At 37.7% G+C, this 72,089-nt stretch overlaps 1 long non-coding RNA gene across 1 annotated transcript; it reads left to right on the top strand.

Annotated features, from left to right (window-relative positions):
* Positions 1 to 21,070: 21,070 nt before the first annotated feature.
* On the top strand, positions 21,071 to 63,039 carry LOC148132220 (uncharacterized). Its single transcript, XR_015747732.1, has 3 exons — positions 21,071 to 21,132; positions 59,529 to 59,594; positions 61,369 to 63,039. It is a non-coding gene; the product is annotated as an uncharacterized LOC148132220 (long non-coding RNA).
* Positions 63,040 to 72,089: the final 9,050 nt, after the last annotated feature.

Genomic DNA, 72,089 nt, shown 5'->3' with positions numbered 1-72,089 from the left:
ATGTTTTAAAGTTTTGCAAACCCCTAGAATTAGAGAGAAACTGAAAGACCAAGAGAGATATTTTATTTATTCATTGTATTAATTGGATGTTGACTCCAGGAAAGAACTCTGGGAGTTCACAATGGTTTTTTTTTTAAATACATAGTTTAAAAAAACACAAGTGCTTGTACAAAAGCACAGAAATAATACGCAAGCAAAATTCAACAGATGCTTCAACACCTTAATCCCTAGACCTGGAAACAGAAAGCAGGTCTTAAAGTTATTTTTGGAGCACTGCAGAAATGTACAATAGTTCCAGAATATATACCTACCTACATAGCCACATTCATACATATATCAGTCAGAACCCTTGCTCTCTTTTTTAATATGACACAAAGTGTTACTTAAAGCCACTTGGGAAGCTGATTCCAGGCTGTGAAGCTTGAATAGATGGACTTTTCTTTTTTTCAGCAAATTGTGAGCATGTGCTGAAGTCAAAGATCTTATTAAAAGAAATAAGAGTCTAATTTAGTTGATTTTTAATTGATATTATTTGGAATTCTGTTGGAGTAATTGTGGCCTTTCCTTGTATTGTTTTATATTTCCCCTTTCCAAAGAAATTCTTTAAAAATAATTTAACGTAATTTGGTTTTAAAAGGGAATGTTCATTAAACCTCTCCCTACTTGCAACATATTGTGACTATAGAATCCCCTTCTATTTCAGGATTGGCATAGTTTTTGTTAAGTTCCTTCTTTGAGTCAGAAGATCCAAAACACCTTTCTTTCCATTTACTTCTGCAGCAGAGCAGAGTGAGGTTGGCTCCCACCCTCCTGATCTTGTACAAGAGTTTGAAAACCTGGCTCTGCCAGTTGGTCTGGGGTTCCAATGGGAAATGGTTGATAGATTAATAACACATCCCACCTTCTCCCCTCATCTTACTCCTTCTCCATCTTTTAGTTATAGTTGGTAATTTGTATTTTTATGGTATTTTATTCTTATGATATATGTTTTTCTATTCTTTTATTCTTTTTATTGTTGTAAGTTTCCCAGAGTCATCTCGTGGTGAGAGGGTGTCTAAATAAATAGATAAATAGATAAATTAGATAAATAAGGAACACCTCAGACGGTCTATAGCAGGAGTGTCAAACTGGATTTCTTTGCGGGCCAGATCAGCAATATAGTTCTCTCTGCAGGAATGGGAGGAAAGGATGGATGCCTCCTACAGCACTCTGCCAGCCAAAAATGGGCCACGTGGCCCATTTCTGGTCCGTTTTCTGGGCCGGTTTTGGCTGTTTTTTTGCCATTTTTGGCCTGTTTTGGGCCATTTATGGGGCCATTTTGGGGGGCATTTTTGGCCTGTTCTTGGCTAGCAGAGGTTTCAGGAGGCCATGGAGGGTAAAAATGAGGCATGGGGGGTGCACATGGCCCGTTTTAGCCACCAGAGGCACCGCGGGCTACTCCTTTGATATTTCCAGGCGGGCCTCACAGGCCGGATTTAAGCACCCTGCAGGCCGGATCTGGCCTGCAGGCCTTGAGTTTGACATCCCTGGTCTACAGTATACCAAGTGGTTTACCCATACTGGAAGCAGCTTGTAATAACAATATGTTTATTTATTTCATTTATTTGTCAAAAGCTTACAATACAACAGAAACAAGAATAAACATAAGTTTAAATACAAGAAATAGGAACTAATAATTGGGGACAATAGGACAGGGAAGGTAGGCATGATTGTGCGCTTATGCACACCCCTTATAGACCTCTTAGAAATGGGGTGAGGTCAATTCATACTTCCTGCAATCAAGTTTGGAGTGGTTTACATTTAGTTTATATCTATTACTGGATAATTTTGGGAAGGAGGTACTTGCCAGTTTTAAATCACCAAATCATATCACCACTGAATTGCTGAATCTCAATGGAGGCATCAAATTCAATTTGATCCTCTGAATCAATTCAGTAAATCGATATAGAAAGCTAATTCAAGTTGAAACTTTGATAGAACTGCCTTCTAACCGAATAGGACATGCCATTTTCTAAATAGCTGCAAAACAAAATTCTATTTAGTCATTGAGCAAAAATGACTTCTATTGTACCCTTTAGAGAGATGAAATGAACAAAACTAGAACCTACAAGCTACTGATAGCAACTGTCTAGAATCCCAGGACATCAATTCGTATCCTCCTGTGACTTCTAGTTCGCTAAGAAATCCTGGGAATTGAAGTCCACAGATCTTAAAAGTTGCTAAGGTTGAGAAACCCTATCCAAGAAAGTTGGGAGGCTGCATTATGTCTACCCACTTCTAAAGGCTGCCCAACCCTGCTTTCCAATTTCTAAAATTTTGACAAATTAACATTTTATTCAAGGTCCTATGGAATGAAATCTTTGCTACCTTCAAAATTCAAGGTCTTTCGCACAGAGTAATGTCTTTGCACCTTTCTTTGCCTTATAGAACTGAAACATGTGCATTGGAACTCACACATATAAAACAGTTGTACATTATTACACATATGTTGCAGATGGCCTTTTTTATAGTCAGCAGTGAGGAATGTTTTATTTTTAGTCAGACATAATGACACTAATTTGTAGCAGAGTGTGGGGAAAAAAACCTCCAAAACTAAAAATAGCTTTCAATAAAGTTCGAGAATAGTTGTTCAACTAATGAATTACAAAATGCAGGCACATATTTTCCTAACAAGGTAACAGAAAATGAATATAAAAAAAATTAAAAATGCTTACAGCTGAAATGCTTATACTTTTCACCTGTGTTCCAATTCTAAGTCCAGTGCATTCTCCTTTAAACGGAGTTATTTATATTATTACATAATTATATAACAATATAATTGGGGCAGATTCTGAACAGTCTTTCATGAATGATCAGCAATCACAGAGTGTTGGTAAACTTTTAATACAGAATAACAGAGTTGGAAGGGACTTTGGAAATCTTCTAGTTTAACCCTAGAGACCCTATACCATTTCAGACAAATAGCTGTCCAATCTTTTCTCTTCCTCCGGTGATAGAGCACTCATAACCTTTGAAGGCAATCCTTCCACTGATTAATTGTTCTTACTGACAGAAATTTTCTCCTAAGTTCTTGTTCTTGTTTTTTTGCCTTGCATCAAGGTCTAGAGTATGTCAGTCTTGAGAAAACAGATTGAAAATTCTAACAATAAAAATCAGTGCCAAATGTTAATATCCCTCTAGTCTGTTCCAGCAGACAATCCATAAAGAGTGATAAAGGATAAAGTGATAAATCAAAGGTAAGGATCACTTTGGGAATGGAAATTGTCTGGAGAAATATTGGAGAATCTTCCTTCCTCCCTTCCCATAGGAAAAAGCCACAGGCAGTGATACAATGAATGGCTGAACATTGTTTTTTGCTGCTCCTTTTCTCTCCAATTCATGGGAAAGGGTTGCAACATAGAAGCATATTCTCAGGATTTGATGATAGGAGAATGGCAGAGGTTTGCTCTGGGCAGTTTTGTATTTTCCATTGCTATAGATAGGGCAACACCAACTGATTTAGAAAATGTTTTCAGAAGGACAAGGATGACTTTGATAGGTTAATTCTTTGTCATGCACAGAGAATAAGTTGTCTTTTATCTAACTCTGCTTCCAAGATGTCTGTCTAGGTTTAATTTTTCTGAGCAAGAAAGTTTTTTTTTTCTGCAGGGAAAACTTCACTTTCCTTTGGTGGAGGCACTTCTCCAGATTGTGAAGGCCTGCTCTTGCTCAGAGAAAATGTTTCCAGGTTGCAACCCTCTCCTTGCAACCTATGGGTCATACGTGATCTATAAGGAAAATTCAGATACCATTGAGGCAGCATAGAGATGGTTACCAATTGGTCAGAATGGTGGTGGAATGTGCCTGGATTCCTGGAAGGGAGAAGCTATTTTTCAGAGGGCAAGGAGGCAGTGGAGCTTGGAAAGTGTGGTAGGCAGAAAGAGGGTTAAATGCTTTCTCCCCAGCTATAGAGTATATCTGTAGTTATACAAGCAATTGCTTTAGTCTGGTAATATTTTGTGTATAGTAAGGAACAAGAAAAGAAAGTATTGTAACTCTACATATAATTCAAGATTATTTGGGCCTGACAACAACTGATGTAAAAGAGTAATTCCACTGCCTTATGTAGGTAAATTATGTTGTGGGGGGCAAAGAGGTGGGCAGGTGTCTCAACAGTAAACCAGGGGTGTCAAACTCGCATCATCACGTCGATGTCACGTGATGTATCATGACTTTTCCCCTTCGCTAAACCGGGGATGGGCGTGGCCGATGCATGATACATCCAGGTCACGGGCCACGAGTTTGACACCCCTGCAGTAAACCAACACTGGACTCCAACAATGGAGAAAAACCTGGAGCAGTTTATTCTTTCCAAACCTTTGAGCATTTAGGATCAGGGGTTGAAAACAAAACAGTCTCTTTGGAGGGTCAGTAAAGCAAGCATACAAAAAACAAACCTCAAACATAAAATATTCCAAGCAAGAGAGAAAAATGGGACCAGTAGCATTAGCTGGAGGTGGGTTATCCTCCTTGTACCAACAGACTCAATGGGCAACCCAGTCTCAACAAAGAAGCATCAGGCTAATTGGTAATTCCCCACTTGTGTAGATTCTGGTCCCTTCATTTCGTCTCATAAGAAACTGCAATAGAGTAACTAGCTCAATTTAGTGCCTCACAAAGGTTCCAACCAGGCAGCATAAACAGGTGGAAGAATCTGTTTTTACAGGCGTTGATAAGAGAATTTCCAGCACTTCCTCTGCAGGCTTCTGGTTGTTGTGGTGGTGTTCTGGTGACTATTATCTCCCTCCAACTCACATACTTGCCCTTTTGGTAGCACAATCAGGTGTTGTGGCTTATTTACAAGGAGGCTGGTGTTTTCCCTTCATTACCAGTGTGAGCAATCCAATCTTTCCATTCTCATTCAGATAATAGGCAATTTCTTTCTGCCAACCGTGCCAATCAATTATAGTTTAATTATCTCTGTGACTTCTGACTTTTCCCATTTGGAAACTTTCCTATTTCAAACCATACTTAATTTACCAGGTGTTAATAAAATGAACTTTGCACTGTTTGTGTTTCATATGAGGCTGACCATTCTGTGCATGCACTTGTTTTGAATTTAATACGTTTTGTATCAATTGTGCTTACTTGGCACAGTATCATAGGAACTGAAAGTTACATCAAACCACCTTAACTGTCTGCAGAAATGCAGATGACCAATAAATGCTGGCAGAGGGATAGAGATGCCAGATGTCAGCCTTGTGGAGTAGTCCAGATAAGAAGCACAGCGTAACTATCTTTATTGTAAAGTTACATTAACAGAATACTGCAAATCAAAAAGTACCTCTCCTGTCCTTCACTTTTACTCTCCTTGGGAGGATTTTTACCATCCCCTTCTCCTTCAGACTCAAATTTTGTTTATCACATCTTGTCTAAGCTTCAGGTCTTCTTCCTATCTCTCAAGGCTATTCCCACATATCATTACACCAGCTAACTGTTTTCCAGATTTTTGCAATGCTTATATGGTAGCCCAAAGGTTGCACTTTGGGAATGGTACTAGATTTTTATTAATGTTTTTAAAAAGGAAAATAAAAAACTGATACAAAGTAAGAAAAAGAAATAGACCAGAAAGCTAAAAGTGCAAGGAAATTTAAAAGTAAAAGAAGTATAGAAAAGGACGAAAAAGATGGGTTTTTGATTTTCATTTACAAAGGGAAAATCTGGAACTTTTAGATTCGGGTTTTCCCAGATGTGCCAATATGATAACTCTAATAAAAATGTGACTTTGAGAAAATGCTTGTCTCGGAGTTTGTTGTGTTGGAATTTGTTACTTGGAACGCTGACACCCTGGCCCTCCAAGGTCAAACACAGCCCTCAATGAAATCAAGCTTGACACCCCTAGTGGTTTAATTCTTTGACATATATTTCTTCCTGTATTTTTTTTAAAAAAATGTTTGGCTAATAAACTCCATATATCACAGTTTCAGTTTTTCTTAAAATGTAAGAGAAAAAATGTGGAGAAAAAATGTAAAGACTTTTCCCCCCCTTTATTTCTCGTACAAAAATAGAACTCGGAATCATTCAACAAAATTGGCTGTAGGAAATTCACAGAAGCTGTCCAACAGGGCCTGCTAGATCTTGTGATTAGGGCTAATTTTCAAGTTCAAAACAAATAGTTTAGTTGCTGAAGGATAAAAGTGGGGGAAAAGCTACAGCCACGTCTACACTTCGTTACAAAAACTTGCTGATCCTTACAGGAAACAAAATTTGTTCCTGATCCAGGGGGTTATAATTTGTCAATCTGGCAGTGGAAACTAAAAATGATTGTTCAAACGTTCTGATATACTCTTGCCTTTCTTCTGTCATTTTCACAGTAGTCCTGACATTAATTTAAAAAGAGATGAAGATGCTGTTGAAGACATGCAGGCCAGCTGTGCTCCCTCTGTTCTTCATTTGATGATGATAAAAAGTTTAATGTGTTGGTTTTCAATCAGTCCAAAAGTGGATCAGTTTAGACACATTGACCTCATATGAAACTTCATGAAGAGATCAGAATTAGTTCTACAAGATCTTGCCACCTCTTTGTGCCTTCATCAATTAACATTTGAGCATGACTTTGATGGGTAGATTAATTAGGCTGGAAGTAAAACTGAAACATGCCTCCACAGAATATTTTTCAGAGTTTTATTTGAAACATGTCAGTTTTACATAGTGAGTCCAAACAAGTTTATAATGAAATATATTTCTCACACAGTGAAATACAAATATTAAATGATATTTTAATACAATTTTATTTTCATAAAAATCACTTCACAACCTAATATTACATATTCTTGTACTTCTAGATGGGTAAGGCCTCGATCATATCACGTAACGTATCGCAACATATTGCGATGTTTTTTGCCTTTGTGGAGCCAGGGTGGGCATGGCTTGCATGTGATGCATCTGGCCTGTGGGCCACCAATTTGACATCCCAATGAATGATAGGCCCAGTGTCAGGGTTCCAGCAAACATGCCCAATGGAATCAAAACTCCAAGGCAGGCTTATTCCTCAAAACATAGATTTATTAGGTATATCATATTGGCACATTTGGAGAAAACCCAACTCTGAAGGACCCAAGGTTTTCCCCACCCAAATCAAAGACCCCAAAGTTCTTTTCCCCAGGTCACATGGTCCAACAAGGTCACAGCCACCATCCGGGCTGGCTTGGGTCCATGCCTCTCCAATACCTGGTAGAATGTCCTTGGCTTGCACAGGAAAGAATGTTGTTCTGGCTACACATCCCAGCTATCTCTATTTTCCCCCTCACATTCTGACAGCTCCAACCAGCCTTGCTGTGGCAGCCCTGAAGATGCTCCCAAAATGGCTTCAAGGCTGACACCCAGTACAGGAAGCAGAAATAATGTTATGACCCTTTTAATCCTCAAAATAAATGTAAACTGAGATTAGTTCATAGACATGGAAGGTATTATCCCAAAGTGCAAAATAATCATTCACTTGCTTTAAGAATTGAAAAGTGATTTGTAAAGGAGTATCTGCTTTCATTTCACTGTCCATTGTTTAATTTCTTTGACAATGCTATTGTGGGATTCCCTGTCAGAAGGAGCAACCAACTTTCACTTAATGTAATGTTTCCCTTCTCATATGACTGCACATGTTCACTTGAAGCTCTTTCCAACTTGGAGCACAGGGCTATTTTAAGAGTTTCCTCTTTTCATATATAGATAGTTGCCATGGTTGCAAAACTAATGCACATGGAAAGAAGGTTCTTCACTATTGACTCAGCACTAAGGCACGTTGTTGCATCTCTTGATTTCTCAACTAATTAAAGGGATATTAAGCTAACTTCTCCTCTGATACAGTTCTGTTGACTTTAATGGATAAACGGTGCTGATCTATGCCACCTAAGAAGCTAGCTCACTGTTTACCCATTACCATGCCACCTGAAATAAATCCTGTTTTAGCTTGGTTTATTTTGCCAATTAGATTTGTGCCTTTCATATATATGACTGGTCTGGAACTAGAAAATATGTAAAAAATATGGGTGCCTTGATCTTGATCATAATGCAAGAAGTTTGACTCAATACAAAATATTTTACTAGAATTAAACTGGTAAACTACTCTACTATGGCATTCCTGGTGTTTTTTTTCTTTGTAAATTAAAAAAAAAACACTGTGTTTGTAGTGGGTTATTGTAGAGAGGGTGAAGAAAAGGAAACAAGACAAATTAAGATGCATGGCAAATTTTAATCAATATACATAAATAACAGTATTCTGAGTGCACATATATATTGTAAATATACATGTCAAGTAAGGTAATTGATACAAAGAGAATCAAGAGACCAAAAGAAATTCAGGATATTAACTGTTATGCTGGTTGGAATCACATCCATTCATTCACCCATCCCACTCAAGAGATAAATGCTTATAGAGAAATATCTTCAGAAACAATGCGGGGTAGAGTAATCAAACATTTTTTTTTCAGGCAACAGCCACAGTCTTCTAGCTTCTTCAGTCTTTTTTAACTAGTTACATAGACATGCATTTAATGCAGAAATGGGCCTTGCCTCTTCTTGTGCCCCTTTTCAATCATTGTATATTTCTGTTGTGTTGCAGGGCTAAATAACGGGATAGGTAAAGGGGAAAGATGAATGTTTAATGAAATCCTGGCCTTAATGACATTTTATTCCATTAGAACCCATGGCGATCTTCCATATGCTTCTAAGAGCCAAAATGTCATAGTCAGAAAGTTGGAACTGAAAGACAATCTGCCTCCTGAAGTTCACAGTCAACTCTACATTAACTGTAGTAACTGATTTCATAGTGATCTTATTTCAGCAAATCAGATCTTTTAAATGTAGTCTTATACACATACATGATTCCTCCTGGCCTAAGTGTTACTTATTTCCCCCTGTACCTGTATAGGGTTGTAGCCAAGAAAAGGCAATCTTGTATTTTCTTTCAGAAGAGGCACCAACAAAACAATTTTCTAGACTGTCGTAGGGGTTAGCATTGCAGCTTTACTGTATTTAAGACATTTTTATTCTATTTGGCCCTCAAAAAAGAAAAAAAAATGCTCAAAGCAGTATAAACTACACATACCCACAAATACCTACAAAGGCAACAGCTTTGATACTGAAGGAGGTTCCTTGACTTAGGTCTTTGTTAATAGGCAACCAAAATCTGAATGCATCAGCATTTCTAAGAGATGTAAATAGAATTCTAACAGTCAGTTCTTATGGGAAAGCAAATATCGATATATAACATATCCAAATAACTGGCCTCTGGAGTTGAGCAAGCTACATTAGTCACCACATGTCCCTTCACTCTTTATTTTAAATTTAGACAGGGCTGTAGCTTAATTTGCTTTTCATCACCCAAATAGCCTGTCTGTAATCCAAGCCAGCATGCTGAAGTGTTTGAATAAGGACTGTAAGCACAATATGGGAGTTATTTAAAAACAAACAAACTGAACTGATTACTTTTGAAGTTGAATTCTTTTTGTTCATCCAAAGTATATTCACCAGAAGTTGGAAAATAACTGTAACAATATGTGGGGGAAAAAACTTGAGAGATAGAGCAAAGAGAGGCCGCTCAGGGAATGGTCAGACAAGAGAGAGCAGAGTGCTCAACTGCATAATGGACAGAGAAAGAGTCTGTGAAGGACCCTCCTAGCTTTTCAGGCTGTAGTGGAGGTAGTGGGAGAACTGTACTTTCAGGTTTGTAAGATTCTGTTAAGGTAGTTGTACGATTAAGAATTAGCTTATTTGGTTGTGTTTCCTGTTTGGTCTAGTTAGTAAGGCAATCAGCTAAAAAAATATCTCTCTAACAGCAGTGACAGATATGGATGGGATTGAATGGGGTGCTTGTAGTAGAGCATTTTTTAAATATCCCCCTTCATGCCTCATAGCAGCTCTGAGTGTGTGATCAGCAGAAACAGAAAGAAAACATGTAATCCTTCCAGCCCCACTTGTTAGGAACAGTTTTTAGGTTGTTTTGATGCAAAGCACATCTTTGTACAGGTCATCTACCAAGACTTCACATCTCTGAGCTCTCCAAGAATTGCTGCTTAGAAGCCATTTGATCTGAAGGTAAGAGCTCTGGTTCACATGGAAAACCTCTTCCACGCTACTCTTCTAATCTGTTCTTCAGTATGCAACTTGTGTTGTTTGGTATTTACTGGCATGTACAGTAATTGTTGAAAATGTCAGTGAATTGGCAAATGGTAAATATCATTGACATACAGGATGGAGAATAAATGTTTCCATGGTCTCAAATTTTCCATTAATATGCACCACCCAAATGAAAGGCTTTTGTGATTCCCTAACTAAGTCTGAGTAGGATTACAACAAAGTCAATGGAAGAAACAAAACATTTTGCTAAATTACACTGTGGTATGTGCACAACATAAACTAATTGGAAGCATATTATGGGAATTCTGGTTTGGAGCTTCTTTTCATGGCCTTCTGAATATCACTGAATGGTGGGTTTAGGGATTTCTTTACCATCATACTGTGTAGGAGCAAAGAGAAAAAAAAAATCTTCTTCCACCTTGTAAGACTTCGTGGGAAGTAATAGCTCTCCAACTGGAGGCACAGTTCTATAAATCTTCAAGCAAATGTGACTAGGTCCTCTTCATTAGTGTAGATAAGACAAGGATGATGTGACACCTGTATTATAGTTTGAACTATATCATAGGTACATTCTTTCTCGTCTCACTTTTTCTGTTTATTTTGGAAAGAAAGCTGTTCCTTTCTCTTTCTTTCTTTCTTTCTTTCTTTCTTTCTTTCTTTCTTTCTTTCTCCTCCCTTTCTTTCTTTCTTTCTTTCTTTCCTTCCTCCCTCCCTCCCTCCCTCCAGGCTGGCTTGCTGCAAAACAACTCACCGCAAGCAATTCCCTCCAGGACAATGCACTATGGGAGAATACTGGAGGTGAGGGGAACCTTCTCCTCCCCTCTCTCCCTTTCTGTCCCTCCAGCCCTCCTTGATCCAGCTTGCCAACAGCAATAGCATTTAGACTTATATACCACTTCACAGTGCTTTACAGCCCTCTCTAAACAGTTTACAGAGTCAGCCTATTGCCCCCAACAATCTGGGTCCTCATTTTACCCACCTCGGAAGGATGGAAGGTTGAGTCAACCTGGAGCTTGGTGAGATTTGAACTGCCAAATTGCAGGCAGCTGACAGTCAGCAGAAGTAGCCCTGCAGTACTGCACCCTAAACACTGCACTACCATGGCTCAATACCCCTTGAACTATGTGGCAGAAACTCATTTGCACTGAAAAGTATTTGACTCTCTCCCTTCCTGCTTGGTCCTCCCCCATTTTTTTCCGAGGAGGAGGAGCTTTTCTTTGAGCCTATTCCTCCTGAAAATGAAATTGTGGTGCCCAGAACTTGATACAGAATGGAAGGAGCTATCTGATCATTTTGGAATATAGTCGAAGGATTACATTTTATGATTGATTGATTGATTTGCATCCTGCCATTATTATTTTTATAATAACTCAAGGCAGTGAATATACCTAATAGTCCTTTCTCCTACTTTTCCACAACAGCAACAACCCTTAGAGGTGAATTGGATCGAGAGAGAGTACCTGGCCCAAAGTCAGCCGGCTGGCTTTCATGCGTAAAGAAGGACTCGAACTCACACTCTCCCACTTTCTAGCCTGGTGTCTTAACCACTAGATCAAAATTGGCTCTCTGAATTTGAACACTCTGCTTCTGTTGAAGCACCTTGAAATGGCATAATATGTAGTCACCTGCTTCTATTCTAAGATCTAAATATCAGGCCATATCTTTCCCATTCTATACCAAGACATTTTAATTTTGTTTTCTAAATAAAGAATGTTACATTTCTCTGTTGAACTTCATACTGGTACTTTTAGCCCATTTCATTAATCCATCAAAGTAATTTTGAATTTCATGTTGGTGTTAGCTATCTCTCCTGAGTTTTGGTCACTAAATCGGATAAGCATTCCCTCCATCTCTTCATCCAGGTCATTAAGCCTTAGAGGGCCCAGGACCAAATTGTTTGGCCTCCATCCTGAGATCTCACTCCAATTTGATAAGGAACAAATAATGAGCATGGTTTTAATTTAATTTTCATGCCATCAAGCTCCAATTAATCAGCTTGCTAATCTGAATGTTGGTGGTACTATGTCAGATGCTTGCTGGAATCAGGATATATTGTGATCAGCATTCTCATAATGTTTAAAAAATTACCCAATCAAAAATAAAATAAATTATTCTGGAAAGAGTTGGTATTGGTAAAACATGCAGAGCTGTGGAAATTAGAGGATATATTGCAAAAAGCTAATTAATCAATCTCTTTATGTTTTGCTCAGACATATCAGTGTCTGACTGATCTATAGTTCCCTAGCTTCATGTGTTTTCCTCTTCTTAACAGTGAGGACATCTGCTGTCCTTCGGTCATCTGGCACTTCCCTAGTACTCCAGATTTCTACAAAGATAATACAGGTAGTCCTTGACTTATAACTTTTCATTTAGTGACCACTTGAAGCAGTGGTGTATTAACCATTAAGCAGATTAAGCATGTGCTTAGGGCACCAGCCAGGCCCAAAGGGGGCACCACAAAGTTGAGAATATGGCTTCGTTTGTACATATGTACAAAGGAGGGGGGTGCCAAGATTTGTCAGTGCTTAGTCTTAATCCGTCACTGACTTGAAGTTACAATAGTATTGAAAAAAGTTACAATGAATCTACAATGGCTTATGGTCATTTTTCACCCTTACATCCGTTGCAGAGTCCCTGTGGTCACATGATCAAAATTTGGATGTTTGGCAACTTGCTCTTATTTATGGCAATTACAATGTCCCAGGGTCATATGGTCACCTTTTGTGACCTTCTGACAAGCAGACTCAATGGGGAAGCTAGATTCATTAACAAGCGTATTACTAATTTAACCATTTCAGTGTTTCACTTAACAACTGTGGCAAGAAAGGTTGTAAAATGTGACAAAACTCACTTAACAATTGGAAATTTTGGGCTCCATTGTGGTTGTAAAGCAAGGACTATCTGTAGATAGCATTTCAGCCTAGTTACCAACTAGTGCTATTATAACAAGAGTCTGGTATTATAGATCTGTTCATTTCTCAACAGAACCATGCCTTTGATCCTTCTAAATTATTGTCCAGAAAAACCTCCTCAACTGAAGACCACACTATTTTGGAAAGGATTCTTTTTAGCTTATGTGTGACACCATCTTTTCCTCCCTCTACCTTATTTTCATTTTTGATCCTTATTTTTCTTGTTATTTCTTGGTTGGTTATTTAATCATTGCTATGGATAACTTAACTTTTTATATTCTAGGTAGGCTGCTGAGAGTTGTGTGATTGTCACAGATAGAAAGATAGAGATAGCTTTGCCTCCCTGCAACAGACAATGAAACCATACAATAAAAGGTCTCTCCAATTTCTCTGTGTTGCTGTTCTTGGTGAAACATACTGAATGAATTGGTGCTAGCAGTTATAAGAATCAGCTGCTTGCATAGCAATGAAGCATAGCATGCACTAAACCAACAGCTGCACCATTTAGCAATTCCTTGGTCTGTGTTAATATAGAGGCAGCATCCATACCACTTCAATGCTAACCTCACTCCCACAGCAATATCTGCAATTGTACCCTAGAAAAAAGGTCAATGAGTCATTGACTCATTGTTGATGAGTTATAGCCAATGAGACCAAATTCAAAACCTTTGGGAAGGTAAAAGGAGCTCATAAAATGGTTGAAAATGTTAGCATGCCATAAAAACATTATTTAGTCTAGTATGTGATAAATTGCTCCCATCTTTAGAAAACAGGCCAGTTTTATAAACAAAAATGTTAACAACTAAATTGGAATAGATTATGATTTCTCTTCCTGTATACATCAAGGGAAGTTTGACTTTTGATGCCTTCAAACACATCCATATCATGTTCTTGGCAAGAACATAATATGGATGTTCTTGGAAGTGATTTGCTCCTGCTTTCTTTCCAGATAGTTTTTGATCTTCCAACCAGCCTACTGCCCTGGCATTTCTGTGGCCTTCCACTAAATATTAACAAAATCTAACTGTCAGGTGCAAAGGATCAGGATCATAAATTAATTTGCAACACAGAAGATTTATTTAAGGCTACACACACAAATCTAGTCAACTACAGTTCAGCACTAAATTGGCACAAGATGTAGGTCAACAGAATTCAAGAAGGGTTGGACTTGGACCATTTGTGGCAATATAAGCACTCTAAGCTGATGTCACATTTAACTCCGCCTCCCCACCCCCAAACTCTGCCTGCTCTTCTCCTACAGTGACTCAGCTTAGCTTTTTAAGATTAACCAGGGTCTAGCTAATAGCCTAAACTAAAGCCAGAAAACATGTGGGATTAGCTGAACTGATATTAAAATAATCTTTATACGTGCTACTGATATTATGTCTGCTTTTATCTTCCCTAATTTTTACTGTGATTTTTCTCTGAATGAAGAAAGTTGCCTATGATCTGAAGGGAAAGCAGGATATTTAGAACATTTGGCAGGCGTTGATATTCCACCCTCCATTATGCTATTTGGCAGATTTTCACATCCTACCTGTTCTGCAGTGCCTTCATGGCTGGCATTCTGGAAATTCTGAGTCATACAATGTTCCTTTTTATAGGGTTTGGAGGGCTCTGCTGAGTCATCCTATTCTTCAGATAATTCTAGTCAGGGAGCCTGGTTCCTATCTATATTATCTATTAGCTGATTGGTCTCTTGATCTCACCCGCAGAGTTGCTAAATTTTGTCCCACCATATGTACCATCTGCTGCTCACTGAGCAGCAAAATACTGTGGTAGTTTTCTATCAGATATTTTTGCACTATAGTTATGTCTTATTCTAATTATAAGATATCACTATTATTGGTTGCACAGTCAGCCAGACATTTAGACTGAGTTTGGCATTTTTGTCCATTATCATTGCTTAATATACACAACAATGTGAAATCACAGTTGCTGCTTCTTTAGCTGGTGTTGGCCTTCATGGGCATTGAGTTCTTCCTAAGAATCTAAGATATTGTAATGTATTGACATTGTATATTTGCAGATCCAAGCATTGCAGTATTATGTAACTGGCAGATGTAAATATTACATAATGTGTAGATTTTCTAAATGACATCCAAGATTTTTTTACCTGGTACCCAGTGTGCCAATAACCACTGGGACCATCAGAATCAGTTTATACTACAATCTTTCAATATTGATTTCTTGATCTTGAGCTTTCTTGAGATCTTGATATTTCTAGAACGTTGTGATCTTCTCCAGTTCTTTGTTTTCTATTCTATTATCCCCTCCCTGTACTGCCACACCAATCCCAAAAGCAATATTTAGGCAAGTAAAAATATCTTCTTAATTATATAACTTTAAAAAACAACAACCCTGCAGATGGAAGAGAAAAACCTAACAGACATTTCAGTATTACAAGGTTAGGAATAATGAGATCTAATAGCAGCAGTTTGGAGACACACATATGTATAGCTCTAAAATAAGAGAAAGTTTCTCAATAAAGAGAGCAACCAAAACCTGGAGCAGGGTAAGTAGTCCATCTTGCAAGACTTAGTTCATTTTGCATGTCTGATTGTACTATCTTTCCTCCTCCCCCTCCTTATACTTCAGGGAGGCATCTGCCTGAGCCATTTCTGAATATTGTCTCACTATTCTGGACTTAAAAAAAGAATTTCTGTCCCTTTTTCTTAGATAAAAATGATGGAGAGGTATATCTCCATCAAGGTCACCTTTATTTCTACACATTGAGAGACACTTTACTATAATTAAATACACAAATCCCATACATACACACCAAAAGTTTATGGAAACATGGAAACATGAAGACATCATATTCCTGTACTATTGTTGTTCTTTTTCTTTTTAAACATGTTATTTATTAATTTCAATGCCTAAGATGGCCTTCTTTTAAAGGAGATGTATAAATACAAACAAAAGCATTACGTAGTAACTTGATGCTGATATATATTGCTTAACAACTATTCTGCTAGTGTACAGTAGGAATAGTTACATGGAATAGAAAGAAAACATCAGCCTTCAAAGCAGGGGCATTTAAAGTTCCCAGTGGATTGTTATCTAAAATTTATGGAAGTTTTTTTGATCCAGCAGCTTTTCAGATTCTTGGAAGGGAAATCTTTTCCATCTTTCTTCCACATGTGCAATTTTTGTTTAAAAAAAAATGTTACTTGGGAACTGTACTATTGGACAGGAGAAGGAAGGGCACATGCTTCTCACTCAACAAAATCCCCAGCTGAATTCCTGGTTTGTCAAGTAGGGCTGGAAAACCTCTTGCTTGAAATTCTGGTGAGCTGTTATTTGTCACTGGTGGTGATACCGAGATAGACTAACAATGGTTTGACTCAGGATCTGGCAGCTTCCACCGTTCCTAAAAAAAGCATGGCCTTTCATCTGTCACTCATTGCTCATGGCCTTTGCAAAAATCTACACATCTGCCATCCAGGCAGTCTGCTTAGCAAAGGCAGCATGATAAATTTAGTAGAAATCATCCCATTTTCTGATCTGTTAAGCCAATAGGATCTACTTACCAAATAAGAGCATGCATGACTGTGTACAATACTACAGTGCAATATCTTTATTTTAGTCTTTGATCACTGAGAAACAAAAACATAACTATGGAATTAAAAAACACAACATAAAAATAATGTCTGCCTAAACACTGTAAGTATTGCAATGGCATTCTTTTGGCTGGGATCCATGTGTCGCACTATGAATCTTACTATAAAAATAATCTAGAGGAAAATATCTGAAAGATGGGTAACACTTGACTGGAGTGTTATGAATTTTTGGGGGGGCCTGGGAGTAGGGAGATGGTCTGGAAATAATTTGGAACTAACACATTTCTCATCCACCTCCATTGGCTAATGGTAGGTAGGTAGATAGGTAGATAGATAGATAGGCAGGCAGGCAAGAAGGTAGGCAGGCAGATATAGATATAGATGATAGATGATAGATGATAGACAGACAGACAGACAGACAGACAGACAGACAGACAGATAGACAGACATGATAGACAGACAAACAGATATAGTTAGGTAGGTCAGTAGGTAGCTAGATGATAGAGATAGATGATGATAGATAGACAGACAGACATATAGATAATAGATAGTCAGACAGATAAAGATGGAAAGAGATAATAGAGATAGAGATATACAGTTTGTATAGACTGTGTACCTTCCCAGGTTTTAAGGCAAAAGGAAGAACCACTCATCCTGCTATTAACTGGATAAAAATTGCCATCTTGGAAAATATCTCAGAAGACTTGTAATGAATTGTAAGTGGGTCATCAATATTCAGAGAAGGAAAAACTTGACCTGCAACACAATCAGTTCTGCAAATGGATAAAGCATGTTCCACAAGCAGATCATTTGCAAGCTTGTTTAAAAACAACAGTGCCTTATGCAATAGTGATAATGAAAACTTATTGTAGAAGGATAATGTTTCTGCATACCATTTTCCATTAAGGCTGGTCACAACACTGTTATAATTGCCTTCAAGATGTGAATATGACTCTAGTTTGCAATCTGTGCATATTAGTGTTATTTTTAAATGCATAGCTATATTTTGCCCATGCAATTATGGAATCTTTATTTTTTTCCAACACCTGGCTTGCCTGATTCTGTTTCTCTTGGCTGCTTAGTTTACTCTGGCACAATTGTTTTGAAAAAAAAACAACCTTACCTGATAATAAAATAGAATGGGGTTAATAAAGTGCTTCTTTCAATTGCTGAAAGATGCATTCTTGCAAAGTCATATATCATCCTGGGACTTAAAAGTTTTGGAAATAAAACCCATACATAACGTTTCATGTGCCCACTAACTGTCAGAGGAAAGCTTTTTGCTAGCACTGGAACTGCAAAAAGTTTCAAGAGGCTGCTGCCGGGTTTTATTTTATGAACAGTTAGTTTTGCATAATAGCTGTCTGAGCCTTTCAAAGTACTGTAGCAACTATCACCATGCCAAGTTCTAAAATAGTGGCGCTTTTCTTTTTTTTTTTATGGTGTGGAGTAACATTAGCATGTGGTAGACCAGGGAGGAAAAAAAGAAAGAGTTCCAATCTCAGTACAGCTGACTTTTTCCAAGAGAATGGAATAATTATGCCAAAGTTGATGGTTAGGAAAGATGGCCCTCTGTCAGAGAGAAGACTGAACAGTGTAATATTACATTTTCTGAGAAACACAGGGATGGCTACAGGCCTTGGCCACTAGAAAATAATGCTGTAATTTTTAAATAGATAATTGGAAGTAGAATATAATATAGGTAGTCCTTGACTTACAATAGTTCATTTAGTGACTGTTTGAAGTTACAACGGCACTGGAAAAAAAAGTGACTTACAACTATTTTTCACATTGTTGCAGCATCCCCCATGGTCATCAGATCAAAATTCAGATGCTGGACAGGTGACTCATATTTATGATCATTGCAGAGTCCCAGGGTCATGTGATTTACCTTTTGAGATCTTCTGACAAGCAAAATCAATGGGGAAGCCAGATTCACTTAACAGCCATATTGCTAATTCGACAACTGCGGTGGTTCACTGAACAACTGTGCAAGAAAGTTCGTAAAGTGAGGTGAGATTCATGCAACAAACATCTCACTTAGCAAAAAAAATTTTAAGCTCATTTGTAGTCGTAAGTTGAGGGCTACCTGTAGAACACTTTGGTTTCCCTTTTCAGTTTTTCCAGGGTGTCTCTATAATGAAAGGGTAGTGATTTGCCCTTGTTAAGTACATGGCAGATATATAAGCATCTCTGAAAGTATATTATCTGGTCAAACATATGTTAGAAAAAATTATCAGTTCATATAGATTTAAAGTAGAAACTTCCAAATGTTTTTTTTTTTTTTTTTTTGTGACCAGCATTTTCATGAATTCAGAAAATGATTCAGAACAATGAGAAGGAAAGGCTTGACTGAATATGTTCAGGAAGGATGGAAAAAGGGAAGAGGAATGTTGCTATATATTTCCAAGAACACCATGCTTTCACAGGACTAATCCACATTGGTCCACCAGAATGGGCTAATAACTATTTTTGGAGGGTACCCCTTGTCAACCCCCACCTCGATCCAAGCCACCCCAGGGTTGTGTTTCTCTACTCAACTTCTCTACTCAACTGACAAAGTACAATTTAAAAAAAAATTATTATATTGCCTTAAAGGATCTTATCTGTATCAACACATTTCACTTTCTTGCAGGCTAACTATATCAACCCTCTGGCTATTTTACAGAGGAAGAAATGACCTTCAACTGAGTCACTGCTTATTTGTGGTCTATTTAGGAGCTAGAGATACAACTGTTATGATTGAGATGTCTGAAAATGGTGTTCCACTGGATTAAAACAACACAGTGAAAATAGGAATCCCAAAGAATGATATGTTCTGAATAAGCAACCTTTTGTTTACAAGGAAAGAATTATGGTCATTTTGCTCTCATATAGAATTCTTAGTAACTATGAGAGGCATTGGAAAGCAATAGGCAGTAAAAATAGGATTTGTTAAAAAAGCTAATTAAGTTTGGGTGTGTATCCATTTTATTCTATCTATCTATCATCTATCTATCTATCTATCTATCTATCTATCTATCTATCTATCTATCTATCTATCTATCTTCAACTCTTGGGATTTGTATGTGTATATGTGTTACAATCAAAGTGTGAAATTAGGCATATCATAGAATGGCCAGAAAATCTATAGAATGGTAAAAATGGGATGTCAAAGTATGAAACACTTTATATTTTACACATTTCCTAGACATTCTATGCAATGCCAAAAGGTGACAACAAAGTATAAAATACTTCCTCTAAAATGCCGTTCTAGCTTTCCTTACTGCAACAAATGGGTCAATGGGGTCTTATTTTGCATTTCTTCTTTCATTTTCATATCCATCTTTTCAAGAAAGAGTTAGGGTTAGGGTAACCCCAACCCTTTTCATGACTCTGTTTTCATACTTTGCTTAAATAGTTCTTGTCATTCTACATAATGCCAAGGTATTATATCCAATGGCCTGAGAATGTATATATCAAAATAACACAGACATTTCATACTTTGCCTAAAAAATGTTACGTATTCTATAGATTTCCTAGGCATTCCACACAATGCCAGTTTTTTACTCATTGCCAGTAACACATATACCTCATACATATACCCAGGAAGGTCCATCCATAGGAAGGTCAATGAGAGGCCATTGCTTTCCTGGAAGAGAAAGGTAGGAAAGTAGAGCAGCAGGTCAATTGCCCAATGGAAGAATAAGGTGGAGTGGCTGTGAGACCGAAGACTTTCTAAGCTCATTCCAAAGAGTCTCAGTCTATACAGCATTTATTAATGTTAGCCTAGGGACAATCTGGCATGGACACCAGACTGAAACAACTTGCACTGTAAGTGTAGATGTGTCTTAGAAGGAATGGGAGGAAATGCTAGATCCCAATATGTTACAAAGGGTAGATAGTTAAAAAGGGGTTAAGAGAAATAGGAGAATCATACATATGTTGACTTCACTTTGGTAGTAAATGATTCAATTTCTAATGGAGTGGTACCTAAGTACTCATGGTTAATTGGTTCTGGGAGATGCAATGAATACCAAAAACAATGAGTACCAAACATTTTTTTCCATAAGAAATAATGTAGTGAGTCACAAGGCAGCTGACACCAACAAGTTCTAGCTTGTGTGTTAAATAGCAAACAAACAATGAATACCGGGACAAAATTTTCATGTCAAAATGCATTCAGTACCGAATTCAATGAGTTTCAAAGCAGCTGAGTACCAAGGTACCACTGTATTCTTCAAAAAGCAGACATGTAACAATCATTTTTATTATTTAAAACTTAACCTTTCCACCACATCATCTTTCTGAAAACCATTGTCCTATCTCTTCCCGGCATTTGCTTTCTTTCACTTTCAGTATTTCCTCTGTCTTCAACGTATTCTGCTGATTGGCCTGTTGTAGTTTACTAATTCTCTCACCATTTACTTGCTTTTATTCATGTTTTCTTCCAAATCAGTTTAGATTGGCTGTCTAATTGCTCCTTACTTTCTCAATTTCCACAGTTTTCTGGGACACTTTCCTGCTAGCTGAAAATGACAGGTTTTTGAAACCTCAGAATCTACGTAAGTACAACTGCAACTGAATGACTGTGTTATACAGGATTAAATAAACCAAGTACAAAGAGCAAAGTCACTCATCAGATGTTTAAAATTCAGGCAAGACAAAATGGCTTTGGAAAGGGTTGTTCTCTGTATGTTCCTTAAAAATGGCTGGATTATATACAGGCAGCACATGGTAGCAGAATTCATCAAGAAACAAGACAGCAGGAAGATCTATCCCCCAATATATGTTGGGTACAAGGAGCCCAAGTTAGTTTATATCCCCAATTTGAAACAACACCTCTCCCATGCTATTTCTACAGAGTTGTAGCATTTTAATTTGGGGATTTCTCCACATAATTGTCTATGGATATTCTCAGTCACCCAGGTCATGGTTGTCACAAAGGTGCTTTTTCAAAAGGTCTCTCTTTTTCCAAAAATAAAATCTAGTTGCCTTTTGGGTTCTCCACATAAAAGTAAGGAGGTCTTCTAATTGATGGCCTATTTAACAAAAGAAACTTTCCTTCCACTCAACTGTCTTTCTTGCACTAAGCAAAGTTTATTTCTCATTCTTTACATCATCATTTTGTTTCTTTGCATATTTGTGGGGATGCTGATCCCTAATTTTCACTTTTTGTCCCTGTCATATGACAGTTGTTGTAACTGACAGCAGTGTTTTAACTGATTTTTGAAGACTTATTTTTATGCTTTTTTAGATGTTCTTTTCTAACAGGTTCTTTTTTTAGTATTCTATGTTATTGATTGCAAGCTGAATTGGGCAAATGCTTCTATTAAAAGATGGCTAATCCATGCAGAGACAAAATGTCAGAAGGATACTAGCAAGGGGTCAGAAACAAGGAAAGCTGTCTGGGAAACTGAGAATTAGAGTTTGGAGGACAGAGAATAGACTTACTGAACACAAGCACTGCCTTTGTCTTCTCTAATAGTACAGTGATTGAAGGAAGAGGTAAGATTCTGTCGTCATACACAGAAAAAATGAATGCCTTGCTTTGTCAGTAAATCTCACACCCCCTTGTGGAAAAGGAGTTTTGCACCCTCTAGAGCAGGAATGTCCAACCTTGGCAACTTTAAGACCTGTGGACTTCGACTCCCAGAATTCCCCAGTCAGCATGCTGGGGATTTCTGGGATTCGAAGTCCCCCAGTGTTAATGTTGCCACGGTTGGACATCCCTGTTGTAGAAGCTTCTAAAGTGCCTATCCTGAGGCCACAAAAGTACAGCCTCCCATATATCCTTGCCATCATAGTCTTCCCTGTACAAATTCCCATCTGACGACCCACTTCCTGTTGAGTATTGACTCAACGCCTTATTTACCTTTCAAAAGCATAACAAGATTCAACAGGCTGCATATCAAGTTGGTCACAGCAACCAGCTATATAGTGCGCACAACCTCTGTTCAACAATCAATAGATTTCTGCTTAGCTACGGTGTGCCATCCTTTATGGACTATTTAAAAAATACAATTCTTTCCTACCAATTAAGAGCAGAAGGAAAAAGTTTGTTCTTTCTTCTTGCGCCGGTAGTAAGAGTGGGAAAAAAGCCCGAACTTTTCCCTGTGCTTTAGCAGGGAACTGTTCCAACACTTACATAAAGAGACACGCTGAAAACATCAGATATTATATAGAGTTCACTCCTTTCTCCCACCTAATTAAATGAGTGGGCAAATCTATGAGCTTTCCAGAAATGAGCATGGAACTAAGAGTAACACAATTAAAATGATTCAGTTCAGTTAAGGCTAAATTGCAGGTTACTCTTTCAGGGTTTTATTATTATTATTATTCTCGCTTGAAAAGTGCAATAGATTCAGGAATGACTTTTAAAGTAATCAATCATTTCCCCCGCCTTCCCAATGAGAACAGATTTCATCACCCATTGATAATGAAAGTAAATTGAGAAAAACCTTATTCTGTTTAATAATACTTCAACCAGGAGGCTAGTGGTCTCTCAAGGTTATGTCTCTATTTGATAAGATTTGTAAACTACAGGTAGTCCTCAACTCACGATCACAATTGAGCCCAAAGTTTATATTGTTAAGTGAGAAAATTGTTAAGTGAGTTTTGCCCCATTTTACAACTTTTCTTGCCACACTTGTTAAGTGAACCACTGCAGATATATAGTTAGTAACATGGTTGTTAAGTGAATCTGGCTTCCTCATTGACTTCGCTTGTCAGAAGGTCTCAAAAGGGGATCACATGACCCCTGGGACACTGCAACCGTCATAAATGCGAGTCAGTTGTCAAGGATCTGAATATAAATCACGTGACCATGGGGATTCTACAGTGGTCATTAGTATGAAAATGGTCATAAGCCACTTTTTTCGGTGCCGTTGTAACATGGAGCGGTCACTAAACAAGCTGTTTTAAGTTGAGGACTACCTGTGTTCCATAAGGAATTGAGTTTTTTCTCCAATTGGGTGCCAGTTTAATTTTTACAAAATATTAGAAAAACAAGGTACACTTTATTTTGGGGGTATCAATGATATTTAAACGTAAGCTGAAAAATTAAGAAAACATCAAGTGGCTTTTTGTCAAAGATTGTTTTACCATCATCTATGCAAATGGCTTTTGCAGTAAAAATATTTAAATATAACATATATTAATATAAAATATTTCATAGGCCTATTTAAAAATTTGCTGTTTAGAGGGGCCAGGGTGGTATAATAACTGAAGGCACTGGGCACCATAAACTGTGTTAGTCCTGCTCTAGGTACAAAGCCGGCCGGTGACTTTGGACTAGTCATTCCCTCTCAACCACATTGAGGTTCGATCATTTTGAAATAGAATTTACCCCCCAAAGCTAATTCACAGATAACTGTAAACAGGATTTATTTATTTATTTGTATCCTACCTTCATTATTTTTACAAATAACCCAAGGCAGCGAACATATCCAACACACCCTCCTTTTATTTTGCCCACAACAACCACCCTGTAAGGTGGATTGGACTGAGAGAGAGAGTGACAGGCCAAGGTCACCAGCTGGCTTGCATGGCTGAGGTGGGACTTGGTGGGACTCACATTCTCCTTCTCGCTAACCTGGTACTTTAACCACTAGACCAAACTGGCTCTTTGGTCTGGATAAAAATCTGTCCTCTCCTGGGCCCATAAGGGGTAAACACAAGTCTCTCATATCACTGTTTCTGTCTGATTCCCGTTAACATTTGCATGCAAATATTGTTCCTTCCTTAGTGCATATATTTTCCATTCTCCTGCCGTATGTGTTACTGTAGCTGTGCTTGCTTGTTGGCAGGGTATTTTCACTAAGTTATCTGCAGCCTGGCAGCTATTTTTCCACCAGGAGTTAGTTTCCTCTTTGCTTTTAGCTTGCTCAGAACAGGTGACCTTTCTGTCACCTGTGAAATGTATTGTGCTGTTTGGACATGGCTGAATCTAAGAGAAATGAACTACAGCATTGGTAATTTTGAAGCCAGCTTTTCCACTGGAATTACACACAGAGGTTTCATTACATTTCTGGATAGAATAACAAAACACCGGAGTTGGAAGGGACCTTGGAGATCTTCTAGTCCAACCAGATGCTCAAGCAGGAAACTCTATTTCATTTCAGACAAATTGTTGTCCAATCTCTTCTTAAAAACCTCCAGTGTTGGAGCATCCACAACTTCTGGAGGCAAATCGTACCACTGATTAATTGTTCTAAATGTCAGGAAATTTCTCCTTAGTTCTATATTAGCATTTTAATCAAGGAAGTGGTTGCTTTGAAAGAAAACCATGTAGTTATTTATTTTAATTATAAATTTACAGAACAACTGGGAGGGAACACACCTGATCCCCTGCACCTGGAGTATACATAATAGTTCAACTCCATGCTATATAGTTCAAAAGTTAACTATGATAACTACTTAATTCTACTCATTTGAGAACTTTTAGGTGAAAGTTTGAGTTCACCTTGAGAGAGTGTTTGCCTTTTTATAATCTCAGCTAAGGATTTACTGCTTAGTTTTGTATTCTTCTCTTCCCTTTAAAATAAACAGAGATCAAGCCAGTTCTGAATCTCTGGTGAATTTCATGGCCAAACAGAATCTTTCAACCAAAGAGTACTGCGTGTTCTTCATATTATACAAAGCTTGTTTTCTGTACAATGTTGCTGTTGATTTTTGAATTGTATCAGAAGTGTCCAATGTGGGAACATTAATATGTGGACTTCAACTCCCAGAATTCCCCAGCCAGCATGGGCACACCTTGGTAGTTAGATACCCCTGCATTATATAATGTGTACATATTTAAATAAAGATATTTAAAAAATTGCAGATTAGAACTTTCCATTTGCATGAATGGGGTGGATAGCTATTCTACAGTAAACCTGGTTGGGGGGGGGGGAGGGAGAGAACCTTGTAAGTACAGATCCTGTGCAATATAAAACCTTTTCTCAGTTGTCATGCTTAGCTTGTTTAGTTTTTGATAGATTCTATCTCTTCTGAGGTCTTAGAATTGCTGTACTAACAGCATGAATTGCTTGCTTGAAAGTTAAAAGGTTTCAGAAGAGACCTTTACTGCTGTGAAAATGAATGACTTTTTGTTGCGTGGCTGGCATGCTAAAAAGGAAAATAATGTACTATTTATATATGCTTAATTCATATAGCTCATAAAACATTAGAATTTGCTTCTTATCCTATTGAAAAGTATACCAAAAGAGTTCTCCTGGTAGAGGCCAAGAGAGCAAGACCTAACCGAGAGCTAAACTAATCAAGTTATATTTGTTTCAATTATATTTTTGATAGGAGAACTATCAAATGCACACATATTCCCACAGACTATGCCAATCTTACATCAGTGTACAGGTACTTCTTGACTTTCAACCATTCATTTGTGACCATTGGAAGTTACAACAGTATTGAAAATAGTGACTTATGACCCCTTTTCACACTGGTGACTTTTGCAGCATCCCCATGGCCACCTGATCAAAATTTGGAAGCTTAGCAACTAGTTCATATTTGTTAGATTTTGCAGCAGGATTCATTAACATCTTTATATACATAGAACAGATGAGTAAATGTACAATACCAATGCAGGTTCTTCCAACATAGTAGAGAGTTAGAGGCAAAAACCCAAGCAGATGAGAAAACAGCAGAAAACAGTTTCAGTTTCAATTCAGCAGTTGCAAACAAGACTGCAGCTTCAGAGCTTAATGTAGAGCCACGCCTAGGCTCCTTTCAGTTTCAGTTTCCAAACAGTCCTCATTGGCTGACTTAGTTGCTATTCCTATTCATTGGCTGACCTTGTTTACCATGCCTCTGCCAGTTCATGAATATCCTGACAATATTTACGATGGTTGCAATGTCCTGGGGTCACACTGTTACTTTTTGTGACCTTCTGACCAGCAAAGTCAATGGGAAAGCCAGATTTCATTTTATGACTGTGTTACTAACGTAATGACCGTAGTGATCCACTTAACAACGGTGGCATGAAAGGTTGTAAAATGGGACAAAACTCACTTAATAACTGTCTGACTTAGCAACAAAAATTGTGGGGCTCAGTGGTGGTTGTAAGCCGAGGACTACCGGTATACGACGAAGGACTGCTGCAGTGTGTGCTAAACTTCAAAGGACCCAGCCAGCATTGCTAAAGATCTATCGATTAAGCTCTACCGATAAATTTCAGGCATTCATGTTTAACTTGGGGCAGGTGGAGGCAGGGAGCATTTATCACCAGGTTATTTCTGAATGGTGTTTCCCCTTCTGCAAATTTCCATCAAGGGTTCCAAGATTTCTTTCCAAATATATTGTGTAAGCTGTGAATGAGAGCCAAGTAGCACTCTGCCCTTGGGCAACCAGCTGGGACAGTTCCTCTCCCTGCAATATTCCTCAATCAGAAATACTGCAACAGATGACCCCTTTATAGAAATAAATTAAGGGTAAAACGTTTCAGTCTATCAGCCCTCACACTCCAAAGCCTATCATGGCAACTGAATTTCTAGCCAGGTATTGCTTTGAGACAATTTTCTTCTAAAGTTTCTTCCTACCCCCCTAATTATTCACCTATCAGTTTCTTTTCTCTCTCTCTCTCTCTTCACATACAGGCACATATGCAGGGCAGTCTCTCTACATGGCCTAATAGGATGATCACATATACAGGATTTACAACTGTTCATTTAGTGTTCAAAATTACGACATTCAAAAAAACCGTTCAAAATTATGACGGCACTGTAAAAAGTGATTGAAGACTGTTTTTCGCACTTTATTATATAGAATAGAGTTCTTTATTGGCCAAGTGTGATTGGACACACAACTAATTTGTCTTTGGTGCATATGCTCTCAGTGTACATAAAGAAAAAAATAAAATATATTATTTTTGTATGTAAAATATAAAATAAAATATATTGTTTTTTCACACTTGAACGAGAGTTGTAACATCTCCACAGTTACGTGATCAGAATTCGGATGCTGGGCAACTCATATTTATGGTGGTTGCAGTGTCCCAGGATCGTGTGATCAGATTTTGTGACCTTCTGACAAGTAAAGTCAATGGGGAAGCCAGATTCATTTTACAACCATGCTGCTAACTTAACGCATGAAGTGATTCATTTATCAACTGGGGAAGAAATGTCATAAAATGGGGCAAAATTCACTTAACAACTATCTCACTTAGCAACAGAAATTGTGGGCTCAATTGTGGTCATAAATTGAGGACGACCTGTATTCCTCAGGGAAGGAAGAGCAGTGTCCATCTTTTCTAATTCAGCCTATGGATTGGTATTTTACTAATTTATAATTTTTCTTCCGAAGTCTTTCCCAGTCCTCTAACTGAGTGTTATATCTGAAAATTTTCATCCATGCTATCATTGTCTGTTTTACTACCTCCTCCTCTGTATCAAATTTTAGAAGGTATTTATAAATTTTGGATATACATTTTTCTTCTGATCCTAATAAGATTTTATTGAGCTGTTGAGGGCTTATATCTATACCAAATTCTTCCATATCTTTTTTATACTTTGTTTGCACCTGCAGGTAGGGCCACCAGTCTAACTTGATTCCTTCTTCCTTCAATTTTTGATTTGCTTTTAGGTTTCCATGATTATCTAATAACTGATTGTATTTGATCATGTTAGAAATATCCATATTATAAATTAACAATGGCAGCCTCATATAGGGAAAACATTTATAAAATGTTTTATCGTTGGCATCTAGCACCATCGAGATTGGGCAAGATATATCCAAATTTGAGTCCAATATGTTGGAAGTGTAAACAAACAACAGGTACCTTCTTTCATAAATGGTGGTTGTGCCCCGAAGCCAAAAAATTCTGGAATAAAATAAAAATTTGGCTGCAAAAAATAACAACAGATTGGTATCTTACTATGGTTAGAATTATTCGTGACATTAGCCAATTCCCTTTTTTAAAATGTATTTTTTCCTTTGAACCTATGTTGTGGTTGGTTTAGTGTCTTGTAGAGAATGAAACCGAGAAAAATTAATTAAAGTATGGTTTTGAATCAACCATATTTGTTAACTTAGGTTTCGCTAGAGAGTAGTTGGATTATTACATTATTTAACATTTTCTTTTTTTTCCTCTTGTATGACTGCTTAAGCAGACAGTGCAATGTGTTCTAGTGGGGTTGAAAGCTTTGCTTGAAGATTTAAACAGAAGTAATCCTTATTTTAAACATCAACACTAAAGGATTAGTTCCTTCATCACTTTAAATCTAGTCCTTCCTGCCAACACCACTCAAAATTAGCCCTCATATTGCGCAGATTGTAGTTCATTCCCTCCAGAAAAGTACTTTTTTCTTAACTAAAATAAAGCTTTATAGGGTTGCTTTTAGCAATCTGTTTTATTAGTCAAAGAAAAGTTATATGTGCTACTACGACTTGTTCCTACTGTGTAACCTTCCTGCCAAAATATGGTGGGGATTAACAAACTGCCAGAAGATGACAATTTAAGGCGTCATGGCTTGTTTGCAATTTCATGTCATCCATTATTGATTGCATATATGGAGCAATCATCTGTTGTTCTCCTACATGGAAAGATCCCAGTTTAGTTTTAAAGTAATCATATTGTCAAGTTGTTTATGGATAGAAGCATTGGAACTTCAACATCTCCTCCAAAAGTTCAATTATAAATAGTGGCTACCTTACAAAGAAGCTTGCCTTTTATTTTAGCATTGCTTTGCTAGTAAAATGCTGCTGTTGGAATCTTCTCTTGGGGTAGGAAATGAGGAAGGGAAAGGAAAAGGTTAATTCTTCTGCATTTCAGCTGGGAAGGAAGCCTATTGGACCCAGCAAAACTGTTCTGCTTTGTGACAAACCATACTCTATGTGCAGGATGGACATTTAAAGGAATTCTGCCCATTTTCCTGGCTCAGGCAAAAAGATTTCCATGGAAAAATCTGTTTTATTTTCAGTTTTTGGCTTCTTTCCTTCAGCTTACCTTGCTCACTTCTAGGTTCTGGATATCAGTTACAGGTTTGGGATGTTTAGAGACGTTCCTTCTGCTTCTTGTGTGGTCAAAATACACCCCAAGTTTGTATGTGTGTATGTATGTATGTATGTATGTATGTGTGTGTTATATATATATATATATATATATATATATATATATATATATATATATATATATATATATATATATATATATATATATATATATATATATATGAATGGCATTCAGCTTTGTTCGGGTATTTTCCCACGCCATTATAGTTGTGCTTTTAAAGCTGTAGCAACGTTTCGCAGAATCTCATCTGCCATCATCAGGCTTGTGTATTGTGTCTGCCTGTGAGTCAGTCTTTCACAGCCATTTCTGTTTTAAAACATTTAATATATATATATATATATATATATATATATATATATATATATATATATATATATATATATATATATATATATATATATATATATATATATTTCGGTATTTTCCCACGCTCATTATAGTTGTGCTTTTAAAAACATTTCAGCAGAATCTCATCTGCCATCATCAGATACACCACTTCTGTATTGTTTTCTTAAGTTTTTGCGGGTATTTATATGTATGGTATTCAGCTCTGTGTATGGTATTCAATTCTGTGCTGGGTGTTGGTGGGATTGGGTGTTGAGGTAGCGGTTGGTGTGTGTTTTCTTCTGGTATACGGTGTGTCCTAGTGTGCCATCTGTTTTTTTGTAGATTAGTACATCTAGGAATGGTAGTTGTTTGTTTGTTTCAGTTTCAATGGTGATTTTGATTTTGGAGTATGTGCTGTTTAGGTGTGTTAGGAAATTGTTTAAGTTTTCTTTTCAATGGGGCCAAATAACAAATGTGTCATCGATGTATCTTAACCATAGTTTGGGTTTGTGGGTGGCATTGGCTAGGGCTCTGGATTCGAATTCTTCCATGAACAGGTTTGCAATGATGGGTGACAGTGGTGATACCACAGGGGCTCCTTCAATTTGCTTGTATCCACCCAGCACAGATAAATTCTATGGCCAAAACACTAATTGCCAGAACCAAACACCTGGCAGACAAGATACGCATAAAGACTGAACTATGCACCCTGATTAAAATACTGACAGCCAACGGCTTCCACAAAAGCAAAATCACAGGCCTGATCCACAAAAACACACTGAGACATCATGGAAACCTAGAAGATGAACAGACCTATGGAACAGCTGTCCTGCCCTATATAAGAGATACTACAGACAAAATCAGTAAGATACTACACAGGCATCACATCAAGACTGCCTTCAAAACAGACAGAAAAATAGCAGCCATCCTAAGAAACCCCAAAGATAAAATTGACCTGGAAAATCAAGGCATATATGAAGTCCCCTGTGCATCATGCCCTGCCACATACATTGGACAGACCAATAGAAGAATAAGTACCCACCTGGATGAACACAAAAATGCAGTGAAAAAGCTGGAACACACTTCCTCACTAGTCCAATGCATGAAAGCCACAGGCCATAGCATCGACTTCAATGGCACCAAAACCCTAGCCACTATAGAAAACCCATCCACAGAATTATCAGAGAAGCCATAGAGATTGAAAAAAAACCTGAGAGTATGAATAGAAGAGATGACTCCACCAGACTGTCAATTATCTGGAAGCCTGCACTCACAAACAAACAAATCTCCACACCACAAGCCAGGCAAACACCTGGGCACAAACAGACTCCCCACTGATACCTCCAGCTCAAACACACCCCAACCAGGCAACCAGATGAAACCTAGCTTCCTAATAAATGATAACCGTCCATTTACTCGAAGCCAAGCTGCACTAAAAGCCTCCAATACAGGAAACACAATGTTGCCAGCCAATCAAGACAAAAAATGCTACAAAACAGACAGAAGATATTAGAAACACCAATCAAGCAGAACACAGCAAACTCCAAGATCAATAAACACAGACCAAGACTCCCAACCAGTCAGGATGAAGAAAAAACCATTCTGGCACAGCATAGGCTAGCACCAAATGTAAAACTGAAACAACTGTAAAAGTCTGATTCACAGACGAACACAATACAGAAGCCTGATGATGGCAGATGAGATTCTGCTGAAACTTTGCTACAACTTTAAAAGCACAACTATAATGATGTGGGAAAATACCCGAACAAAGCTGAATACCATATATATATATATATATATATATATATATATATATATATATATATATATATATATATATATATATGTGTGTGTGTGTGTGTGTGTGTGTGTGTGTGTGTGTGTGTGTGTGTGTGAGTGTGAGTGAGTGTGTGTGTATGTATATTGTATATGTATATGTATATGTATATGTATATGTATGATGTATATATATCTTAAGTTTTCAGGTAAGATGTGGCAGTTCATTGACTCGCCTAAACGTGCTTTTATACTTGAATCTTACGCCGGGAGAAACCCGATCTGCCATCATCAGGCTATCATATAGCCTATGATGGCAGATGAGATATCTATATATATACAACTATAAAAGCACAACTGTGTGTGTGTGTGTGGAAAATACAACAAAGTGAATGCCATACATACATACATACATACATACATACATACATACATATGTGTGTTTTAAGTTTTCGTGGGTACTTACATATATGTATTACATGATGAATTGTGATTTTGAAGTCATATGTGTTTCTCTGTGTATCCTTAAATTTCCTTCTTCTAAGGAGACATAGATTTTATGGGTCCACAGTTGTAGAATCACCACAATGAGCACATAATGCTTTCACTCATAAAATGGCATTTCGATAGGAATACAGTATCAGACGAAGCTTTCTCCCAACTTTCACCCTCCTTATGCCATGTTCATTTTATCACTAAGTATATTTGTATAGTGTAGAAGCAATAAACGTCATCTAATTAGAGCTGAACATTAGAGCAGGAGAGAGAATATGTTGTCTCTTTGTCTATTGTTACACTAAAAGAGCCCATTGCAAACCTGCCTGAGCTGTTTGGATGCCACAGTTTGCAGATGGAATGCAATCAAAGAATGAGATTGTCCTGTATTGACCACAACAATTAAATAATATTAATCCTGTTAACAGAGGGGGATTCCAAGAAATTGATGAACTGTCTTCTTGAGAATTTAGGAGAAAAGAACCTAAAGTGCATAGGCCACAGGTGTCAAACTCGATCATGTCACATGATATCATGTGACGTATCATGATTTTTTTGCCTTTGCAGAGCCGGGGTGGGCATGGCTTCCCCGTGATGCATCCGGCCTGCGGGCCACCAGTTTGACACTCCTGGAGAAGCTCTCTATAACCCTATCGATACCCACCCCTGGATTCATTCAGGTTACCTTATCCACAATATTTGGCGAGGTATAGTTTGCTGTAAATAGGTAATATCACATAATTTAGAATTCTTGTAATTAAAAGAAGTTTTGATGTTAATACCCAAAACAACAAAAGTTAGGTTTACTACTTCTGGGCTGCAAACATTATGATGAAGACTAGATGGCAGCAAGGAGTCACAGAAAATTACAACCCTTCACTTCTATCTAGTGGTCATCTCTGACCTTGGCAACCCAGGCCTGATATCTCACATTTTGATAAAGCTACTAAGTTAATTGAAACAGCAGCAACATCCTAGATTTACAGAGATTCTCCATAACAATAATGTGTTTACTTTTAGGTCACTTTTGCACACATTTGCCCCTGTGGTTTTTCTACCGTGTTTTAATCTGCCTTAAAAAAAAAGAAAAAGAAAAAGAATGGTTATATTTTAAACTCGTTTTAACAGTAAAGTATTTCCAAGCATGTTGTCTCTCAAATATACATTTTGAAGGGTTTCTCCATTAATTTCTCAGACAGGGATGGCACAATGAACCCCAATATGCTAGCCTAAAATGTGGTCAGCCTGCTTGTGACTCAGGGTGCAGTATAGACACAACATTCTGAAATATCCAGTAAGTTTCACGGTTGAGCAAAGATTTAAGTGTAAGGAAGCACAATCCAATACCAACCTTCTAATAACTACATAACAGCATATAAAACATTTTTGCTTTAGAATAAAACAGACTGAGGAATTTACAATTTTGAAGTACTCTGATTTAGGAGCTTCTGAGAAAACCCAATAGGCTGTTGAATTTTAGCCAGCAGAAAAGAAGTGAGGAATAACTTTCTTCCTACTGAAACCAATGGCTGGAAATGTGAAAAGCATTATGAGCTTGGAATACCCACTCAGGGACCATTGTTATGACTGAATAAGAGAAGAAGAGACTCTTAGGATAGATGTATTAAATTGCGTGCTTTGGCCAGCATGGCATTGATTTCTGCAGATTAAATAATTACAGTCTAAAGTAAGTTATAAAGGGCATGTCAGGCTACAGAACTTTTCCCATTCACTCAACTAGAATGAACTTCTGAAAACGTATCCAAACGTATCACAAAGGAATTCTTTATTGAGATGAGACAATTCCTGTAGGAGTTCAAAGCAGCGTCTGAGGTCTCTCAGGCATACAGGGATACATAAGGGAGATTAGAACCCCCTCCTCTTATCTCGATGTGTATTTAGTGAAACAAAAGCCAGTATGTTAATTCCTCCCCACCCTTCTTGTTAGAACCAACTATTCAAGAGATTCCCAAAGTACAATCTCACTGTGGAATTTTTATGACTTTCTCATCTCCTGGTTGTGCCTCTCAGAGGTGATAGTTCTGGACATCTGGCTTTTCTCCCTCCATCGTATCATGTGTGGGTTATACAAATTTGATATAAGATTAAATATATTCAGGTTACATCAAGAAAGGATTTCTTTATCAGCCTCCCCCCCCTTTTCTTCTTCCACTGAAGAAATGACAGATACACGGATCTGACAGGGCAGCAGTTATTTAGAATTGATTAGGGAGCGACCCTCGCTGTGATAATATACAAGACCCCTTATGGAGCAGCCCTTTTAATGGGAAATAGTGAAAGGCAGGCTTGCTTGCTTTTTCAGTAAAATTCCCCTCTATGTTCTTTTATTCTTGATGGGCCACTGCAGGCAGAGCAATCTAAGAGCAGAGAAGAGACTGGGCAGCCATTTGTTTGGAATGATATAGAATCTCTCTTGAATAGGAGTTTGGACTAGACTATCTCCAATGTCCCTTCCTTATTCTGATGTTCTGAAGATGAACTGTGCCCTCATATTCCCACTGAATCTCAAGCTAACTTTGTTCTGAGCTACCTAATTTTGTTTTGACCTAGCATATGGTATGCCCTAAGATGGGGTGTCATACTTGCGACAACATGTTGTCGTCACATGACGTATTGCAACTTCACTAAAACGGGGGTAGGCATGGTCAGTGTGTGACTCATTCGGTCTGCGGGCCGTGAGTTTGACACTAAAATAAGATATGTTTGAGGATCACCGTACCTTTCATTCCCCTCAAATTGGCTTAATTGGGTAAACCATGACTGGTAATAAACGAGTATTTTGTGTCAACACCGCTCTGTGTGTTACATTAGCAGTTGAGTAGAACATAAGCTCCACATTTCTAAATCCTCTCTCTCTCTCTCTCTCCCTCTCCCTTTCTCTCCTCTCTTTTTTTTATCCACTTAATTCCAGTCCTTCTCCTAGTACTGCTATCCAAGGGCCAGCTGTGGATTAATTAGAATCCTAAATGCCTATTTCAGGAGAAGAAGCAGACCACTATTGAAACCTTTGATACAGCAAGCCAGGATGGTAAAATCGGCCTGCAGCCTTCAGTAATGAGCTATTTCTTTTTTAAAAAATGGTCCAGTATCTGTCTTGTGTGATTTGGGGTTGCTTAACTAATACAGAATTACTGAAACTGCATTATTTTAACATGTGACTGATGATCAGAACAGCCTGGATAGCATGTAGATGATTGGATATATAGGAGACCCTCTTAGTACATTGTCCATATCAAAATAGAGTATGGAGTATGTTCTCTGATAATCCCTTGCTAACTGTTGACTTTTAGCCTTAATAATGATGGAAGGAAAGCAGACAGGAAGGAAACACTGGCAGTGCTCCACTACATAAAAGAGTAGTAGGGTAACCTGTTTACCTTTTCAAAAGAGCTCATGGATAAACCTAAGTGCTGTGTTCATATATACAATGGTTGTTAGTGTACTCTTCATAAACAATAAGCATTATGTGGATTTCCTACATTTGAAACAAACAACTTCCTTCCTCTTCCCCCTCCACATTATTTTCCTCATAACAAATAAGTAATCAGAGCCCTCACAGGTTATTCTATTTCTCCTCATTAAGTATTATTTATATGCCTAATTATTAATGTTTTTCCCAGTTTAAATATTACAGTTGAGAAAATACCAAAGGGAGTCAATCCAAGACAACTGTATCTGCTACAGAGAAAGTGCAATTAACCAAGCACTTAAACCCTGCTTATTTCTGTAACAGCTATGCATTCGTATTTCCTGAATTGCACTTGCTGGGTGAAATTCTAACTTCAGCGTGATTAAAAAAAAAATTCTAAGTTTTCAGATGGAGGAAGACTGAGTAACCAACTCCTCTTCCAAAGTCTACCTTTTTATAACCACTGAATATAGTAACCTTTTCTCCTGTTACTGTGTCAGTGGATCCCCCAGCCATTCTTCTTCTGGTGAATTTAGCCAATTAGAAATCACACAAAGCACATTCTAAGATTGCTGCCTTATGGAGTCAGTCAGATCAGGTGTTGTATGTGGATATCTTTGAAGGCAAATATTTGAGAGGTTGTCACAGAGAAGGGGGGGGAACAGCCCATTCTTCAAAGCACCTGAAGAACTAACAGATGTAAATTTATCAAAGAGAGACCCAACCAAGAACTAAGGAGAAATTTCTCCCTAAAAAAATTAATCAGTGGAATGGCTTGCCTCCAGAAGTTTGTGTTGTTCCATCACTGGAGGTTTTTAAGAAGAGGTTGGACAGCCTTTTGTCTGAAATGGTAACAGAGCCTCGTGTTTGAGTAGGAGGTTGAATTAGAAGATCTCCAAGATACTTTGCAATTCTGTTATTCTGTAAAAGTATTTGGAGGTTTTAGGGGCAACTGGGCATCACACATTATCAGGATTTATGTGATAACATTTTTGTACCCCTCATACAAAGTTCTCTCCACCCCACACAGTAGGTTCCTTTTAATCCTTTTGTTATTATGAATATATTCCTATGCCTGTTTTAGAGTTGTCAGTACGTGGATGAAGCAAGACTTTACCTTCACTCCATCCACATTAGTAATTGGACTAATCAACACATCCAGAATTCTATCAAACTTTCCTATTGCTCAAAAGACAAACATACCACTCTTTTGTTCTGTGTTATTTTGTTATTTTGTGTTGATATTTCATACATTAAAAAATCAGAGCGTTAAGTGTTGGATCGCGGTAGCATTCCTTTATACAGCAGGTATCGCTGGGATCAAGTGACAGCATGTCCTGCCTTCCCTGGCTGTACAAACAGAAGATATACAATCCAATGGTCAATGTCATAACTCTCTATGCTAAATCATCTAGGTCAGTGTTTCTCAACTTTAAGTTATGTAGACTTCAACCCCCAGAATTCCCCAGCCATCAAATGCTGGCTAAGGAATTCTGGAAGTTGAAGTCCTTACACATTGAAGTCACCAAGATTGAAAAAAAACAATGATCTCAGTTTTACATCTCTCACTGCATGGATCTGCCTTTTCATGTGGCCATGCTCCTTTATAGCAATCTAATGCCCACTATCAAGAGAGAAGATTTTTAATCCAGAATGGAGTGCAGACTCTTCTTTCCTCACATATTTTGTTTTTAAAGAAGTAAAGGGTCAGTGTATTCCAGTGAACTGACGCACTCTGTCTAATTTATGCCCCAAGAAGCTTAAAAGTGTGCGTCATTTAACCGTTTTCCATGTGTTCATGCTGAGATTAAGAGATGGGGCTTTTGGTGAGATTATTATCAAAATTACAACTAAGGGGGCAGGGGGAAGGTTACATGGGATCAGTAGCTGCAGCTGGCCTTTGATTTATTTATTGCTAGTTGTTTTGGGTTTTTTTCCCCCTGCTACCCAATGTTGAGTGTGCTAAATGGAGAAATTTGAAGGAAGAAACTTGTTAAGAAATGTGCCAAAATAAGAAATGACAGGGAAAAGCAAAGAGCAAAAATTTAAAACAGATCAGTACTTTGCCAAACCCAGGATGAGAATAACTGCAGCCATTTATGTGTATTTAAGTGAGTTTCTTTCCTTTTCTTTTTTTGTTATCTGTGAACCTCATCTTATTTTCCTTGGCTGAATCAGGTGGCTGACTTCCTCCAACATGACTGATAACTGAACTAGGTGAAGGTGATGGGAATTTTGTATTCTGCTGAAAGGAAAACTGTTTCACTAGATAGCTTTCTGGAGCTGTTTACTAGGAAAACAAGGAGGGAGCCAATACATTGACAGATCTATGAGCTTGACAGAGCATGTCTGAGCAAGAGAAAGAGGTCTTAGCGAGGCAGTGATAATATAATGCCTGCACATGTTTTAGTACCTAAGAAAAGCTATCTTCTATCTATATGCTATCTACTCAATGAGGGAGAATGTATTTTCTAAATTGATTTAAAAAATTGTCATTTTTTTATTGGAGTGCTCAGTTATTGCATTGATTTAGTTACATGATAGTTATGGAATATGTGCAAATATACTGTCTTTGACTGTTTAATCATCTCTCCAGTGAGCTGCAGCCTTCCTGGCTTTCCACTTGTATTAAATTTTAATTTGAAAGAAATTGAAAAATATCCTGGGAGTAAAATAGAATGAATAGATCAATGAATGAGTGTGTGTGTGTGTGTGTGTGTGTGTGTGTGTGTGTAATTACATCTGCATGTACATCTATACACACACACACACACACACACACGTGCAATGGGAAGGAACTTTTGAGAAATTACAAGGCATCTATGGGGATTCTCAGTCATCCAGGTCATGATTGTCCCAAAGATGCTTCTCTAAAAGGCAACTGGACTTTCTTAGTTTTTTTCCTTGAAAATGTTTCACTTCTCACCCAAGAAGCTTCCTCAATTTTAACTGAATTGGATTCTGAAGTCAGAATGGAAGAAGTTTCTTGAATGAGAAGTGAAACATTTTCAACAACAACAAAAAAAAAACACCAGGAAAGTCTACTTGTCTTTTGGAAAAGTGTTTTGGGATTGCAAGGCAAATGAAATTTGACATAGTATTAATATAGACCAATAATCTGATTCAGAGCCAGGTTTTAGTGGAGTTCATTTATTTTTACTTTTTAAAAAAGTCATCTCTTCTCCCCAGGAAGCTTAGATTAAATGGCTAAGAGAAAGTCAGACCTTCCAAGAAAGCAGAAAAACAGAATCCCAGAAATTCCAGTCTTTCCCTTCTTTTAGGCAATAGCCTTTAAAATTGGTTTTGCAACCTTTTGTACTGCACCCCTTCCGATATGCATCACTTTCAGAATGTCCAAGTTGGGAGATTGTGGCTTGATTGTAGGTGTGATCTATGAGTCTCTTATTAGACAATGCATTGGAAACTAAAAAAGAAGACAGATGAAATTTCTTGCTATCATTTGAGTCAGTATGCAGATAGTGATGAGTTACATTTTTTGTTCAATGCTATTTTTATAAGACTCTTTTTTAAAAGGCAAATTGAGATTTCAAATGGCATCATGTGAGGAAAAGTGAGTGACAAATTTGCCAGTTCCAGCAAAGAGTTTTCAATACTTAGCCTTTAAAAATGTGGGCTTACCTTCTACTCATGCATCCATGTTGGGGGTGTTGAACACAAATTGCCATCTTTCTTTCTATCTCTATCTCTCCTCCCCCCCCCCTTCAAAGAGCCTTCTTTTTAAAGCTATAAGGTGTTTCAGAAGATAGCTGAGAATAGCTGTGTTTCTGAATCCAGTCAGTGTACACAGATGAGAATTTCATTCAGTTTATTTTTATTGCTCCAAATGTCTTCATAAATGGGATGGAAAACCTGAGGAATTTTTAAAAAAATGAATATGAAGGAAAGAAAAAGAAAACCATCAAGCAAACATACACACGAGAGATGGGGAGAGGGAGAAAGAGAGAGAAAGAATGCTTTATTTTTCTTTTTGTACCAACTAGCAAAATGTCTAACTAGCTGAACAGCTGCCGCCTTATCATTTTCCCCCTTCACATTCATAATATTATTTTTTGGTTCTGATTTTGTTTAGGGTAAATCCCTTTCATTACACTGTCCATTGTTCAGTTAAGGAAAGGTAATCCAAAATGAATTCCTTGAGATGCATGCTAAGATAGGATTGGAATTTTGGTGAGATAAAGTAAGCGAATTTTGCAATTGTGGCTTCTCCGAATGACTGCTATCCAACACTTGTTTGGATAAATAAATTTAAGAAGGCACTTTGAGTAAAGCAATTTATCAAATGGATCGTAAAGAGTGTACTTGGAGTGTTGGGTACCTCACTGTAGAAGTTACTCCAAAAGCTGGTGAGATATGAAATTACTGGAGAAGAAAGAGGAAGCAAGCAAAAAGTAATGGTGGCTTTCCTCAGCACCGAGGATGTTACCTAGTTGGGTTATAAAATGTCTGCAAGCAAACAACCAAGCTCAGAGAGCAGCAAGGATTCCACAGCATGGATGGCATGCGACCGGTGTAACTACCAGTTTGGTGATTTTATGTTTTGTGGGCGCATGCGCATTTTGAGCGCATGTACGTCTGATGCGCACTGTGCGCACATGTAAAACATCATCAACTTGCTGCCTGGACAGCTGAGTAGCACTGCGTGCAAGTGTGCAGCATTTGAAAAAGCACTTTTTTCCTGCTTTTTCAACCGCAGCTGTGCCACGCAAAGCACCTGAGGTTGAAAATGGAGGAAATAAAGGTCAGGTAAGAGCCCGGACAGGTGGGTGGACCAACTCAGCAGCAGACATAGAACCGGTTCTATGTGCTCTTCAGAGCTACCGGTTCTACAGAGGTGGACAGAACTGGTTGAATCCCACCCCTGCTCAACAGCCCTGACATATTTTTATGATGACATTTGATGTGGTCTATTTTTAGTCTAGAAACCTTCCATCTAGAACATCAGAGAGCATCGTATCATCTGAAGCCAAAAAAAGCAGGAAGATACTTTAGATAATCAATGTCACTATTACTCAAAAGAGCTCCAACACACTAGAATCCAATGATGCAGGCCTAATGCCTTCTGCTCAGCGTAAGTGTAGTCCTACATATAAACATGCTAGATGACACAACCACATCAGCTGAAGAAAGTTTATCTAACATTGAAGCAAAGTTTCCCACAATTCCTGTGACTCCAGTGGAGAATGGAAGATGGGATTAACTCCTACTTCCTGGATCCTCAAACATATTGACATGTACTATCAAATTCCAAATGTCTGCTAGGAAAGAAATTTGACTAGAACGGTATCATAGTAAACAAGAGAAAGTTTATAGAGTAGGAAGGGAGGGTGTCTTCACATCGTTTCCTTGTGTGAACTCCTTGGGCAGCCGTCTTTCATTTAGGGCAGCAGACCAAAACAAACCACATACATCATCTTACAAACCACCAATTTTTTTACAGCTAGGTCATCATTTCCTTTTTCCACATAAGAGAAGCTGACCCTGTCCTGAAATGAAGGGAGCAAAATATGTCAGCATGTTGAGCTGTAAGCTCTAAATGCTCTAGACAAGTCCTGCTTTTGCAGATGAAAGTCACTCAGCTGCCCTAATGGGTGGTTTTAAGTCAGAAAATTATTTTTTGCATGTGTTCCAATTTGGGGCCATCATGGATCAGCTTGCATGTTTAAATTATCAAAATGAAAATGCTATTACAGCATTGGTCACATATTATGCCAGTAATGTTAGCGACTAATATGCTAAATGTTACCTTTCTAAGAAGAACGGATTTAATCATTTTATATTGACTAAAGGAGATGGATTACAGGTAATCCTGTAAATCCTCAACATCCACACATGGCATAATAGGATTTATCCATTCTTTTCTGGGGTTTTTTCCTCCTCTGCATTATTGCTGGAAGCACCACAGCCAAATCATACAGATGTTTATACTGATTTCCAGAAATAAAGATCTAATTTGTCATTTTGTCTTTTATAGCCAAGGTCAACATATACAAGAAGTTAAAGTTAAAGAGATTAATATGTATTTTAGGTTGAGTTCTTTTTGTCTTTTATTTTGAAATTTGGGGTCCAAGTCCTACAAGTATTCAATGTATGACTTAGAACCCCAAATTTTATTTTCCCCCCTAGATAGATGAAAGTAAAATTTGATTAATATACAGTAGATAGATGAGGCTTAGGTGATAACTAAACTATTTAATGTGGAATAAGTCAGTCCTACATATAATTATTTGCAATTGGGATTCAGAAATAAGATAGAATGCCTTCTGGGCTTTCTCTAACCTTTCTTTGAAAATAGGATCATTTACTCTCTTCTAATCTTTCTCTGCTTATTAGATGATTTCACCTAACTCCAGAGGTATCGCCAAAACTTGAGGTGCCATACATGGACATTTGCCCTCATAGCAATAGCAATTGCAATTGCACTTAAACTTAATGTATATATCACTTTACAGTGCTTTACAGCCTTCTCTAAGCAGTTTACAGTGTCAGCATATTGCCTACAACAATCTGAATCCTCATTTTACTGACCTCGGAAGGATGGAAAGCTGAGTCAACCTTGAGCCTGGTGAGACTCAAACTCCTGGAGTGAGCAGTGAATTAGCCTGCAATACTGCACTTTAACTACTGCGCCACCATGACTCATTTTATCCCAAAGGTGTTTTTTCCGAAAGGCAACTAGTCTTTCTTGTTTGTTTTTTTCCTCAAAAACATTTCGTTTCTCATCCAAAAAGCTTCTTTCGTTCAAGGCAGCCCTTCATTTTATCTCCACAAAAATGGATTGGCAGAGAGAATGAGCCTGACCCAAAATCATCAATTTCCATATCTGAGGGTAGATTTTAATCTATGTTTTCCTCATCCTAATCTAATACCTTAATTGCCACATTCATTCTCTAGAATTTCTCAAAGATAATACCAATGGAAAGAAATCTCCCACTACAGGTTATGGAATTATACATCATTTATAACAGTTTAATCCAACAACTAGCTAATCTTTTCAGGCCAGTACTTAATAGATGCATTGATTGATTGGCCACTATATCTCAATATCTACCCACTTGGCTGGGTATATTATAAACAAGCAGTAAAAAAAGCTGTGAGCAATGGTTTATTGATGAACTATAACTTCCATTCTTGGCCATGCTGTTTGGGAATTGCAACCCATTAATAACTATTGGAGGGCACTAGTTTTCTTGTTTTTGAATATCTCCCCTATTCCTTTAAGAGGTCATGGTGAAATCTTGCATTTATTCTGACAACTCTGTTGAATTTAGTCATGTGAATGAAGAATCAGCTTCTAAATTGCAAAAGGTTAATTTTCTTACAATTTAGTTTATTTGACTTACCACTGGAAGAGTTTGAAACTAGAAATCTAATCTACACTACAGGAATGAATCAGGATATTTTTTCTATAATTTGTTTTGAAAAATCTCACAGACATTACTTTGGCTTTGGTATTCATTATGTTAGTACATAAAGGGCGTTGTCCTTCATGTTACATGCTAATGCTTGTTTTTGCATTGTGTGTTTCACTTGTTTAAATAAAAGGACTGGGTTCCTGTCCAGCCCACTTTATGCTTGTATTCAGTCTATGGGTGTTTAGTTTACCTTTATATTTGAATGTTGGGGGTCAATCTAGGAAGGACAGAAAGTCTTATCAAAATATGTTTATAAAAATAAGCTAAAATGCAATCGGTGGGCTTTTATTTACAAAGGTCTGATGTTTTGATATGAAAGAGGAAAGTGGTTACTGGAGAGGAGGGAAGATTAATCTCTAAAGGGGTATTTGGACAAGCTTGGGAAAATGAATCTGAAGTCCAGCAGATTAATACCTAGGAAGTTGAGGTCATATATCAGCAACATGTGTAGCTCTGGGCAAGCATCTATCTGTTAGTGTCAGTTATCCATATACAACAAGAGTAATGACAGCCCGCATCATTAAGTTACTTTTTTTTGTAGCATGAACACATACACACCCACCCAAAAAAACCAACCAACAACCCCAGATGCTTTTGTTAAGAAATGCTTTGTCGCATTTAACTCTCATCATTAATCCTCTTTTTATCAAACATTTTTATTAATTTATTACAAAATGCAAAATAGAACAGTAAATAAAAGAGCAATGAGGAGGGAAGGGAAAGGGGAATGAGAAGTGAGGAAAGGTAGGGAAAAGAAAAGAAAAAGAAGCATTGACTTCCAACTCTCTCTGTTGCCTTAAAACAAAGCATTAGCATCAAATCACAGCTTTTTGTTTTTCCATAATAATATGAACAAGTCATTTCTATAAAAATCTATCAATCTAATCTATAAAACGCAAAGTCAAAATTATATTCTTTTCCACAAAATTCAGAAGCAGTGTCCATGTGGAAACAAAAGTATTTATGTTCTTTTCTGTAATCAGAGTAGTCAGTTTTGCCATTTCAGCCAATTCCATCAACTTTGCAACCATTCTTCCATGGTAGGTATTTTCCATGGTAGGTATTTCCATTTTTGCACATACAATAGTCTTGCTGCTGTCAATATGTATAGTAACAAAGTTCCATTTTTTTCTCCAGTTCTTTTTTCATTAGTTCCAAAAGGGAGAATTCTGGTTTCATTTCTATCTCCATTTTCAGGATTTTCTGTATTAAAGTGTAAATCATACTCCAAATTTTTTCTGCTTTATTACATGTCCACCATAGACGATAAAAAGTCCCTTCTTTATTCTTACACTTTCAACATTCATTTGACATACCTTTATACATCTTAGATAGCTTATCCGGGGTTAAATACCAGCAATACATCAGCTTATTATAATTCTCTTTTACACTGTAATTTAATGTAAATTTTAAACCCTTTGTCGACATATTTTCCCATTGTTCAAGCATCACATTTTATCCAAAATTCCTTGCACACTGAATCATAATCATAATCATTAACACTCTATATGGTTTATAGCTCTGTGTGTAATGTATCATGAACTTGTGGGCCTCTGCACCAAAACACAAAGTACTCTGAAATAAAAGAGATTTCACAATAACCATTTCTAACAGGTAGTAGTTCTTGATTCCATTTAGTAGCAAGCTGATGATTGCTACTTGTGGCAACCTTTTGTATTAAATATGTAGAATAAGGTTGGGTACCTTCCTCCATCAGATATTATTAGATTAAAATTTTAACAGCCCCAGTCCAAATGGCCAATGATGAGGGATGCTAGGAATTTTAATTCAGGAATATCTGATGGTTGCCTACCTTTTCAAGTTGTTAGTAATAGCTCATTAACAACATTACAACAACATTATCATTGATTATCTAGTTGATTGATTGATTCTTAATAATAAGTTGATTGATTGATTTTTAGTAATAAGTAACCTTACTTTTGATTTGTTCTCTAACTTATCAATTAACATTTATTAATTATCAACATTCATTAAGTAACTGTCTACCTATCATATTAATTAGCTATTGTAATTGTTTAGTGTACTATTGTCATTGACCATGCCAGCCAGAAACTCCACAAACTCCAAATCCTCCACTACCAAACAACAACAAAAAAATAGTATCTCTCCCAATGACCTCACAGACTCCTGTACATGCTTCAGTTGTCTTAAAACCATCAATGAAAGCCAAAATAAGATTAGATGCTACCTATGTGACAATCAAGCCCACCTTGCCTGCTTAAACTTAAACAAAGATGTAGCTGATCTCCTAAAAGCATCAGATACATTCCTTTGTCTATGTCCATCATGTTTTCCTAAGCTAAACAAACCAAGTACCCTGCCTGACAGAGTTGATAGCATAGAATCACTCATGCTCTCAATAGAAAAAAGCTTAGCAACACGTTTTGAAACAATTATACAAGAAAGCCTAATTTATCTTGAAAAAAAAAATACAGCACTGATAAGCGACTACCTATCAGCTCAAAATCAAATCCCAACCCAACAACCACTACCACAACTACTACCTCAACTACAATCACAACTACAACCAAAAATAACCACCAAACCACAACCACAAATAATTACTATCCCATCAAATAATTCCACAAATGATATCCCCTTACTCATCAGAGACATCATGGAACGTGATCAGAAACATCCAAATGCCATCTTATTTGGTCTTGAAGACACCAACGAATCAGATGACATCACATTAAGAGTTGTTAATCTAATCCTACGTAGCTTTTTCTCTGGTAATATCACAATACTAACTAGAGCATACAAAACATTTGCTAGACCAATATTCAACTACAGCTCATCAGTCTGGAACCCACATTATGTATCTGATATTAGCACAGTTGAGAAAGTCCAGAAATATTTCACAAGAAGAGTTCTCCACTCCTCTACTCATTGCAGAATACCTTATGCCACCAGACTTGAAATTCTAGACCTAGAAAACCTAGAACTACGCCACCTTCGGTCCGATCTAAGTATAGTTTATAAAATCATACATTGCAATGTCCTACCTGTCAATGAATACTTCAGTTTCAACCATAACAATACAAGAGCAAACACTAGATACAAACTCAAGGTTAATCGCACCAAACTTGATTGCAGGAAATAAGACTTCAGCAAGAAAGTGGTCAATGTCTGAAATACTTTACCTGACTCTGTGGTTTCTTCCCCAAACCACAAAAACTTTAACCTTAGACTGTCTACTATTGACCTCACCCCTTTCCTATGAGGTCTGTAGGGGGCATGCATAAGTGCACAAACGTGCCTACCGTCCCTGTCCTATTGTTTCTTTTATTTTTCTTATATGTATCCATGTATTCATAACTATGTTTTTACTTATACCTATTATCTTGTAAGCAATTGACAAACCAAATAAAATAAAATAAATAAACAAAGCTTCAGGATGGTGAAGATGACATAGTTTGGTTGGCCAATAAGTGCATCTTGTGGAGCTGATTCACACATTCTTGTTATGTCAAGTTGTAACATGATTGAGCCATTATCATTAAAGATCTCATGTATTTTCAGAAGGCAACTGTTATACCCTGGCATGAATTTCTACATTAGGTCATCAGTTAGGCTAATCAGTGAAAATTTTAGATTCCTGTATATTCCAATATTTTAGAGGCTGACAAAAGGAAGGGTAGGAGTATCAACCTATTCTCCAAAGCATCTGAAAGCTGAACAAGAAGAAATGGATGGAAATTAATCAAGGAGAAGACCAACTTAGAAATAAGGAGAAATTTCCTGGCAAAACAATTAATCCATGGAAGGACTTGCCTCTAGAAGTTGTGGGTGCTCCAACTCTGGCATTTTTAAAGAAAAGATTAGACAACCATTTGTCTGAAATGGTATAAAATCTCCTGCTTGAGCAAGGAGTTGGACTAATAGACCTCCAATTCTTTTATTATGTTATTCTCTTATTCAAGTGCCTGAGTGAGCCAGATATTGATCACTTTCAGCTCCATCTATATGTACTGGGAAGTGTTGAATTTGGGTTGGTATATAGAAGGAATGTTTATAGTGCTAGATTTAAATGGCTTGGATAGTTACAAGCAATCACTGTTACCAACAAACAAGTGATGAGAGATCCTCTATCATGCTTTATAAGCAGACAAATACCAATGTGCATCTCTGGATTATTGTAATGTAGTATTATATAATGTGATGCACTGTGTAATGTTTTAATTTGTAGTGTAATGTAGCATAATAGTGTAATGTGTTGTGCCTCCTTATTTCTAAGATGAATTGCAGGAGGGAAAATTGTGGGAGGGAAATCTGGAAAAAAAAACACCACTATAACAGAATTAAAAGGTCACTTGTTTCTTTCAGGAAAGAACATACAGTATGTGAACAGATTAATGGCTATTTGCTGAATAAAATTAAACAAGGTAATTATAACTACAGTTGAACCTAAAGTAAGTCAGATTGTAGGCTGTGGTTTGTTATCACTTAAATGAAAAAGAAATTTTTTCACTTTTAAAAGAAGAAATTAGTACGTTCTCTTCTGATGCAACTCTCAGCACATCTGGTTGACATCTGTTGCACAGAGGCATCTGTTTTATCATACACAAATAATAAAAAGGGGAAATGTCAAGCAAATATTTGCCATATTAGTGTGCATATTTTTTATTATATCAAAAGACAGCTACAGTATATCAATTGAACTGTCCTCCATATTCCTGTCATAAATCTTTGAGATGTTGTAATTCCTGAATCAATTTTCAATAAAATAAGTACATGTCTGTTGGCAAACCTAAAAATACACTGTAAAGTAAAGTGGGTGAACTGGTACATCAGAAAAAGCCACTCAAGATATAATTAAAGTGGTCTATAAGCCTAATACAGGGTTCCCCAATCTATGAAGTATACAGGTGGTCCTTGACTTATGACTAAAATTAAGCTCCAAATTTATGTTGCTAAGCAAAAGAGTTGTTAAGTGAATTTTGGCCCATTTTAGGACTTCTCTTGCCACCATTGTTAAGTGAATCACTGCAGTTGTTAAGTTAGCAACATGGTTGTTAATGAATCTGGCTTCCCCATTGACTTTGCTTGTCAGAAAGTCGCAAAATGAGCCCAGGATACTGCAACTCTCGTAAATACGTGACAATTACCAAGCATCCAAATTTTGATCATGTGATTACACGGATTCTGCAACAGTTGTAAGTGTGAAAAAAAGCTCATAAGTCATTTTTTTTTCCAGTGCTGTTGTAACTTCAAATGGTCATAAAGCGAATGATTGCAAGTTGGGGATTTCCTGTGCCTCCTTTGGGGGAGGTGCAGGCAGAGTCCAGGGAAAGTGTGAAGATTTTTATTTTTAAAAATAAACTTGCATTGTATTGTTTTCATTATTTATTTGGGCTCATTTTGGTATTTGGAGTTTTAAGGGAGATATGTACATTAAGGTTAAGTTAAAGGAAGTGTGGTAGCAAAAAAATCAGAAATGCATGGCCTATTACAATAATTAATGTAATTATAATGATAATATAATATAGTATAATATGATAACATAACATAACATAACATAACAAGTTAGGGATCCTTGGTGCTCTCTGAGCTTGGTGGTATCCTTGCAGACATTTCATTATCAAACTAGGTAGCATCATCAATCCTTCTCCTTGCCAAATTACTACTCTTGATCTTTCTTTTGGGGTGGGGGGCATAAATGCTAATTTCCTGGATGAATTTAGTTTCTCTTTACTCTGCAATACAAGGTTTGCTATGGTTATGACCTCACCATCCCCAATCTAAACCATTTACTTATAATTCTGTTTCTGTACAATCCTGAATGATTGAACAAATCACACTCATTACACTGTTGTATGTTACTTAAGGAGAGCAGAAATTCATGGTTTTAGGGTTGAAAGTAATATGGAAAATTATACAAAAAGTATCCTGATTCATTCCTGCAGTGCAGATTAGCTTTCTAGTGTCAAACACTTCCAGTGCTAAGTCAAATAAGCTAAATTGTAAGAAAATGCTCATCAAGGGACCTAAATGGAAAAAAATAATCATGATGCAGTCATTCCCCCTTTACCTGTTTTATGAGGAATCACACAACTTTGCTTAATTTAATAGAACAAACAAAGCCTATTAGCCTTTCCTTTATGGACATACCGTATTTGCCGGCGTATAAGACGACTTTTTGCCCTGAAAAACATGCCTCCAAGTGGGGGCGTCTTATACGCCGGGAGGACTCCGACTCCCACTTCGAGCTTGAGTTGCAGCCGGGAGGAGGCTGGGGGATTTGTGTGTGTGTGTGTGTGTGTCACTGGATGAATTTAGTTTCTCTTTTACTCTGCAATACAAGGTTTGCTATGGTTATGACCTCACCATCCCCAATCTAAACCATTTACTTATAATTCTGTTTCTGTACAATCCTGAATGATTGAACAAATGTCACACTCATTACACTGTTGTATGTTACTTAAGGAGAGCAGAAATTCATGGTTTTAGGGTTGAAAGTAATATGGAAAATTATACAAAAAGTATCCTGATTCATTCCTGCAGTGCAGATTAGCTTTCTAGTGTCAAACACTTCCAGTGCTAAGTCAAATAAGCTAAATTGTAAGAAAATGCTCATCAAGGGACCTAAATGGAAAAAAAAAATAATCATGATGCAGTCATTCCCCCTTTACCTGTTTTATGAGGAATCACACAACTTTGCTTAATTTAATAGAACAAACAAAGCCTATTAGCCTTTCCTTTATAGACATATATACTGCTCTTATCCTCTAAATTCAGCTGTTTCAGGACAAGTGATCCTATGAGATAAGTCATGAGTCGAAGATTTTAAACCTTTTTCTCCTGCAGGTCATTGGTTCAAATTTTATCTGTTTCTATGAAAGATATGAAAATTACAATAGACATGGCAAGCGTTGAAGGTTTAATTGATCAGTGGCATATATATCAAGTGATACTGATGGACAGTTTCCTTTTGTTTTAGATTTATTATTCACAATGTTTTGAGAAAAAGTGTTTTTTTAAAAAAATAAATAACATTTAAAATTATTTAGATTATGTATACTTTAAAAAAAAACAATTTTATGCAGATTTTTCATTTTACCTGCTCTTGACTGGTAATCTGAGAAAGTATGAGCTATTCAGAAAATGAAATACTGTTTCTCCTCCAGATTTTAGAAAGACCTGTGTTTTTTTTCTTTTTTTCCAAAACACTTTTCAAATGTAAGTTACAGCATTTTGCGTGTTTTTAAAAGGAAAACAAAGAGCATAGATAAGAGCACCATCTCCTATATAGTCAGTCTTCAGCCTACGGATTTCTGTTTTCCTAATAATAGAAGAAAGTATAACAATTACAATTTAAATAAAGGAATCCCCTTGTTAAACAATGTTCTGTATGAAATTATACAATTAGGTTTAGATGCTGATTTCTTTTTTAAACATTAAAATTCAAAGATTTTGCAGAAAGAGATTGCTCAGAAGTTTAAAATTCTGTATTAATACTCTACTCTTGGCATCCTTCTCCCAATTTAGCAAAACTACTTTCAGTGACATTTTAACTGATAATGATGCAGCCAGGAGGAAGATGACGTTGATTTACAGTTTAGCAGAAATGCATATGATTCATACAAACACATAAATCAAAACCTTTTACCCTTCAAAATTTATACCATTCTAACTTTTCAGGCAGTTCTCCAATTTAAAAAAATCACTAAGGTATTAGTGAAACTTTAGTGAAAATAGCATCTTCCATTTGCATTTGCAAAAACAATAGGAAAAAGTGAAGACTGAAGTTGAAATGGATAAATACATCTCTTTTATGCTTATTTTATAACACCTCTGAAGGCTCCCATAGATCCTCCTTCCAGATCTAATATTTCTTGTATATTTCTTATTAAAGGTCTTCTATCTTTAGCTGAAGATAGTGGAAAGGTGAAAATCAAAAGTATTGAGGGGGAAAAATAGAAATACAATTCAACTGGATATTAGTTGCCCATCCCAAACTATTCTATAATAGGTCTCAGTAAAAGGGTTAACATTATATAGGGAACTCCTTCAGACTATTGTCTAACCCCAAGTTTCTGTAACATTTTGTAAGAAATTCACAAGAATAGTACAGAACACCAGTTAAAACCTTAAAGGGGCTGAAGAAGACAAGAGTGAAATCAAGTATGGATGAGAAGGAAGGAAGGAAGGAAGGAAGGAAGGAAGGAAGGAAGGAAGGAAGGAAGGAAGGAAGGAAGGAAGGAAGGAAGGAAGGAAGGATTTGCAAATATATGAAAGCCAGATTCAATTTCTGCCACATTCAAGGACAGATGTAGCAGAAATTGAATCTGGCTGTTAATGTCTATGTGTTCAGTCTTGGCAGTGGCAGATTAAGGCTCACTGGTGCCTTAAGCACTGACAAATCTTGGTGCTCCCCCCGCTCCCTTTGTACATACTGAACAAATGAAGCCATATTCTCAACTTTGTGGTGCCTCTTTTGGGCCTGGTGTCCTAAACATGTGCTTAGTCTGCTTAATGGTTAGTACACTACTGAGTCCATAAAGTCTCCAATAAAGAGTCTTTATGGACTCTTGATTGGAATCCATAAAGAGATTTTCCATCTTTGTTTTAGTAATGTGTGCTAAAAACACAGGTAGATCTGTAAAATTCAGTCACTGAAGCCCATCTCAGTATGAACTGGCTCCAGACATTTTTTCTGGATGATGCTACATCTAACATGTTCTTACCTTAGAAATCAAGATTTCTGACCTCCGGACTGAAACTAGTTAGTAGTCTGCAAACAAGCAGGCAATATGGAATGAACTTGTCAGAAGCCTGCTTTGAATAGCCTAGAGTCGCATAACTGTTTTATTCAAATAGAGGGGGGGGAAGCATGTTATATTTTTTTAAAAAATGTGAATGCATGCTTGTTAGGTATAACATTGATACCAAATATGGTTTGGGTGAATAAATATATAAAACTTAGATATCATGGTTTAAGTGCTTATCACTTTAAGCACAATGCAGCAGGAAATTAGCCGATTAAGGGTGCGGCTAGAAGTTACAATATAAGGAAGCATTAGAAGCTGGAAAGCTTACTGTCTCTGTCTGTAGCTGACTGTAACTGTGTGCTGACTGTAACTGTGTGCTGCTGCGACTTACTGTGTGTTGCTGTGACTAACTGTGATTACTGACTGTGAGTGCCTGTGACTGAACTGTTATTGTTTGCTACTGTTTGCTGAATATCCAGCGTTTGTTTCTCTGGAGAGTGAAACCGGAGAAGGAGAAGATATCTTTATCGGCTGATAAAGATATAGCAAGACTCTTAACTTGGACTATACTAGTGAGTCTTACTGGATGGAAATACTGTGAATGACTTAATGGACTGAATGACAATGCTTAAACTCTAACTGGATTAAAAACTATTTAAACTACAAACAGTGTTTGTGTTCAGTGTGTGTATACTCTGGGGCCCTTCCACTCTCGTTTGGCTGCCTGGCTTGACTACTGCTGCAATACTCTGCTAGGGGTTAATCTCCAAACCCTAACATTGGTTATGGGCCCAGCAGCATAGTCTAACTAACCAGGATATAGCAGAGAGAGTTGGTGTGAGTTGCACATTACTGTAAAAACAAACTGTTTTAATTAGTTTAAAATAGTCAAAATATCTGAAGAGTAATGGCACAAGTAAATTTGTCACAACTGTCCATGATATCCAGGCTGGATGGAACAAACTATGTTTCATGGTCAATGAAATGTAGTTTACTTCTACGCAGAGAAGGTTTGTGGGACATTATAGCAAACCCACCAGATGTGAGTAGCTGGGATCCTGCTAATGATGATGATAACGAAAAGTTACAAGACTTTAAACTGAAGAATGAGCAGGCTTTATGCATCATAGGACTGACTCTCTGTGATCAGCAGCTTGTCCATATTCGTGGAGAAGAAAATGCTGCAAACTGCTGGGAGAACCTCAGGAAGATTTATGTTCGGGACAGTGTAGGAGCACATATAAATCTTACACGGAAGCTTTTTCGAACGCATCTTCAGAGGAATGGAGATATGTTAGTTCATTTAAACTGTATGAAGAGCATTTTTCAAGATTTGCAAGAAAAAGAGCTTATATTTAATGAACTGCAACAAGTCTACATAATATTATCTTCATTAGATCAAAGCTATGATGACTATGTGACTTCGTTAGAGGTATTGCCAAAAGAAAGCCTCTCATTAACCGAGATTACAGGCAGGCTACTAGAAGAAGCCAGAAGAAGGCATGAGCGTGACGAGCTGAGAGAAGATAAGAAAGAAGAAAAATTATCTTCAAAGCTTGAAAGAAACCAGCAAAGCAAAGTAAAGCACCTGGAAGAAGAGAATTTATCTTCAACGGCATACACAATTAAAAAGTGTTTTAATTGTGGAGGCAGAGGACATTTGGCAAGATTCTGCAAAAAGAGAAAAAGCCAGAATATAAAAAAGCCAAAGAAAGCATTTGAACTAGCCACGTTTAGCAACTCTGATGTGAAGAATAATTTATGGGTGGTTGACAGTGGCGCATCCCACTGCATCACAAGAGATAAGACAAAATTTATAAAAATGTCTACAAGCTCTCAACATATATCTCTTGCTAATGGCTGGAACCTGAAAGCGAAAGGTCAAGGTTTTGCACGTTGTCCGTACATAAACCAGGATATAAAAATGTTGTATGTACCGCAACTAAAGTTTAATTTGCTTTCAGTAAGGGTATTAGATAAATTAGGTTATGTAATTACTTTTAAAGATAATAATTGCATAATTGAAAAAGATAACAAAAGGGTAACTGCAGCTTTAAATGGAACATTATATGTCTTAGATAATAGTAAGAAAGGGGAGGCTCAAACTGTATTTAATAATATAAAGCCTCATGATGAATGTATCCATTTATTGCATAGGCGTTTGGGGCATGTAAATTTTAAAATGCTAAAACGTACAGTTGAGTTATCTGAAGGAATAAGGTTAAAATCTTGTGATAAATATTTGCGTTGTAATGTTTGCTGTGAAGATAAGAGCAAGGTATTGCCTGCAAATAGGTTAAATGGTTTCAAAACAAAAGAACCTTTAGAAGTAGTATTTGCAGACATAATAGGTCCAAAGAAACCCAGTATGGGGGTGCTAGATATATACTGAGCATTATGGACCATTATTCTAGATATGGGTTTTGCTATTTAATGAAAAAGCAAAACTGAAACATATCAACATTTTTTCAATTGGCTTAGGTTTGCTGAAAGAAAGTCTAAGCGGCAACTGATAACCCTGGTGACAGATAATGGTACGGAATTTATTAATAACAAATTCCAGAACAGACTTAAGGTAGCTGGAATAGAGCATAAGAAGTCTGCTCCATACAGGCCAGAACATAACGCTTTTATTGAAAGAAGAGGCCAAACACTACAGGCAATGGTTAGAACAATGTTAAATGATTCTGGGTTACCTGATTCTTTGTGGGGGAGGCTACAATGTGTGCTAATAACATATTGAACAACGTTGTTAATACAACAACAGGTGAAATACCATTCACCAGGTGGCATGGCAGGAAACCTGATCTAAGTTACCTGCACACATTTGGTGCACCAGCATGGGTGCATATTCCTGCACAACTCAGGAAAAAGGGCAACATAGAGCTAAAAGATTTTCTTCGTTGGTTATCAGGCAAACCATAGGGCATATAGATTTTGGGAGAAAGGCACATCTAAAGTGTTATGTAGTGCTAGTGCCCAATTTCTAGAACATGAAGGATGGGAGAAATTAGAACAGGATGCCAATAAAGATGTAATTATTGAATCCTATAGAAATCCCATTAGTTATCCCTGTAACTTTAAAAATAAAGTAAAGAGAAAAATACAGGATGAAATAGTGCCCATAAAGGAAGAAACAGATTCAATAGCTGAACAGGATGAGGAAGATGAACAGGTAGTAGTTCAACAAAGTCCTCCTGTAAGCCCTGTAATTCCCAGAAGAACTACACGTGTATCTAGACCGCCTGATAGGTACCAGGCTAACACAGTGTGCCAGATTAATCAAGTTCCTAATTCTGTAGAAGAAATTAAAAAGTATCCTAATAAGGAAAAAGAAAAATGGTATGCAGCAATGAATAAGGAACTGAATTCATTAAGAGATATGAAGGTGTATGAAAATGCCAAATTACCTGTAGGAAAGAAATCCATTGGCTGCAAATGGATATTTAAGGTAAAAATAGATAAAGATGGTAATTTAATCCATAAGGCAAGGTTAGTAGCCCAAGGTTTTAGGCAGAATGCTAATGACTATGATGAGGTGTTTGCACCTAGTCTTAAGGCAACAACCTTGAGAGCAGCTTTAGTGTGGGCAGCTAGTAAAAACTATATAGTTAACCATCTAGATGTGGAAACTGCTTACTTGCACGCCCCATTAAAACATATTATTTATATGAAAAAACCTGTTGGTATTAAAAGTGAAAATAAGGATAATAATGATTGTTGGTTGTTAAAGAAAAGCCTCTATGGTCTTAAACAATCAGGCTATGAATGGAACCAGTATATTGTAAAGGAACTAGACAATATAGGATTTAAAGCTAGGTTTAGCCGATCCATGTCTGTTTAAGAGGGAGACAAATGGGAAAGTATCATTATTATTACTATTCACAGATGACATTGCATTGATAACTGAAACTAATGATGAAGCAAATAAAATAATAGCATCATTAGGAAAGAGAATTAAGATCAAGCAATTAGGGGAGATAAAGAAGTATCTCGGTTTGAATATAAAGAAAACAAGGAAAGGTTTTAAGATATCTCAGGAAGATAAGATAAGCAAATTGCTAAAAGATTACAAGATGGAGCTTTGTAAGCCAGCTAAGACTCCAATGAGTCAGGAGTTTAGCAACACTGATGAACAAAGCCCTGAGTTTGATAAGGTGATTTATCAATCTTTAATTGGTAGTTTGAGTTATATTAGTAATTGGTCTAGACCAGATATATCGTACTGCGTGAATCAGTTGGCTAGATTCAATTCTGCACCATGTGAAAGACACTGGATTGCAGCTAAGAGGATATTAAGATATCTTAAAAAGACAATGAATTATTCATTGTATTTAGAACCAAAGGGTGATTTAATTTTGAGTGCTTATGCAGATGCTAGCTTTGCATCAGAAAGAGACACTAGAAAAGTCGACTTCAGGAACAGCCATAATGCTGGGTAAGACATTAATAGGCTGGAAGTCAATAAGACAACAGCATATAAGTTTGTCTACTATGGAGGCAGAATTCTCCTGTTTATCATTGTTATGTACAGAATTAATAATGTATAAACAAATGTTAATTGATATAGGTATAACTGTAGATTATCCTATAATTATACATGAAGATAATCAGGCAGCAATTCAAATGGCCACAAATATTGGAGTAAAAACAAGGAGCAAGCATACAGATCTAAGATACCTAAATGTGAGACAATCTGTAAGAAGTAAGATGATTCAGCTAGAGTACTGTATGTCGGAGGACAATTTAGCTGATAATTTTACTAAAGCCCAAGGTGCCAGTAAGCACCAGGAGAGTTGTGAAAATTATGGGGTTAGATTGTAAAGATATTATATATTTATTTCACCCAAAAGGGGAGTATGTTAGGTATAACATTGATACCAAATATGGTTTGGGTGAATAAATATATAAAACTTAGATATCATGGTTTAAGTGCTTATCACTTTAAGCACAATGCAGCAGGAAATTAGCCGATTAAGGGTGCGGCTAGAAGTTACAATATAAGGAAGCATTAGAAGCTGGAAAGCTTACTGTCTCTGTCTGTAGCTGACTGTAACTGTGTGCTGACTGTAACTGTGTGCTGCTGCGACTTACTGTGTGTTGCTGTGACTAACTGTGATTACTGACTGTGAGTGCCTGTGACTGAACTGTTATTGTTTGCTACTGTTTGCTGAATATCCAGCGTTTGTTTCTCTGGAGAGTGAAACCGGAGAAGGAGAAGATATCTTTATCGGCTGATAAAGATATAGCAAGGACTCTTAACTTGGACTATACTAGTGAGTCTTACTGGATGGAAATACTGTGAATGACTTAATGGACTGAATGACAATGCTTAAACTCTAACTGGATTAAAAACTATTTAAACTACAAACAGTGTTTGTGTTCAGTGTGTGTATACTCTGGGGCCCTTCCGTTCTCCTTTGGCTTCTTGGTTTGACTACTGCTGCAATACTCTTCTAGGGGTTAATCCTCAAACCCTAACAATGCTCTTTCTCTTGAGATGCTGATCAGAGCTTATCCTAGTCCTGCAAAAGAGTGTCTTTGTGATTCTCTTTCATGTTTCTTTCTCTGTGTTCCTCAAGCCCATTCTGACAGGCATAATCCAGCTAAACAAATCCCCCTTCTACTTGTCTGCTTCTTACTTTTTCTTTTTACTGCTGTACCCAGCAATATTTCACAGGTGCCCCAGTGACCTGCTAGGATCTCCACGGTCTGCATCGGTAACCTTTACTGCTTCCATGTGCTGAGAGGGATGATGTAGCTCCCAGCTCTTTGTTTCCTTGACACCTAAAGGTTTCTGCAGGCCTGTTTTCCATTAAGCTCCAAACGGGCACATGTGCAAAGAGACATTCCAATGGGAATATATAATTATGCTCATCAAAAGGCTGAATATTCTTTTGTTTAGCAACACGGCTCTCAAAATTCTCACTGCTCACCAAATTCCTATGGAAACCGAGATGTCGATGCTCATTTGTAACCCTTTTGTACACTGCTGTTACCATGTAGTCACCATGACATCTGTATTCTTTCCTTTAAATAGCATTTGCAGCGCAGCAGAGGGATGATTGTAAACGTGCTTTCGTTGGGAGTCGTGTCACTCAAATGCTTTATTCCCCACAATGTCCTGCTTGGAACATGTTGTATCGAATGTAAGCAAAACATTGGCAGAAAGTAATTTCTAGGCGCTGTTCATCTTTTCAGTGTTATGACAGACTGGAAACTGAGTATTTATCCTTGAACGTTTTTACTGTCCAATGTTTGTTATTCTTTTATCACTTCCTTAAGCCTTAAACCTTGTATCAAGGGCAGAGTTCTTTTGGCGATTTTTCTCCTTTTCCTTTTATTGAATAAAGAGAGTTGCAGAGAGCAGGCCACAGGTGCACAAATGTCACTTTAAGAAACTGGTCAGGATTGATGGACCATGTCCACCCCACCCACCCCCCATTTTGGAATATTTGGGAGTATCTTAGAAGCATTTGCAGGTCTATCGAAACTATAGGAGACTCAATACATCCCTTTTAATTTGTGTTTTGGCTTATTTCACATTGAAAATCAGCATGAACCCGTGGCAGTGCAATAGTTAAAATGCCGTACTGCAGTATAATTCTGCTGACTGCCAGCAGTTCAAATCTCACCAGGCTTGAAGTTGACTCACCCTTCCATCCTTCCGAGGTGGGTAAAATGAGGACCCAGACTGTTGGGGGGGCGATATGCTGACTCTGTAAACCGCTTAGAGAGGGCTGTAAAGCACTGTGAAGTGGTATTTAAGTATAAGTGCTATGGCTGTGATCCCAGGATGATTTTCTTCAAATTAAAGTGTAATACAGTGGTTGGCATCTGGCCAGCTAAGGTCCATAATGATTCTCAGCCAGTATATAGGGAAATCTGTTTAGTGGGACATCATCCATATTCACATACGGGAAGGTCAAAATGAGACGACAATACAGATGATAATTTGTAAGATTTATAAGGTCTCCCAAGGTTTCAAAGAGGCAGCGAGATTTAATAGTATCGGGTATGTCAGGGGCTCTCTTGACTGGTTAAGAAGATATTCAAAAATAAACATAGATCTGTAATTGAGGCAGAAAACCCAAGGGCTTTTCACTTGGCACCCCCAAAAGACCCCCCCCCCAAAAAAGCAATGAACAATGGCAAAAAAAAGTCTGCACTCAAATAGATGTCATTAGCTCTGATAGGTTGAATGCACCTATTAATATTTGCAGTCATTCTCCAAGCTGGCAGCTGTCATCACAGATCATGAAATCATTGATGCCTTCATATCATATGCTTTCTCACTGATTAATATTCACTTGGAATATTAGGAAACAGCAGCAGCAACAGGAAAAACAACTGCAGTCACAAAAAGAGCCCTTTTCCCAAGTACAGGAGCAGAACTGACACTGTAGTTTCTGACTTAACAGGAATCATTCACAAATCTTTCCTGCCCTCACTGGAGGAATTTATTTATTTTTATTTTACTGCTACTGCCTAAACAGCTGTTTCAATGAAAGCCAATTTCCCAGGCCATGTTCTTCACCAGCTTCAGTTTCAGAGGAGTTTTGACCTTCTGGCAGGACATTAGAAAAGCACCATTTTAGGTAAATATACACACTGGGCATTTGAAATGAAAACATTGCCCAGAAATCTTAACTGGAGATAAAGACTTTTCCATGGGAAAATCTGGATTTTCAGTAAGTAGTGAAAAAACATTAAAAAAAACCAAAACACAATCCCTAGGTCAGCTCTCTTCCTACTTTAGGTGATGCATCAAAGAAATGGGCTTCTACAGTCATCAATCAGAGCCAAGGAGAATCCCCCAAAAATGGTGAGATGCAGCTGAATGTTTATCTTATTTGAATGCTTATAATAAAAGCAATTTCTTGGGAACTTTCAGACGTCAAAGTGAAGTGTGTATTTCAGTCAATAGCCAGAATAGTACATTTGTAAGGTAGTCACTATATTTGATGACAGACGGTCAGAACTTCAGGCTGTAATTTGAAATGACACAAGTTTCATCAATTTGTCTTGTCTGAAAGATACTTTATGGGCCCTGAAAAAAAGACACAGAATATCTGTAAGCTAAATGGAGAACTGCTGATCAGCAAGGTTGCTGAAAATCCCTTAGCATGCCTCAAAAGTAAAGTGGCTTAAATCGACAATAATATAGAAACATTAATTTCATTTCATTTTTCAACTGAAACCCAGCATGGAGGATTTATAGCCAGCCAAGGGGAAATCCATTTAGTCTTTTTAAGCCACTTTAAAATATAGTGGAGGAAGGAAAAATATAGAGAGGGGCTTCCACTAATCTTCCCCCACTCCCCTTAGGTCTGTGTCATGATTCTTCAATTTCAGGCTACTTGGGAAAAGACATCTGCTACTCTCAAATTGCAATCAGGTGTGCCTGTCTTAGAAGAGCCATGCAGAATCCAGAACTAAGATTCATATCTGCTTCAAGGTACTTTGTTTGGTGTAGTGGTTAAGGCAGAAGGCTAGAAACCAAGAGACACTGAAGTCTTATGCCCAAAACCACCTGGATGACCATGAAGAAGCATTATTTGCTTGGTAAAATGGAAGGCTGAGTCAATCTTGAGTCCCATCGGGATTAAATTCCAGACTGAGCAGAATAAACCTGTAGTACTGCACTTTAACCACTAGGCCAGCAAGCCTCTAAATGAAAAGTACCTAATGCATTAAAAAAATAATAATACAGGACTCACGTGGAATTGAAATTTCCACAGTGTTCAGGCCAGTTTTATTCACAAAGTTGTGGCTGTAGCAGTTTCCCCACCGTCATGTCGTCATGTTTTCCAACATTCCCTGCCAGCTTCCCACAAACAAATGCAGAAGTCATCAGGAAGTCAGAATTCACTCCCACTATCACTGCTTTTCTGTTTTTCTGTTTATCTTTTCAGGCAAGTAAATATTGACTTATTATTGAAGTTTGTTGCCCCCTACAATTATTGTTCTGTTTATGTTATACTCTGTAGATAATCAAAGGAGCATTAGGATAAAAAAACCAATAAATCAGCCTAAAATTGAATTTTCATTTTGGTCACATCACCTTGTGCTACTTTTCTCTTAAAAGATGACCCAATGGATCACAGAACTATCCAGTTCTTTCTAAACTTGTTTTTGTTGATTTTTATGGGCTCCCAAATTCAAGGAAGCTAGACTTTCCTTTTTGGAAGGGAGAAAATTATATAATTATATATAATACTTCTAGGTCATCCAAAGCTTTAGACGCCACTTTATGGAGCAAACTTTTTTGTTTTGTTTTCATAGTGTATCAGAAAATTTCCAAGTTGGGACTGTCCCTTTCTCTTTCTTTATTACTCCCAGTATGGTCAGTGAGGAACTTCTCTTAAAATATGCAGACATAAATGCCAACTATGACATTTACAGGAATTAATATCCTCCTGGTTGGAAACAGCAGGAGGAAGCATATTATTAAAAGGAAGGGTGAAAACAGATCTCTGATCCTCCTTTCCTTTCACTTTGCCAGCACGAGAACAATTTGGGATCTGGCAGATTGACTCCTTTCAGTGCTCCCCACCTGTCACGATCATATTGCTTTGACTTTCTGTTTGTTGTTCCAGGTCTTTCTCATGCCTGATGAAATACGGAAACAAAAGCAGCATTGGACTAATCTCACACAAAGGCACATTATACCCTGGCCATAATAAGCAGTCATCTGTGCAGAGCTGGCTAGTGGCATTTTGGAGAGAGAGAGAGAGACAGACAGAGAGAGACAGAGACAGAGAGACAGAGACAGACAGAGACAGAGAGACAGAGACAGAGACAGAGAGACAGACAGAGACAGAGAGACAGAGAGAGACAGAGGCAGACAGAGAGGCAGAGAGAGAAAGAGAGAGAGAGAGACAGACAGACAGAAAGAGAGATGAGAGAGAGAGTCAGACAGAGACACAGAGAGAGGCAGAGAGAGAGAGACACAGAGAGACAGAAAGAGAAAGAGAGAGAGACAGAAAGAGACAGAGAGAGAGAGAACCATAAAGTTGCTTCTTTCCTGTTGCCCACAAAACCCCAACTGAACCAGCAACTACATCTTCAATTCTGGGGAAAAAAGAAGCAGGAGGTATAGGAGAGGCCATGGATAATTCTTGGAGTGAATTGATCTTGTCACCATTCAGTCAATACCATTGCTGGGGGTGTGCAGTTGTGCTTTCTCTTATTCTAATGCAAGTTTGTTTGTTTTAACAAAATGTCACTCGTTTTAAAAAGTGTGTGTCACTACAGAAGTTGAGAAGTAGCTTAGTATCACTTTGACCTCAGATATCTCTTAGTGGTCTGGACTGATACATTCTGATTGGATGCCTGTTGTGTACAAATAGGACAGTCTCATAGCAGAGATGTATCTATAGCATCCTGACTAATCTTTAAAGACAGAAATGCTCAGTCAAGACCTGCTCCAATCAAATGTGAAACTTGAAGACGATGAAAAACCTGGCATCATGTGTGATTCATGGATGTCCTGCCACTTCTCAACAGCTTGAGCATCTTCAAAGTCACCAGGAGGAAGATTCATCCACTCCACCTCACAAACATCTGAGATCCTGTAGCTTGTGATGTCATTTACAATGGTTTTTTTTACCAGTGTGATTGGCAATAGGAAACTTACTGTTGTCCATTGTGTTGCATTCCAGAACTTTAATTGAGTGTGGATCTTCAGGTATTGTCCTAACAGCAATTAAGATTTCAACTGAATAGGGATTTTAATAAATTGCTTCTGAAAACATCCACTGGGGAAAAAAAATCAAAACATGGCTATTAATGTCAACACACACACACAAACACACATAAAAAGTTCCATGATGTAAGACGAAGCAGTTGGCAGCAACTCCTTACCCCACTTTTTTTCTTCCTTCAAATGAGAAAATTTGAATATCATGACTGGATTATTAATATTGTGTATCTTCCTGAGAACATTTCCCAGAAGGTTGTATAATAGTCTCTACAGAATTAGGTCTAGGCTGGATTTCTAAACTCTTCTCCTCTCCCTACTATAGTGTAGACGTGTTGAATGTCTAGGAAGATACTCAGTCGTCCAGATCATGATTGTCCCAAAGGTACTTTTTTTAAAAAAAGCAAATCGACTTTGTTTTTCCTTTTGAAAAAAGCACCTTTGTGGACGTGTTGGTTTCACATAGAAAGAGAGGCAGAAAGACAGACCTCATATAAGAACAGACTTATCCTCTTTTTCTCATGATCTGCAGGAAAAACACCAGCTTTGAACTGAAACAAAAATAAAATCTCACGATCACTCAGTCCCATATATAAGCCAACCAACAGATATAGGCAAACACTAGCAAACAGGCTCTTGCAAGTTGCCAAAGAGAAGACGTGACTAAACTATGGAGAGAAATTTTAGAAGATCAAAACAAGTGGGAAGATGGGAAGGAAGTTCTGAAGAAATTATTCTTCATGAAGCTGATGAATAGTAAATTAAACTTGTACAGATATTTTTAAAACCGCATACATAATGTAATAGCGCATAGTTGCACTGATCTTGGGAGAGATGATTAAAAAAAATTGTTATAAAACAGGTCTCACCTAAGATTTTGTTTTTCCAACTTCTAGGGAGAGGAAAACCATAATTCTTTTTTTTAAAAAAGTCATAACATACAGTTTCCTTCCCCTCTCCCAACTGTAAATGTATTGAATCACAGGACAAGAAAAAAGAAAATATGGCATGTATGTCCATCTTTAGAGACACCTGATTGGAGTTATATAAATGTACTAATTATTGCTTCCCAAACTTTGCTTTGGAAGAAATAGAAATTATGAGAGTATTAAAAAACACACACACACCCCCAAAAAATTCCCAATTTGAATTCTAGGCTGGAGCTGCAATAAACAACACCCTCTCCTGACTGGAGAGCAAAACTACAATTGTTTGGTGTAAACTGCTGTCGTAAGCATCCTTATACTTATACAATTCTTATAAGCTTTTTATGAGGAAAAGAAACAACCATAACACAATCTTTTTAAAGAATATGTGCAACAAACCACTTCTAAAGATGACTCTATCTTAGAAATGCAGAGGTGGTGTTCAGCAGGTTCTGACCAGTTCTGGAGAACCGGTAGTGGAAATTTTGGGTAGGCAAATACCACCTCTGACTGGCCCCTCCCCCATCTATTCTCTGCCTCCTGATTCCCAGCTGATCGGCTGGGTCTTCTTTTGTTGCCCTGCACAGGAGAATGAAGCTGGAAAGCAGGTTAGTGGGGTGGGGAGGGAATGGGGATTTTGCAGTATCCTTCCCCTGCCATGCCCACCAAGCCACACCCAGAGAACCAGTAGCAAAAAAAATTGAATCCCACCACTGTGTTATTGGCTATTGAAGGCTATAGATAACCCTTAATGTGTATGTTCCTTGGAAAATCAGTAATGAAGTATGGGTAGTCCTTGACTTATGGCCACAATTGAGCCCAAAATTTATGTTGCTAAGTGAGACAGTTGTTAAGTGAGTTTTGCTCCATTTTAGCAATAGCAATAGCACTTAGACTTATATACTGCTTTATAGTGCTTTACAGTCCTCTCTAAGCAGTTTACAGAGTCAGCATATTGCCCCCAACAATTTGGGTTCTCATTTTACCCACCTCGGAAGGATGGAAGGCTGAGTCAACCTGGAGCCTGGTGGGATTTGAACTGCCAAATTGTAGGCAGCTGGCTGCAGAAGTAGCTTGCAGTACTGCACTCTAACCACTGTGCCACAGAGGCTCCTTATTTTACCTTTCTTGCTACCATTTTTAAATGAATTGTTGCAGTTGTTAAGTTTAGTAACACGGTTGTTAAAGTGAAACTGGCTTCCCCATTGACTTTGCTTGTCAGAAGGTTGCAAAAGGTGATCAATGACCCCAGGACACTGCAACTGTCATAAATACATGCTAGTTGCCAAGTATCTGAATTTTGATTATGTGAACACAGGGATGCTCCAATGGTTGTAAGTGTGAAAAACAGTCATAAGTCACTTATTCAGTGTCATAACTTTGAGCAGTCACTAAATGAACTGTTGTAAGTTAAGGAATACTTGTATATGAATTGAATAATATCTGGAAATTCCCCATTTCTTGTCTGCATTCTGGTAGTTTTTTCTCTGCCACTTCAGAAGATAGCAACTTCATAAATAGAATTTCTAGAGTCATGCTACACTCTCTAATGTTCCCGGATTCCATTTCTTTACTTTTTAAACTTTTCACCAGCATGCAAGTTGCTTGCTGTCCAATTTACCAGATTTGTAAATTCTCTCTCTCATATCCAAAAGTTTGTAGAGTCTTTAGGACTAAGGCCCTTATTTAAACACTGGATCTTCTCAAAATAAGCAGCTTGAGATTTACAGATCCCAAACATCTCTACTAATATTGACATCACTATAATCAATTTGTGAACATGAGCCCACCGATCCCTTTAATTGGACTCGTAGCTGCCAGTATCTCAAGGCCCTTTGTTTGCCTTGCGTTTGGAAAAAGATCTAATACACATATAATGAACTCATTGTGGTCTGGAGTACATTTCCTAAATCAATAAATAATTCACACATGCACAGAAACATGTATATATGCTGGAGCAGAGAGGGAAGGGTTATTTTTAACGCTAATCTGTTTCATGCTAGAATGTTAGGCTCATGGAGTTTAAAATCCTGTCTTACTGAATTTCTCACTGCACAAGATTTTTGTTAGAGGTTTAAGACTCTGTATCTTCATGTTTCAGTCTGGCGGTGATATATATTGGACAGGCTTAAATAACGATCAGCAAACTGACCTAGCTGGCATTATTTTGTGGCCATTAATCTGGACTTCTAGTGTGGGAAATGCCTCAAACTCCAGTGCATGAGATGGATTAATCTGACATCTACAGTGAAAATCATGCTTCATTAGGACAAGAACATCATAAAAACAGAGGTCAGATCTCATGGTTGTGAACAGATAACTTCTTGCCTATTTCTTTTCAGAGCATATGCAACAGGACAGTGGGCTTCCTTTACAAAGCAGCTTCTCAATCCCAATCAATAGTCCACTGAGGCTCAATCCTGTCTGTCAGTATTCTCCCAGAATTGAATAATGTCAACCTGCTGCAATTTACCCTTTAACAGTGGCCCTGGATGGCCCCTTTTGCTATTGGTCTGTTGCCAATCCCCAGCACATTTATGGGAAGTATTTCTGGCTTCCTGCAGTGGATCCAATCTCTTGCAGTGGCTGGAGCTACTTCGTTCCTCCATCATCATCATCATTCATCATCATCATCATCATCATCATCATCATCATCATCATCATCATCTTTTGCCCTGCTTGAAAATGGGATATTATAATTTGACAGACACAGATATACACTGCTCAAAAAAATAAAGGGAACACTTAAACAACACAATGGAACTCACAAGTCAATCACACTTCTGTGAAATCAAACTGTCCACTTAGGTAGCAACACTGATTGACAATCAATTTCACATGCTGTTGTGCAAATGGAATAGACAACAGGTGGAAAGCATAGGCCGTTAGCAAGACATCCCCAATAAAGGAGTGGTTCTGCAGGCGGTGACCACAGACCACTTCTCAGTTCCTATGCTTTCTGGCTGATGGTTTGGTCACTTTTGAATGCTGGCGGTGCTTTCACTCTAGTGGTAGCATGAGACGGAGTCTGCAACCCACACAAGTGGCTCAGGTAGTGCAGCTCATCCAGGATGGCACATCAATGTGAGCTGTGGCAAGAAGGTTTGCTGTGTCTGTCAGTGTAGTGTCCAGAGCATGGAGGCGCTACCAGGAGACAGACCAGTACATCAGGAGATGTGGAGGAGGCCGTAGGAGGGCAACAACCCAGCATCAGGACCGCTACCTCTGCCTTTGTGCAAGGAGGGACAGGAGGAGCACTGCCAGAGTCCTGCAAAATGACCTCCAGCGGGCCACAAATGTGCATGTGGCTGCTCAAACGGTCAGAAACAGACTCCATTAGGGTGGTATGAGGGCCCGACATCCACAGGTGGGGTTGTGCTTACAGCTCAACACCGTGCAGGACGTTTGGCATTTGCCAGAGAACACCAAGATTGGCAAATTCGCCACTGGCACCCTGTGCTCTTCACAGATGAAAGCAGGTTTACACTGAGCACATGTGACAGATGTGACAGAGTCTGGAGACACCGTGGAGAACATTCTGCTGCCTGCAACATCCTCCAGCATGACCAGTTTGGCAGTGGGTCAGTAATGGTGTGAGGTGGCATTTCTTTAGGGGGCCGCACAGCCCTCCATGTGCTCACCAGAGGTAGCCTGACTGCCATTAGGTACCGAGATGAGATCCTCAGACCCCTTGTGAGACCATATGCTGGTGCGGATGGCCTTGGGTTCCTCCTAATGCAAGACAATGCTAGACCTCATGTGGCTGGAGTGCGTCCGCAGTTCCTGCAAGATGAAGGCATTGATGCTATGGACTGGCCCGCCCGTTACCCAGACCTGAATCCAAATGAGCACATCTGGGACACATGTGTCGCTCCATCCACCAACGCCACGATGCACCACAGACTGTCCAGGAGTTGGGAGATGCTTTAGTCCAGGTGTGGGAGGAGATCCCTCAGAAGACCATCTGCCACCTCATCAGGAGCATGCCCAGGCATTGTAGGGAGGTCATACAGGCACGTGGAGGCCACACACACTACTGAACCTCGTTTTGACTTGTTTTAAGGACATTACATCAAAGTTGGATCAGCCTGTAGTGTTTTTTTCCACTTTAATTTTGAGTGTAACTCCAAATCCAGACCTCCATGGATTGCTAAATTTGATTTCCATTGATAATTTTTGTGTGATTTTGTTGTCAGCACATTCAACTATGTAATGTATTTAATAAGAATATTTCATCCATTCAGATCTAGGATCTTATTTTTGTATTCCCTTTATTTTTTTGAGCAGTGTATATTGCAGATGGATTTTCTTCTCCCAGAATTTTTTTTTTCAAAAGGCATGGCATAGAGACATGGTGGTGCAGTGATTAGAGTGCAGAACTGCAGGCTACTTCTGCTGCCTGCAATTTATCTCACCAAGCTCAAGGTTGACTCAGCCTTCCATCTTTCCAAGGTCAGTAAAATGAGGACCCAGATTGTTGGGCCCAATAGGCTAACTCTGTAAACTGCTTAGAGAGGGCTATAAAAGCACTGTGAAGCAATATATAAGTTGAAGTGCTATTGCTATTTCATTGATTCGGGATGGAAAGAGCCAGAACTAGCAACTTCACATAAAAAGCACACTATTATTTTAGACCAAGTAGACAATTTTATAGTATTTTGATTTCCACTACTTATTGGACTTTGGTGGTGACTCAATAAGTCATCCTCACCCCCACCAATCAGTAACTGAGAGGACAGCATAAAGTTTTGAAGATGAACTTTAGTTGTTATTAAGCCCACAACCCTGGGGCAAAGAATTGTGGGAGTTGTTCAAAGAACATTTGATTAGCATCAATGTTTATAATGGGTCTTCTCTTGATGTAGAATCTTGACCCCACACCTTTGCCCCTGGCCAGTCATTATATGAAGCTTCATACTGACATGTCCACTCCTGCAGAACTAAGTAAGCCTACTTTGGATCGAAGTAGTGAACAGATAAGATAACTGACAGCAAGAAATCCTGTGGTTGGGAGTAGATTTCACTTGGAGAATGAGTTAACTTCAAGCATTTCTTCTGGTTCGATGTTTTTCCTTTCCGCTCCCCTTCCTTAATTAAGATTTATTGTAATTTACTCTAAACAACTAGCAGGTCAGTTCTAACCAGCTTTATATAGTTATTATTAGATTTTGTTTTTAAGTTGAACCAGGGTTGGGGTTTTCCAGATACTAAAAAGTCCAATTTCCCATAAATCCCATTCAGCATGTTGAGCAGCCAGGTGCAAACTATCGTCCAGGAAAGTTTGAAGAGATGCAGATACACAACTCATACCCTGAGCCTTATAAACATTATTTAATTACAATAACATGAAAGAACTGGAACAAGGCTGCACGTTGAACTGTCAATGAATCAGCAAAACAAATTAGCAGTGAGGAGTGAAACAGCATTAAAAATAGCAGTTAATATAAAAACACAACATTATTATTTATTAAAAAGCAGAGCTAAATCAAGATGTTTTATTTGGTAGCTAATATTTTGTGGAAATGGTGCTAGGTGGTAAAATTTTACTGAGCATCAAAAAGGAGCTGAGTTTTTTTAGTAGCTATCCTTTAATGTCTAAAAGGCATAGATACCCAGAGTAGACCTCAGGGCTAGGTATGCTAACTTGAGAAAAGCAATCTTTTAAATATTTTAGAATCTCAGACCGCGTATGTCAAAGCCAGCAATTTGAAATCTGTCAGGAGAACAAAGGTATGGTGAAATTATTTCCAAATAGTTCCACAGCTTGGCAGTCCAGTTGCTAAAGTTTAAACTTTAAAGTAACTAAAAAGTCTTAATGAAGATACATGCCATCAATCCAATAATTAGGATGTATGTAATATTGATCAGCTATAGTTGGATGAAGAATGAATAACTAATGCCAAGTCTACAGGCTGGATCAGGGAAAAGGAAGAAAGATGGCAATATTAAAGCATTTCCCAAAAAAACTCAACACGGATGAACCCATGGAATAGTCATGCTGGATTGAAGAGAGTCCTTACTTAATGGCAGGCCTGGTGGGGTTGAACTGGGAGACCAGTTTGCATTGATAAAATGAATTTTAAGCTATATGGACATCCACCCAAGATCTGTGTGTGATTCTTAAGATGGTTAAATACTGCCTTCTCTTAGTCAGATGAACTACCTATACTGACAGTGCTTCAGTCTTACAATTATCTCCAGTTTGCCCATCCTCACTGAATCAGACCTCTGGAGTGCCAACCTCTATCACCCTATATCAGGGGGGTAAAACTTGTAGCCCAAGTGCTGGATGCATCACATACTGGCCCCGCCCCCACCTGGTTTAGTGAAGGGGGGAAGTCCCGCTACATCACATGATGACACCATGAGAATGCAAGTTTGACACCCCTGCCTAAATGAAAATTATGAACACTCACCACCTGTAGAATTTAGGATTCATCAGCAATTGAAAACATCCCATTAGGAATCCATTAGAATCTGTCAGTTTGTTGGAATAGATCATTTACTTAATCTTCCATTCATGGGGTAGATGGTATCCTTCTGAATTTTAGGTGAAATCCACAAGAAAGTAAGCAATTACCTTTCTTTCATGTGTATTTGATTAGATGACAGCCTTGGAGAGATACATTTTGGACAGCAGCCTTGGAGAGATACATTTTGGACAGAGAACCACCTGCTTTAATAACTAACATTGATGACCTCATAAAGCCAAAAGTTCAGAGTCTTCAGCTTCTCATTCAAGGCTGCATTGGTTAATCAAAGACTGACTTTTGAGTTATAGCCCAGTTATGGAACTCCAAATTAAACACTGAAATTCAGACAGGAGACTTGGACGAGGAGAAATAATACAATGTTTACTAGGGAAATAAGGTCTTAGTATAATTTCCCAGCCCTGTTTCTCAGTCTTAGCACTCCATTCTGCCTAAGGCCTTAGTATCAAAATCATTTTTAATGTATTCTACATACTAAATGCATGCTTGTATAGATATGATCTGAATCTGTTCAATTCATTAAACATAGAGAGCGATCATCAAGTTTGCCCAAATACAATAATGCAGAACAAAGTACCATTCAGTGTAGGTTGACAGTCCTGATGACTTCATGGACGCATTTATGGTAGCTTTCATGGCAACAAGTTGGTTGGTCTACCTTCTTCTGAGATCCATTTTTAATTTCCAAGCCTTAGCCTATAACCCTGGGATTTTTTGGTGATCCCCCATTCAAGGAGGAATCATATCTGACCCTGCTTATTTTTCCAGCTTAGAGAAAGTTAGCTAAAGGCTACTATCTGCTGGGATGAATTCAGGTTTACAACTATTTAGCTGACATCTTTGTTTAGTAGCAATTATCTTTTTTTTTAAGCCCAATTTGAAGCACTCACTATGATGTCTGTGGATTGTGGGCCTGGATTATTTGCAGGACAGAACCTTCTTTTCCACCTTGTCTACTTTTATCTTCAATTGGAAACCGTTACAAAAATCTGCTTAACATCCACAGCTAATTCTGTTGCAATTTTCCTTGCTTCAGGATAGGAGGGGCTTCAAACATTTCTTTTTGCAGTTTCTCATTGGTTGGTTCCCTCAGATGTTACCTTACCTCACCAATTGGAGCTTGGTGACCAACGCAATTAAATAAATAACTAGATGCCACAAACGGTGCTTTCCATTAAGAGAAGGGGGGAAAAAATTCTCAGTATGAAAAATTACATTACTTTGCATTGTTGCCTCCTAAACATTGGCTGCAAAAGCAGATTGGGCCATGTGATGCTGCCTTTTAAAATAGAACTTGACAGATCCCAGAATGAACAAGCCATATTTAAATGATAAAAGGGGAAATCTTTTTTTTTAATTCCCATTTTATAATTTGTCTTTCTGGATTGTACTTGATGTGATTAAAGGTTAATCTATGTGTTATGTAACATGAGTAAACATGAATTATCTAGGCAATTACTGGTCTTCTTTAGCTATTTCTCTCCAATCACTTTTAATCGTCATTCAGTCTAATATTTCCTTTACAAAGCAGGCTGATTTGCAGCCTTTCCTGGTTATTAGAAATAGTCTGGAACTAGAGGAATTCTCTCTCTCTAGTTGCTAGTGCCAAGTAATGTGGATCTTAGCAATTTGAAACTCAAGCTATTCAAGGTTCCAAATAATTAAATCTATCTACAAATACAGTTCTTTCTTAAAATCATGATAAATTTATTACTTCTTTGTTCTGCACATTGGCAGTGCACATTGAAAGGCAAGAAGAGAGACTCTATAAAATAATCTAATTGTCTTGGCAAGATATTGTCTCACTTGTCTTTGTTATTATGAATGGCTCAGCCTGGATGAAAGTCACTCAGAGCTATCCATGTTTTGACTCTCTCACGAGGAAAGTTATGTAATCAAGAGTTCATTTATAAGGAAGTAGTTTCCATATCACAATGCAAGTTTTGGACATGGACAATATACATGCATTAAGGGTGCAACTGGACTCTTTTATAAGAGAGGAAGCCCTATCTACAACAGAACAAATTATTTCCAAACAAACATGGACACAATTGCATATTAAATTTGCTTGACCCTATAGCATATGAACCGATAAGGGGTTTGCATGCAGAATTTTACATACTATTCTGTGTTCTTTCTTGCAAATGTTGCTGGAATCTTCCCTTCCCTTTGGGTGAAGGTGAAGGAAACTAAATCATATA

The sequence above is a fragment of the Notechis scutatus genome, chromosome 2, assembly GCF_049901735.1.
Source record: "Notechis scutatus isolate UNSWTSFEM ecotype Mainland chromosome 2, rNotScu1.2, whole genome shotgun sequence".
Classification (NCBI taxonomy): domain Eukaryota; kingdom Metazoa; phylum Chordata; class Lepidosauria; order Squamata; family Elapidae; genus Notechis; species Notechis scutatus.
The sequence above is the reverse complement of the archived record's forward strand: the minus strand, read 5'-3'. Positions and strand labels throughout refer to the sequence as shown.